This window comes from Oncorhynchus nerka, linkage group LG10 (genome assembly GCF_034236695.1).
Source record: "Oncorhynchus nerka isolate Pitt River linkage group LG10, Oner_Uvic_2.0, whole genome shotgun sequence".
In the NCBI taxonomy this organism is placed as follows: domain Eukaryota; kingdom Metazoa; phylum Chordata; class Actinopteri; order Salmoniformes; family Salmonidae; genus Oncorhynchus; species Oncorhynchus nerka.
The window spans coordinates 40,068,073-40,140,161 of NC_088405.1; the positions used below are offsets into that span (position 1 = coordinate 40,068,073).

A 72,089-nucleotide genomic window follows, 5' to 3' on the forward strand; every position below is an offset into this window, starting at 1 on the left:
TATAGGAGAACCTCTGGCTGATAACTCAACAAACATATTGTCCCATTTATGTCACATACTGGGAGGAGAAATTAAAAAAGGTGTCACAGGACACCTCATTTTATAGCTGAGAAAAAGAAAACTCTGCACTATTTTTGGTGATGCAATTTGTTCCTCTGACTGGTGATGCAGTCCAAAACCCTCCAGTCATTAAATTGTTTTAACGTGACTGAAAGCACTTGTGCAAATAAACAGACAGTTACATTGGATAGAAAGGTATCCCTGTGTCCACGCATGAACCAACAGTGACTAATTCCAAGTTGTGCCTTTTATCTTCTTAATCCCATTGCAATGCAGTTTGCAGGTCTTAGAAAATACTTATGAATTACATCTAATAGGCTTCAAATCAAGTACTAATTAAAACTGCATTAACCTTAATGAATCTGAAAAATGGAGACCCCAATTTATTGGAGTTGTGTTTATACAACAGCTGGTTTCAATAATACATGACGCAACCTGCTCTTTGGGATGAACTCCTCTTCTTAATGTGAACCTTGTGTGTGTGTGTGTGTGTGTGTGTGTGTGTGTGTGTGTGCGTGCGTGCGTACGGTGAGTTTGTCCCTCCTCGTTATTACAAGCCTCGTTAGAGGTTAACTTAGCAACATTAAGGCATCTTTAGAATCAGGAAAACAGACGAAGCAGCATTGTGCCAATCAGCGTCACAGGTGTTCATAATTGTCTGACTAATTGCTTCATTACTTATTTTAAGGCCTGGGCCCCGTTGAGCACTGTCTGTGGTTCCATCACATCTGCATTTTGTGAAGCCCACTTCAGCTTCCATGGGAAGTCTCTCCAGAGTTTTAACATGTATCTGCTTGTTACCTTGATTTCCCACGAGGACATCCTGTATTTATTCGCTGATTCCAACTCAAACGCCTTTAATGGAAATTCCCATGGTGGTATATGAGCTGTGGGCAATGTGCTTATGACAATTTGTTGTCGGCTATCTCATTAGTAATTGAGAGAAGAGTGTTGTAAAAAAAGACCACGTAAATGACGCCATTCAAGTCATTGTTTTAGCCCTATTGTTTAGGGTGCAGTGTCCTAGCGGGCTGTAGGCTAATATTGGCAGATCTTTCATGACTGCTGTGAGTTACAGCCTCAGTCTGTTGCTGAGGGGACCCAGAAGAGACCTGCCATCCTAATGAATCAGGGACCACAAATGAGTGGAGGACCTGGGGAAACACTGATTTTCTATCACTGAGGCATCAGTATAACCGCCAGCTAATCAGGGATCTGATTTCAACCTATGATATTACCTCGGTCATGTCAAGATGTGTGTAAATGACACAACAAAGCTACTCATTTGTCACCCTTTTGAACTAGAATGTCCATAGCTGTCAAAGTATGCTATTCCTTTATGGTCATAATATTTGTAAGTATGAACAGAGCAGAGGTCCTCAATATTAATGAGACATTGAACATGCTATAAACAGGAAGTACAGTGAGAAATCCCATCTCCTAGACCAATAGGACCCCCCCCCCCCCCCCACCCCATACCCATGTGAAATTACTTGGAGAAGAAAAAAACTCCAACCCGATCCACCTTTGCCCACCCACATAGGCAATGAGGCAGTTATGGATCCATGCTCATGTCTTCAAGTCTGGGCTTGTGCAGACCAATTATGTCCTAATCATCAATGGATGTGACCTGTGGCTTATGGCAGATGTTTGTCAAAGCCCTCATGTATCCGTCTGTATTTCAGAGGGATTTGAAGTGATGGCGGGAATGTGAAATCTATACTACCCTCTGATGGATCTGTCTCTCCCCAGCATGAAATGCTTCTGGTCAAATGTCAATCATGTAATCTTTGTCTATGCTGGTTATCCCATTGAGATAACATCGATGTATCCCAAAGTGGCAAAAATCTTCAAATTCAAAATGACCATAGCGGCACAATGGCAATGGGTACAATAATGTTCACTTGAAATTCAGTCCCATGAAATGACATGAATCACAATAAGTGTTCTATATATCTTGCAAGCCATCAACTAATGAACTGCTGTGGATATTGCCCCTCTCTAGCAGTTTGCATGTCAATGTTACTACAGTATTAGACCTATCATACAACAAGCCTCGTTCCTCTACGTATAGCCCCTTCTATCTATAGGTTATCAATAACAGTAGTCAGATAATAATCATTTCTATGACCTTTTTCTTAAGAGATTGAACCCGGGAGTTCATGTTTCAAAAACAGTAAACACATTCATCAAGACCTGAATGCAACACTTGAAAAGAAATGCACGTAGGGGCTCACAAAGACAGGCCCCGTCCATATTTACATAATCTACACCATCCTCTGAAATAGTCCTTTCCAGAGGAAAGAGTTAATTCAATTACAAATCATTTGAAAGTAGAATATCTTTCTTCTCCTAGTCAGATGATGGTGGGCATGTCCAAACTTGATTCTCCCTGACAACACCGCTAATGGTTGTTCTAGTCACTCAGGCATGCTCAAGCCTTTAGAGAATTCAGGAGTGTCTCATGTAATGTCAACATTCTAGCCAAAACATGCTATACACGATTTAAATCAGGGATCAGATCATTACGATTATTGTTAGGTGGGGGATAATTGTGGTAGAGTCGTAAGGAAACATCAGACAGATTAGACTGAGGTACTGCGAAGTGGAGAGCAAGCAGATCGAAAAAGAAAAGTAGTTTGACTTTAAATATGTTATATGAAATAATATTATGATCAGTAAGTCACAGCATTGTCCATGGTGCTCCTTCAACAATGGATATTTCAAAAACAAGTGGCGAAATATTTCATGTTCTCTGCAGCTTACGCGCAATAGACTTGGCATCAATACAATAGCTATGGGAAGTGATTTATTTTCTTAAAGCAATTAAATGCCTACTTGATCATTTTTCTGGGTAAATATTATGAGAATGTGGCAAACAAATTAAAAGAGCACTCCATGACTAAACCTATCCCTAGGATTGGGTTGAAACATCGCATTTATATGGAAGCCAAACCTTTTAATCTACATTGGCGGGGGAGGGAGGGAGGGAGGGAGGGAGGGAGGGAGGGAGGGAGGGAGGGGGTGGGGGGTTGAGAAAACAATTCTGAAATGTGCATTCTATTTATGTATGCAGACGATTATTAATTTCAATTTATGTAACCCCACTTACTCCCACAGTTTAATTAATGATGCTTGTTATCGGCTGTGTTTAAGAGGTAATGGACAATGTTGAATTTTGAGTGTTTACAGTGCTGGTGAAATAGCCTGCTTTTACCCCCTTTGTAATGTATTGCCAGCGAGCAAGGAGATTAACAGTGTTTGTCATTCTTCCTGCAGCTATTTTATAATGCATACCAAGGAGGGTAGTAGAGGGGGGGAAAGCGACAAGCATACAACTTTGAGATGGTGATGAGAAATATCTACCATGGTCAGAAGAACAGGCATCACCTGATCCACACCGTAATTCCTGTTCTAATTGGAGGGAGGCTTTGCGCCAGCGAGGTTCCCGCAACAAAAAAAACACAAGAGGAGGGATGGATTGTGAGAGGGGAGGAGGGAAAGAAGGAAGGGAAAGGAGAGGTGGGGAGAGTGTGAGGAAAACATGGCTGCGTCAAGGCCTTGCAAACAATCGCTGGGGACAAGCTCCGTGGCTGCTACATTGATCTATCATCTTTACCCATGAGAGATCATCATGATTCATCTCCTCTCATCTCACTGCAACGTCCACTCCTGTGGACAGCTGGTGGACATGAAACCTGATTGGCCTCTGTAGTACCACCATGTAGTCTCTTGACACCCAACTTGTCTGTACCACTGCTATGGAGCTGATCATATACTGTACAAGTACATTTCCGAAGATTTCATCAGACAGCACAAAAAGTTATGGAAGGCAAAGGAAATAGACGGACAACACAATAGTGTACATTTACCAAGCAATTTTATTCCCCATCACTTACAGGAATGCAATAGATGCGGGATTGGAGGCCTATCAATCTGAGAATTAACATAACTCAAAGACAGTGCTGCTGGAATAAAGAACAGCTGGCAAAACAGGATGATTGAATAATCGTAAATCACTTCACCAGGGCATAATCATATTATGACCCACTTAGCTCTTGAGTCCTGTATTTTATGGGTACTTTACAATGAAGAGCGAATCCTTTATATGACGTTTTTCATTTATCCTGTCAAAAACGATTATTTTAACATTAACATCATGCAGAGCACACTATATCAGTAACACCACGTCGTGAGAGTTGAGATCCTGTCAAGTTTACGTCAGTTTACATCCTGTCAATTGACTGGATTGAGGGCACTTAGTCAATTTAGGGTTGAAAAGCATCTGAACAAAGGCCAAATAAGACAAACGCGCTTCCCCAATGGTGCAACGACAAAACAATGGAACAATTTTACGACTGAATAAATCTGTAAGCAGTGTAAACGTTTACATTGGATTTCTTCAGCAAAGAAAATCTAAATCTAAAGTAATGTTCTTTAACAAATTTAATTAAGTAAGCAATTAGAGTAATCTATTTTGATTTACAACTCCCCTTATTCTTCCAAAAAGGCACAAACACTACATATTAGAAGAGGTAAATGGAAGGTCTAAGAAGCTATCCATATAGATAGCTCTATTCCCGTTTTTCATACTAAGAGATGGCAGTTTACCACCTTCATCCTTTCAGACCTATGTAACACAAACACTATTACAAAGACGAGCCTTTCTTGGCTTCAAAGTGTCTGTCTACTAAAAAAGATCAGACGGAGGCACTTGCTGCAGGTGCTCTGTTAGAATGTCGAAAGTGGATGCAACATAGGATGAGGCTTGGTACATATCCATATAGAGGTATTTTATAGCCATAAGGTGTAGTCTAAGGAAGAAAGAGTCAGAGGAACTTAGACTATACGGTTTAACAGTACACTGATTCATAAAAAAAATCAGCAAAAAAGAAACGTCCTCTCGCTGTCAACTGCGTTTATTTTCAGCAAACTAAACATGTGTAAATATTTGTATAAATATTTGCTGTGAGATGTTACCCCACTCTTCCACCAAGGCACCCGCAAGTTCCCAGACATTTCTGCGGGGAATGGCCCTAGCCCTCACCCTCCAATCCAACAGGTCCCAGACGTGCTCAATGAGATTGAGATCCGGGTTCTTTGCTGGCCATGGCAGAACACAGACATTCCTGTCTTGCAGGAAATCACGCACAGAACGAGCAGTATGGCTGGTGGCATTGTCATGCTGGAGGGTCGTGTCAGGATGAGCCTGCAGGAAGGGTACCACATGAGGGAGGAGGATGTCTTCCCTGTAACGCAAAGCGTTGAGATGCCTGCAATGACAACAAGCTCAGTCCGATGATGCTGTGACACACCGCCCCAGACCATACCGACCCTCCACCTCCAAATCGTTCCCGATCCAGAGTACACCCCTCGGTGTAACGCTCATTCCTTTGACGATAAACGTGAATCCGACCATCACTCCTGGTGAGACAAAACCCGCGACTCCTCAGTGAAGAGCACTTTTTGTCAGTCCTGTCTGGTCCAGCGACGGTGAGTTTGTGCATTGGCAACGTTGTTGCCAGTGATGTCTGGTGAGGACCTGCCTTACAACAGGCCTACAAGCCCTCAGTCCAGCCTCTCTCAGCCTATTGCGGACAGCCTGAGCACTGATGGAGGGATTGTGCGTTCCTGGTGAAACTTGGGTAGTTGTTGTTGACATCCTGTACCTGTCCCACAGGTGTGATGTTCGGATGTACCAATCCTGTGCAGGTGTTGTTACACGTGGTCTGCCACTACGAGGACAAACAGCTGTCCATCCTGTCTCCCTGTAGCGCTGTCTTAGTCATCTCACAGTACGGATATTGCAATATATTGCCCTGGCCACATCTGCAGTCCTCATTGCTCCTTGCAGCATGCCTAAAGGCACGTTCATGGAGATGAGCAGGGACCCTGGGCATCTTTCTTTTGGTGTTTTTCAGAGTCAGTAAAAAGGCCTCTTTAGTGTCCTAAGTTTTCATAACTGTGACCTTAATTGCCTACCATATGCTGTTAGTGTCTTAACGACCGTTCCACAAGTGCATGTTCATTAATTGTTTATGGTTCATTGAACAAGAATGGGAAACAGTGTTTACACCTTTTACAATGAAGATCTGTGAAGTTATTTGAATTTTTACTAATTATCTTTGAAAGACAGGGTCCTGAAAAAGTTTAGGTTGGCCAACATTGTTAAAAATTAATCAATTCATCTAATCAGATTTTTGTTTGTTTACTGAGGTACGACTCATACAAATAAGTAAGTTTATTACAATACTATTACGTATACATCATAAAAATAAAGGGCTATTTGCTGGTGGATTTGTTGCATAGAGCATTTTGATATATTGGACAGCTTATCATTTACAACAGGATACTTTGTGCATGCTAGCTGATCCTTTAAACTTCCTGTCATTGCGCTAAAGCTTGTTAGCAATGGCTCCAGAAGCTACCTTCAACTTCTTTCAAACTGCATACAGAGACAAAAGGATGGTATCTATGAATTTATTGACAAAATGTCACACCATCCCTTGTTTATAAACTAGAAATATTAGAGGTCCAAGAATCAATCCCTGTGGAACGCCACATTTGATCTCGGAGGAAGTTTACTCTTTTGAAAGTGACAGCTTGCATTCTTCCTTTTAGATTGCTGGAGAACCACAACAAGGACACAGCAATAAATCACTCACACTTATAGTATTAAGCTTTTGCAGTAAAATATCATAATAAATGGTATCAAATGATATGGTAATACTATGTTACCAATGGTATTGTTAATTATGCTGCCACTTACACAAATTATTACATGGGACCTCCTCACTGGTTAGAACCAGTAAACTCCCTGGCGATAACTCCTTGCATTAACAATATAATACAGTACACTGATCCAGGAATAAGATAGACAATGCTTACCAAGGTCAAGGAAGCTCCCAAGCATAATTACTAATACGGCAAACACAAAGGCATTGTTATTGGACAAGTATAATGCCAGACATTACCAGAGCAAAATGGCAGTCTCTATCAGCGAACAGCCTAGGAAGACATAGGGCGGGCATCAATTTAGCCTACTTATCTAAAGTCTCTAATTACTTGGTTTATTTGATAAACAGAACAAGAAAAATCCTTAAATGATTCCGCAAGATCCAAAGGGGATTAATTTCTCACTCCTTGAAAAAACAAATCACGGGTAGAATCCCTTATTTCACTCTTTAATCACGCATTAATTAGGAGCAATAGGGGCACCAGTTACACTTGGCATTTTGGAAGATTGGGGGAGTAAAAAGCCTCTATTAGCCTCTCCAGAGGAAGAGGCAAACACATCAGGCTAAGACAAAGGCTCCACAATCATACAGAACAGCAGGAAGTGAGGATTGGGGGAAAGAGGATCTGGGCTCATGAAAGTCCCACACAATGCTGATATTTCCTCAATGCAGAGCCACAGTAAAAACCATCAATGACACGGTCTAGAACACTGTTCTATTAAGAATAACGAGCCCAAACTCCAGTGGATTATGCGCTGTCCACCCATGATTAGAATGGTGAAGTTACGGCATGGCTTGGAATTGTATTTACATGGCCATTTCCAACCGTCCACTAGGGTCAACGTGAGTGCCTGGTACCATCCAGGGTGTTGGGGATGGGTTTGAGGATGAGTTTAAAACGTGAACTACGGCTATGAGCATTGCAGGTTCAATCCCAGTGCTAGGCATTGTTGTGTAAAAAAAATAAATAATGGTTTTTAACCCTATCCCTATCCCAAACCTCAACCCTAACCACTCCTAAACTTAAGTTTCGGTTTCAGTTTGACTGACAGCTAACAGATGGCTAAACACCCCGTAGTTAAAGGGGCAACACACCCCGTAATCTCTTTTGCCTGCAGTTGTGTCAAATGTCTCCATATGCCTTGAAGGTTGCATTGAAAATATCTATTTGATTGTGTATATTATGGCCCTTAAATTAAATGTATGAATTACTGACTTAATCAATTAATTGATTACCAGGTCACGGATTAGTGAAATGTCTACTCAAAACGTAATTTCTGGTGCAGGAATGTACGTTATGTTTTCTTGTTCCCTTCACTGACTTCACCTTGTGCCTCAATCAGCAACATGTACTTAAATCATTGTAAATGTGCTCCTATCAGCAACATGTACTTAAATCATTGTAAATGTGCTCCTATCAGCAACATGTACTTAAATCATTGTAAATGTGCTCCTATCAGCAACATGTACTTAAATCATTGTAAATGTGCTCCTATCAGCAACATGTACTTAAATCATTGTAAATGTGCTCCTATTAGCAACATGTACTTAAATCATTGTAAATGTGCTCCTATCAGCAACTTGTACTGGAAAACCATGTGAGAGGGATCATCTACACCTCTGAAATTCACAAGAGCGTTAATATTATCTTCATTGCATATCGCGCTTGAATATCATATATCGTATACGATATATATGACTATTGTATAGTATATCGTGATATATTCATTTATAAACTGGGTGGTTCGAGCCCTGAATGCTGGCTGGCTGACAGCCGTGGTATATCACGGGCATGACAACTCTTTTACAGCTCAACTGACATTGGTAACCAGTTGATAATAGCAATAAGGCACCTCGGGGGTTTGTGGTATATGGCCAATATACCACGGGTTTGTGGTATATGGCCAATATACCACGGCTAAGGTGTGTATCCAGCCATTCCTGCGTTACATTGTGCTTAAGGACAGTCCTTAGCCGTGGTATATTGGCCATATACCACACCTTCTTGTGCCCTATTGTTTAAGTATATCGCATTTAAGCACATATTGCACTAAACTAGCGTTGACAGAGTTCATAATGGTGGCCACCCTTCTATTCAGCATTTACCCATCTTTTCTTTTTACCACTGCATCCCTGAATACAGCGTTGTAGAGACGAATACCCAATCTAGACAGGGGAGAACAATGGAACGCTTTCCCCCCCAACACCTGGCCAAGCTTCAAACGATAGATGTCTTTAGTGATGTCTGTTGACTTGTCATTAGAATCTTTATAGTTTGTTCCTTTACAAAATGAAGAATTGTAAGGGGCAGAGCGGAAGACCGAGGCTCTGAAGTGTGTTTTGAAATCATTATGCTCTGGCTCTGTTTTCTTGTTTCACCAGCTTCAATAGAGGGGTAGCTTTACAAGCAATCTCGGCCTTGTTTGTTTAAGGTAATTACTACTTGTCCTCCCATCCTTCCAGCCCAGATGATGCAAGAAAATGACTGTTCCTCTACTTCAATCAATGCTGAGAAAAGAAAAAGGGAGAAAGGGGAACAGGAGAAAGCAGATGGGAGAGGGGTGTTACTGAGAGAGGGAAACTCTGTGAGAGACACAGCTCCCTCCCTGCATGACAAGAAAGGGCACTGTCTCTGATTAATTAGCTGGAGTTGGTAATCAATTTAATAAGTCTGAAGTTGATGGTGAGAGGTCCCGTTTGGCGGGGCCTGGCTAAGCTTAGCGCTCTGTTCGGGGGCCCTCTCTTTCTTCCACTGAGTAAACAAACGGTCTCTATTTACCTAAAGAGTTGTTTCTTTTTTTTGCTGGGGTCTATTTTGCCAAAACTGCCTGAAAGCCTCACAACACTGCATAAGTCATTTCCAAACTAATTTAATTGCAGCCTTTTGAAACACGTATAGGGTGAAGGCACCTCTGGTCACTGGTCCTATAAAGGACGTTTTAGCATCTTAGTATTCAGTTCAGTTCTCTCCCAATCCAAACTCCAGATATGGTCAGTCTTTTTCACTCAGTCTGGATGGCAAATCTCATGAAAAGACTTTTGTCGGCTGAACATTGTGGAAAACATTACTTCAATGATCTGCCACAAAGTCTTACACTACCGTAAGCATAGCATTACACTTGATAGAACATATTAGGACTGTTATTTTCTTGTTGTAATTTTTTTTTTTTGCCAATTTGCTATCTGCACTCATCATCGTAGATGGGTGTGATGTGGGCATCAAACATGTTCAGAAAGTCTAAGACCACCCAGGACAGTATTATCTCGTCCTTTTGAAGATGATTCATCTTCTCTCACGCTCGCTCTCTCCGTCTCTTTGTCTCTGCGCTGCATTTTCAAGCAGCAAACCTTGAAATGTCACAAAAGCAAGAGATGGGATGCAGGTCTCTACACCATTTAAGGGAGAAAAATAAACAATTTCTATAAATGTGACAACTTCTTCTAAATGAATGACTTTCAGACCAGTCGTGTTCAGACAGGACGTAATGCCATAAATCTGTCTTGCCTCCATACATAGAAATATTTTACAATCTAAGGTGGGTTCTTGTCTTTATTTACAAAGTGTGTTGGTAACCCTACCATGTCTACCATGTCTACTATGCCATGGGCACTTGCCATAAACGGAAATCTGTTTAAATGACATGTTATGTCCTACCCCACGTGGTCTTATCTGACAGTTATGTAGGCCTTATGATGGAGAGCTCAAACCATTTTATATTTTGAATAAAAACATCCAAGAAAATCTAACAAAAAAAGGATAGAGTGAAAGATATACTTATATTGCTTGTACTACTTTGTGTTCATTTGAAAAAGTTGTTTATGACATGGTACAGCAGTTGGTTCCAAATCAAACTCACAGCCCCTGATAAGGGCCTGCCACATAACCCATGCAGTTAATGATAGTCCGTTGTTACAACACAAAGCCAGTCAAGTAGCTGATAGTGCACAGAAATTATTTAAGCAGTGTTAAGTGGCCTATTGTCATTCAAATGATAAATATGCTTGGCAGAGGTTTTAGAATGGCTTTTACAAAGCACAGCTATTGTTTGTGTCGAGACAAGGTTTTCGGAAGTCAGAATTGAGGGAATTACTTTGGAGAGTTTCACAACGTTCCTTGGGGTTTGAAGACAAATTGGTTCCACGCTCATTAGGCCTTCCCTAACAGTCAGACGAGCCTTAAACATCACAACCTTCTGCCTTGACTACAACAGCAAGGACAGGAGTGTCACAAAGCTGCAGACGAGAGTGACGAATGGCTCAATGAAGCACTACATTTTGCACACATTTATTTACTCCAAGCAGTTCAAGACTACCACAATAGGAACATTTACTTGTGTGTACATTACATCAATGCTAAGCTAACACGTTAAGGTACACGTTAGCCTCTAATTTCTAGGTTATAAGTATGTATATAAGCAGCTTATAAGGCCTTTATGATGTCTTACTAACCATATATTAGGCCTTAACTAAGTGATTTGTTAGTCAAACACTAGAAGTCATGTAGTACTGGCCAATCCTTAATAACCTCATCATTAGCTATAATAAAGGTATATTTAGAGTTAATAAAGAGCTAGTTAAACAAGAAACAGACTCTTAGTCAGCTTTTCTCAATGTGGGACGAATAAGGGCGTAGCACCTCAATATGTGTTCCCTATTCTGAAAGCTTGATAATTTTTTTGCTTGCAGAAAACTGGTCCAGAAATGACCTCATTGGACAGAAAGGGGCCCACCTCCCCTCATATATGCCTTTCAGACAACATTTAACAACATTTGATGCGAACAACAAAAGGTCCATATATACTGTACTGCCATATGAATGTCGGCTGTATACAGTTATATTATGAATAGCAAAGCGGCACACCGGCCCACCCCTTGATCAAAAACCATTTGATTGGCTGAAACTGGGGCTGTGTGTCGTTTGATAAAAGGATACATGGATTCATACAGTATATACGTCATGTAGCCAACACTCAAAATGGATGTAAACAATTGATGTAAACACATAGAGGTACTACGCCCTTATTAGTTCCACATTGAGACAGCTTACGAAGAGCCTGTTTCTTGTGTGACTTGCTCTTTATTAACTAGGCTTATTAACAAAGTGTACACAACATTAAGAACACCTGCTCTTTCCATGACATAGACTGACTAGGTGCACCAGGGGGTTGCAACTGAATATTAGGAAGTTGTTCCTAATGTTTTGTACACTCAGTGTAAATATACCTTTTTATTGTAAGCTAATAATGAGCTTATTAAGGATTGTCCAGCACTACATGACTTCTGTTTGACTAACACATCACTTAATTAAGACCTAATATATGGTTAATAAGACATCATAAAGGCCTTATAAGATGCTTATATACATTCCCTACAAACTACAAATTAGTGGCCAACGTGTACCTTCAAATAAAGTGTTACCCAAATTGCAAGTGGGAACATTATTGTCCGTCCTTTTTGGTGATAATCTGCTTCATCCAATGTTCATTTTTTTCTCTCTCAATGAAACAGTGAAAGACAATACATAGTATTATTTCAGCAGTGCTTGAACAACGCTTGACTGTAGCTGGTTGTTTTCAATCAAGCAAAGTTCTATAATTACGCAGCTTGACGTAGGCGGTTATTCTTTCTTTAGGAAGTAGACAATGAATGGCCACAAACGCCAGACTCACTGTGCTCATTCATGAGACAAATCAAGGTAACGTTAATTGCGTCACTTAAGTTAATTTGAGCAAATCCCCTGGAGCGATTTCGGATCCCTTTTTTTGTTCATTTGTAAGACAAAAGAATACTTTTTGCTCTGTCAGTTGCTGCATTGACCTCAAGGTTAGGGTGATGCAGGTGTGTTTTTTCTGGAAATGGCTCTTCCTAAGCCATTTATTCTACTCAGTAACTCTGGCCCAATTTCCTGTGTTCGTGGTCACTTTACTCTCCCGTTTCTAGTCACAGCATTTCACAGTAAAAGTCATGTTACATGGTTTTGGATAACGTTTTTTTCTAAAAGTGGCATATTAAAGTACATGGTTTCAGTAGAGGTACTAAACAGAACCAATAGGTAAAACATACATCTTGAATTATGTTGCATACTATTAACTGTAAAAACAAAGAGGGCAGGCAGAAACATGTTTTTTTTAAAGCAGGTATTGCTCCGAGTGTTGCTCATGATGTCATTACCTTTGTGTGCATTGTTAAATGGTTATTTAAAGAAAAATACACTATTCATACAGATATAACGCAATATACCGCTTGCTTAGTGAAGATGAATGCATAATGACTGCGTGCTCAGCATATTTGTTCTTGAGAGTTTTTTTTATTCCACTTCCAGATAGTCAGAAAAAAAATAATTGAAAGTTAATTTTCATTTTGTGTTCTTTAAGTTATGTAAAATGATAATACATGATTTCAAATGCTTTTGCAATTTCCAGCTCATATAATGTAATATCTAACTCACATAATAACTAACCCACAGTCTTATTTTTTAATTATTGTGAAATTGTATTTATAAGCATTCCTTTAAAACAAAAATCAGATTATAAATGTTGTGTACTTGACCTCATTCCCATAGCTTGAAAAAGTTGCAGTTTTAAAAAACTTAGGAAAGTGTTAAATACAGCTAATTAGTGGGCCTATTTCTTGCTTGGTACTTGGCAGCTTGAGTATTGGAATTTATCATGAGTTCCAAACTTCAATTAGTGACAGAAATAACATGCATTCATAATTTGATGTGAAGCTTTGTGGTCACCCAAGAGATCCTCTTTTCTTGCTCTGGCTTTTATTTGAAAACAGTCATATGAATCTGAGGTCCTCAATAATTACTCTGAGTTAGACAGATAGCATTAGAAAAGATAACAGTTTGTATATGTGCAATGTTGTTGCAAGGTATGTACTGGTTTTCTCCATTTGACTTCCACATCCTTATTATATAGACAATAGACACAGCAAGTGCTAATATGGTCTATACAGACACTGTATAGACCATATTAACACTTACTAATTCCTTTGTCTTTCTGATTCAGCCCGCAATGGTGTTACATTCTTTGAGAATGATCTTGATTCTTCGAAGGTAAGCCATTGATTGCCGTTCAATACAGTTCTTTATAGCAGTTTTGAGATGACTATTCCCATGCAGTGAACGAGACATAACGACCTTATCGTAACATAGGTTCAAAGCTCATACAGACTAATAACACGTTAAAAAGCATTATACCTCGTCTTTAAGTAAGACCACACCGTTGGACTGAAAAAGTATGAACAGCCAAACACTGTGCAAACAAATCTTTTCAAAGGAAATGGGAGTTAATTTGGCTCAAAGACAAATCTATTTTTGGTGCGATTATTAATTGTGACAGATCCATAAATCATTTAATGATTGTTGCATTAGAATAAACGGCATGTCTTTTGTGTTATAATTCTGCGCATCTTGACAAACAAGACCCATTAAACAGCCCTATGGCCTTTTTCAAGAGTGATGATTACGCTAATTAAAACCGCAAAACATCTGTGAGGTGCCGTGGACGTGCCAGAATTAAACAGGTCATTAAATCAGCCGGGGGAAATGTCAACATCCAATACCGCCTGTCGCTCTGAGACTAGTTTACATTCATCAGGGATGAACGTACTGAATATGAAACACAACCAAACTCCTTCAATAAGGAAGGGGCAGCATTGACACAAAACGCTACAAAAAATGTTTTTATTTGACTACAATTTGAGATTGCAGTCCAATTCAAAGCCAATGTTCTGTACATCCATCCATCTATGGATGTGCGTGAGCCTACGAGAGATTCTTCAGTTCTTAGAGACCAGTCTATGGTCAAGATATTTTGAGTATTTCCCCTTATCTGTAGCATCTGCGTTGAGACATCGAGCTATTTTCCTGGGGTCATATCCCCGAGCTTCTGGAGTTAAGTCTGTTTTTGATATTTTGTTTGTTTTTAATCTAGTGATACACCAGCTAGTGATCCCATTGATATGCTATTACAAGGTACACATGTCCCTGTTCACGGCAGAACCTTCACAACAATGCACAACAACTACTTTTCAACCATTTAATAGGATTGTTGTTATTCCACTCCTGACGACAACAACTGCTCTCCCCCGTAAGTGTTTCAACATGTGCCCGAGGAATTTGTCGATGCATTTCACAACAAATCAACATAGGTCAGAGGCCAAGCTTGGCCTGCAGTAAAAACCCATTGAAAATGACTCCGTAACATGGAGAGAAGGAAACAGGATTTTCCTGCTTAAAAAAACAGTATCTTCTCCGCTCAAGGCATTATGTTCAAAGAGATTAATAAACAGAGATGCTATTGATACGGTGGCTGCGCCGCTCTAGGCTGTACGCTGGTCATGTTCAATGAAAACACTCGTCTTGCTAACATTTAAATGGCTATATGCAGGCTAACATATAGCAAAAGCATATTCACAGATGCAAATTGCTTCTAGCCATTGTTTTGAGTCCACTGGTTCAACAGCATTATGCCTAGGACACAGGATGAGATGATGCACATATAAAAGGGTCTTTCCAAGAGAAGTTAAATATGATCTGAGAACAGGCCAAATGGAATATCACCCTGATAAAAAGCAGTCATTTTCTCTGAGTGTTGGGGGGGGGGGGGTGCAATGTTTAAGAAATGATCCACAATGACCACACAGTGCTAAGCAGTGCAAGTTCATTGTGAAACCATTTAAAATGACAGGAAGTCGTTTAAGTTATGACCATCCAGAGTGTTTCGATGCTACTCCTGTGGAAACACTGTGTTGTCATGTTACCAACGCCCAGTGTCAGGAGCCTAACACTTAAAGTTATCTTGATTGAATGACTTGATTTTAAAAATGTATTTCCAACACCCACAGTGTTGTGAGCTCAACACTGTCAAGTGTTCTTGATTGAATGACTGTTAAGTTTTAAAATACCAGTTTCCAAAACACAGTGTTGGAAGCCTAACACTGTAAAAAAAAAAAAGAGGGGGGGGTTCAATTTAAGGGTCAACTTAAAATGATTATTTGTTAAAGTAGGTGTTCAAACGGTAAGGAGATTTTGCTTAGCCTGCATCCAGACGTTTGAAACAGCGAGGCTTCAGTATTATTGGAAATCAACATAATTAACAATAGTAAATACTGCTTGATAAATTACAAATGGGACATAGTTAAAGCAATGTTTTTAGAAGGATTTGTCCAATTTGATCTTAGTTTTAGGCACCAGAAATGAACGGTCGAATGTTGTGTATGAAACCCATTCCAATCTTTTTCTCTGTTCTCAATCAATATGCATTTTTGAAATAATCGCAATCAAAGTGAGGACAATAACCCATATAGAGGACTTTGAGGTGATTAACATTGTTAAACTCTTTCTCACTGAAGGACTGTTAAATAGATGAATTAGCTCATCTTCATATCTGACTGCCTCTCGCACACACAGAGTCCTATACTGTAAGGCTCCAGCGTGGAAATGATTATTAAGTCTTCGCTCATTCAGACAATCGTCATCTCTATGGTCTCAGAAACTCAATGAAAACATATACTGTAGAGCAAATGTCTTTTTTTTTCCCACAGCAAAATGTCCACCCATCAAATAAACAACAGTATCATGTAAAAGTGATTCTGAAAACTATTGCCAATGATAATGACACTACACTAAAAAGGCCCAGTACAGTCAAAAACACGCATGTCCTGTGTTTCATACATATTTCCACACTATGAGGTTGGAATAATACTGTGAAATTGTGAAAAGATTATGCCCTTTTAGTGTAAGAGCTGATTGAAAAGATCACCTGAGATGTCAGCTTGTTTTGAGGGATGGAGTTGTGGCCTGGCATCACCAGGCGGTGAATTAGTTAATATACCGTAAGAGTTCCAAACCTCTCTACCAATAACAGTTTGTTTTCAGACCACTCCCAGACAGTCTAAGCTAAATTGTTGCTTGAGACTTTGCTATGAAGCCATTTTTGTTTCTTTTAGACACTTTTTATTGAACAAGAATCACAGTAAGGTTCTTAAATGTTACTCAGAAATTGAAAAACAGCTGGTTCTCGTCTGTGGAATCCATTGTAGTTCTCAACTTTTTCAGATGCTTAAAGTTTTAAGTTGCCTCGGTCAAGTAAACGTTTTATGAGGATGTTCTGCCCATTTAGTCGTGCAGTGAGTGACTGATTCAGCCTATACAGCAGGACTGTGAGAATAGGATACAGCATGCACTCCAGCGTGGAGTGGGTGCACAAATGGGTGAACAGCAAACATCTGAGGTGAATAAATCCAGATTGCCTTGGAGCAAAGCAATCATTTTGCATTGTTAACAAAATAATGTAAGGTTATGAATAACGGCAATTAACAGACTTGCTATTTTTCCGCATGAAATTTGAAATTACAATAATAATTATCGCAATCGGCATGGGGGGGGGGGGGGGGGGCTTGGGTTGGATCAGTTAGGAGAGGTCATTGCAGATCAAAATATGATCAGGGTGCAAAGAAACTATAAAAGACTGGCATCAAATCTACTGGGTGCACAACAACATTGTTAATCATCGCTCAGACTCTTTACAGCCATAGAGTAGGCTTCTCAGAAATATCCTGTGCTTCTTGTTTAAGCCGAGGAACAATGGCATCTTTCTCAGCATGGGTGAAGGCCAACACCAAAGCCTCCGTTTCATGTCTCATACCCTCTCTGTTGACACAATTTACAGTTTATGACTGCTCAGAACAGTTTACAGCAGCCAAATTTCATTTTGCACTGGCAAATCCTATCGCACATTATCCTGTACATTGCATTAGGACCCTAATCTCTTCTTTCTCTACCTCCTCAGAAGAAAGGAGCGCCTTCATGATTAACCCACTTTACAGCAATAAATAAACGCATCATCCAGTAATGTACACCAGATTTAATTGGAAGGAAAAAGGCCCAGAAATGCTCAAATCACAGAAATGTAAATGGAAAATAGCGCACACACAGCAGCCACCATGGAGTGCTCAGAGAATTCATTTGAACAGTCCATAATTCTCATCTTATACAGGCTTTGTTTTTTTATTGTTATTGTTTTGTACAGTATCCTGACATTTCCTCTCAAAATTGTACAGGTACAAACATCTTTTCTAACTAACTTTATTAAATTAACTGAGAAGTTACACAAATCTTTACAAAAATGTAATTTTCTTTCTCTTCTGGGTTTATGTCACATATATCCCATGTTGCTTTTGGTTTCCCATCTTTGCTTGGCTTCAAACCTGAAACAATATTAAAATACTGATTTAGCAAAAACCTATTTTGAGTACTTGGAATAAAAATCCTGCAAAATATATTCTCTTTTACAGAAAATACAATTAATTTCTGAATGAAATACACATATTTCCAAGTTCTGGAGAGCTTGAAATGACAGTAAGTTAAGTGTAGTTCTTAAACATTGACATAACACATTTTGCACATATTCTAACCATGACATCCACTGTGACAGTTCAAAATGGCGTCTATCTAATTTTACGAGACGGCTACAGAACACGCTTTCTCTGTATAGGCGAAAATTAACATGTACGCATACCTGTGCATGAAATAAGTGGGAAAGAAGCTGGCAAGCGAGGCAAATATGCATAATAAAATGTATGTCACTAACAAACTGTGATGTCATGTAAATTAAGGAGATAATTGTGGGGAGGAGAGCAAAAAGACAACACACCCCCAAGCGATTTGCGTCTTCCTTTTCTGGGCTGCCCGAGAAGCCTCCGCTTCCTGTTTGCTTTGCACAAAGTCACGGCAATCGGCGGCTTGAGCGATTTTCACGGCCAGCTATTGAGAGGGAGACAAAGACAAGGCCCATTAGAGGATGTAAATCAGTCTCTCTGGCAAGCAGAGCTCTTCCAACTGATGTGTCAGGGTGGCATCCCATGAGTGCCTCCGGTCCCCGTTTTGTCTCACCCCGACCATGATGCAATGACAGTCATGATGGCATAAAGATCCCTGGGTTAGTGAAGAAAAATAAAACATGGTACATACACACAGACAACTGCTTAACAGTAATAAGACAGTCAACTATTTACCACGAACGTGCAAAAATAATATCATGACCTTTCCTAAATCGTTTTAATGAACACTAAAGGAGACCGTGCGCAGTTCTTTAAATGAAAAGTTAAAGGAATGACTGTGACTGAAAGTGGCAAACACATTTTGTTCAAATCCCAGGGAGGAAGTGCATGTATTGTCGAGCAGAATAATCCCAATAACCCCAGTCGCACAGAAGCACGAGAAACAAAAGGAGAAATCCTGTCACTCCCGAGATAGGTTTATTATTCGACCGAAGGAAAAGTTTGATAAACACTTGGAACAAATCACCCTTTCTAAAAATGCATAGAGTACAATCAGGGGAAAGAAAAAAAGTCTTAAGGTAATGAAGGAATGTGCCGCCATTTCTTAACTGGGGGAAAAAAAAAAAAAACTGCTAGTGATTTTTTTTCTTTCAATTATAATTAAGTGGGATAAACTTTATTAGAAAGACTAAAACTAAAATATCTCCTAATGCATGCTGGGATTAAGCAGGTCAGAGCAGCAGCCAGGACAAATGTAACTCTAAAGGCTTTTTATCACCATATTTCAGGAACCAAGGGTGTAAAATGTTCTAATTTGGGATACATTAAAAGCCATAAAGGTCTTTCAAAAAGATTAATGGTACTTTGCTTGGATTTAAGATAAGGGCTTCAGCTGGCTGCAAGTACTGGGCTCTGGCTGGGCCCTCGAGGCATTAATCTATACAGTCACTTGGAAGATTTGTAAAGCGTCTGCATAACCTGAAGCTAACATACTATGACAGTTTTCTAATTCCTTGCCATTTTTTATAGGTTTTATAGCCAATAAATTATGTTTTCTAGTCGGAATGCTGGAGAAAGGGAAAGTTACAATGGGTGATCATTATGTCGGGAGTAGATTTGCCAGCAGATAATTCTCATCAGGGCGTTTTGAGCACCATGTTTAAATGGTGTAGGTGCTAAATGCATTCGCTTGGCTGTGGCACACGCTGGGATTGTACATCTGAAGGTTTATTAAATTATTGACAAATCTCAGAAAGGCTCCTGTGTTCACACATTTTCCAAAAATAAAGTAATTGGGTAAAAGGCATAGTTTTGAGAGAAAATACAATGAAATTGGAGGATGCTAAATGGCTCCTTTTGAAGTTTACACCCAGAGATGTATACTCTTTACAACACAAGGATTACCCACATTAACCTGCTCTCCAGTGTGGATCATTTGAAATGCAAAGGTCTTGAAACCACGCCTTCCTAAACATTCTTCCAAAACCAAAATTAAAACCCTCTTCCAAAACCAAAATTAAAACCCTCACATTCCCCCCTATTCTCTTTCAAATGAAGCCACTGAGCAGTTACTATATTTAAAGCGTTAAAGGTCTTTAATTTTTTATCAGTTCAGTCTACAATCCCTGATTGTCTTTACTGGGGCTCAACATTAATGTCAACCAAGTTACCTAGGCGACAGAACAGATCAAAGAGACAAAAAAGCCCTCAAATGTCTGATTAATCAAGCCTGCAAACAGCTTATTTCTTTTAGCCTGCATGCAAGTATGAAAATGAGATTCCGAGAGCAGTACATTGTGCAGATTTGTTCATTCTTATCTGAACAAAGCCAGCGGCAGCTTATTTCATGGATCACTGGCACTGTCAGCGCTGTGGCGCCGAGCAGGTGACGGCTCCTCTTTCTGTGGCGAGAACAAAATTAGCAAAAAGTCGGCACAAATTAGCCTCTCATATTTTCAGTAATATGACATTATTTTTCATTTACTTTTTTTGATCCACTTTTCAGGATTTTTTTCTCCCCCTCCTTCTTGCGTCTTAGTGCCAAATCCTTTCACATCACAAGCCAGAAGAAATGTTAAAAAAATGTGCTGCCAGAATAAAAAATACAAAGCTAGAAAAAAAGGAAAGAGACATGAGCCTACACAACAGAAAAAAAAACCCTCATGTGTTCTTTGTTTAATGCAGTCACACAAGCCAATCCATGTTTCCTTAAAACCCATATTAAAAGAAGATTTAGTGTCCGATACCATCCCCCCCAAACCATTGTCTTTCCTTTAAAAGTCTGTCCTGAGCACAGCCTCTGTTTAACACAAGGTTTATTCAAAGGATTAATACTGTGACCTTTGGAAGGTTTGCAGGCAGAATATTCATGCTGCATTATACCGCAGCAGTAGCAGCAGTAGCAGAACCTCAGGGCCACTAGGAGGGTTAAGACAATAGTAACGCTTTCTGTTGCCACTCATGTTTGGGTCATCATAGAGATTCAAGTGGACCTCCAAATATGGGGCCTCATTATCAAATCAAATCAAATTTATTTGTCACATACACATGGTTAGCAGATGTTAATGCGAGTGTAGCGAAATGCTTGTGCTTCTAGTTCCGACAATGCAGTAATAACCAACAAGTAATCTAGCTAACAATTCCAAAACTACTACCTTATAGACACAAGTGTAAGGGAATAAAGAATATGTACATAAAGATATATGAGTGAGTGATGGTACAGAGCGGCATAGGCAAGATACAGTAGATGGTATTGAGTGCAGTATATACATATGAGATGAGTATGTAAACAAAGTGGCATAGTTAAAGTGGCTAGTGATACATGTATTACATAAAGATGCAGTAGATGATATAGAGTACAGTATATACATATACATATGAGATGAATAATGTAGGGTATGTAAACATTATATTAGGTAGCATTGTTTAAAGTGGCTAGTGATATATTTTACATCATTTCCCATCAATTCCCATTATTAAAGTGGCTGGAGTTGAGTCAGTGTGTTGGCAGCAGCCACTCAATGTTAGTGGTGGCTGTTTAACAGTCTGATGGCCTTGAGATAGAAGCTGTTTTTCAGTCTCTCGGTCCCAGCTTTGATGCACCTGTACTGACCTCGCCTTCTGGATGATAGCGGGGTGAACAGGCAGTGGCTCGGGTGGTTGTTGTCCTTGATGATCTTTATGGCCTTCCTGTGACATCGGCTGGTGTAGGTGTCCTGGAGGGCAGGTAGTTTGCCCCCGGTGATGCGTTGTGCAGACCTCACTACCCTCTGGAGAGCCTTGCCGTACCAGGCGGTGATACAGCCCGACAGGATGCTCTCGATTGTGCATCTGTAGAAGTTTGTGAGTGCTTTTGGTGACAAGCCGAATTTCTTCAGCCTCCTGAGGTTGAAGAGGCGCTGCTGCGCCTTCTTCACGATGCTGTCTGTGTGGGTGGACCAATTCAGTTTGTCTGTGATGTGTACGCCGAGGAACTTAAAACTTACTTCAGCACAGACCATGTTAAAGACAAGGCTGTGATAAGACATGTCCATTGTATGGACACAAAATAGTACTGAGCAACACGAGGTATTGTCATACACACCCCTCCTTGAGCTGACTTGTATACTACAGCACAGCCTACTTCATGGGCCGCGTAGATGTGTCTTCTGTCAGTGACATCCCTTCCAAAATAATCCAGACATTGGGGGATCATGCCGGTAGTACTACCAGTTTACCAACATGACTGCATACAGTCTTCAGAGTGCGTAGTTATCAGTAACTTCAGTAACTTCTGGATCCCTGGATATCCCAAGATACACAATTACAAACAACAGCAGCTTCAAAAAGACAAAATGGCAGGGAGAGACGATTCAACTTCAAAACACGAATGCTTCTCTATATGGATAAAATGTTCAAGCTGGTATTAAGAATATGAAATAAATGATGGCTTTAAGGGAGAAATGGCCTTAAACCCATTCATAAATGTCCTATCCAGGGAAGCCTCTTCCAATTAAAACGTGTGAGAGGTGGATTAACAGGGGCTATGTGGCTTTGCCTCGCTAAATCACCACCCCGAGCTGCTCCGCTGCGTTTGACGTGTAAACGATTAATGACCAGCCTAATTCCCTTATCACACTACCTTAATGCCTAAATAATGTGGCCTTAGTCAACTTTGGGAAGCAGGGCTATATAAGAATGGAATGAATATCAGATGAGCAGCTCATATGTAATTTCAATCTAATTTCGAAGAATCGAGGTCGGGAGGGAAAAAGGAAAATGGATTTCTAGTCTGAAAAGTCAGATTGTTATACTTCAAATTGATCTTGTTTATGCCACGTAAAAGCATTACTGCGACAATGAAGCATAAAGCAGTTTGTCCACTAAATTGCTTTGATGTCATTCAATCTACTTCCAATTATTGGTTGTCCTATCTGTGCAGGTTAAACAAAGAAATGCCTATGCTGATAAGAAGTATTAGGTTGAGTTCAACTCCCTGAAAAAGCCAGGGAGGAAACATGACAGTTAATATTCTGTGTATCTGTGGAAAATATAACATTTGTGATCAAAGAGATAACGGATAACCAAAAGTCTTGACAATGATTTGAGTGAAGTCGGGCTCAAATGGAATGCATAGGCCTAAAACTTCACCTCTACGAGTGTTAGATTATGCGGATGTGCTCTTATTTCACTGTGAGCCAAATGGTGTGTAGGGCCATGCAATAGAATATAGCTAGAAGCTACCTTAACCCAACACCTAGCTACTGTTTACCATCAAGAGGTTCAGAGTGTCCCCCCCCCCGGCTTAACGGCTACAAAGGGTTGGGATGACAATCCCATGACCCAAGTCTGAGACCAGGTCAATGCAACACATGATTTTGCTAATTGGTGTCAGGTCATCGAAAGTGTGCCCAGGCATTAGGAACTTGATATGGAGAAGGGTAGAAGAGGGATAGTGTAGCAACTTTAACCCAACGCCTATCAACTTCGTCAAGAGGTTTTGGATCCCTTGGTAAGCTAAAAGGTTGTTGGCCGCTGGAACCCGGGTTGAGGCCTGGACGGGGGTGAAACTTGGTCAATAGGAATGTAACGATTCACCGATATGTATCGGTCCCCGGTTCAAATGTTTAAGATATGAGTGCATCATTTATTTAGTTATTTAACCTTTATTTAACTAGGCATGTCAGTTAAGAACAAAATTCTTATTCACAATGACGGCCTACCAAAAGGCAAAAGACCTCCTTGCGGGGACGGGGGCTGGGATTAAAAATATGAATAAATAAAATAAAAATAGGACAAAACACACATCACGACCAGAGAGACAACACAACATAGAGAGACCTAAGACGACAACATAGCATGGCAGCAACACATGAAAACACAGCATGGCAGCAACACAACATGACAAGGTAGCAGCACAAAAAAGGGTACAGACATTATTGGGCACAGACAACAGGGCAAGAAGGTAGAGACAACAATACATCAAGCAAAGGATCCAGAACTGTCAGTAAGTATTTGAATGAGTCTTTGAATGAAGAGACTGAGATAAAACTGTCCCGTTTGAGTGTTTGTTGCAGCTCATTCCAGTACAACTGTGCATGCTGACTAACGAGAGGTATCTCTATTCCTGATCTGGCAAATCTGCGCGTCACCATCATTCACATGTTTGTGAAATGGCTTGCACAATATTAGGCTTTATTATTTGAGTGAGAACCAATGTAATTTGCCAGGTAATTTTTTTATCAAATTGCGCTGTTGAAAAGGTGTGAAAAGATGTTTTACCAGAATAAAATGTCCTAAGCTACCGCCGGAGACACAACTCTCATCTAGCTATAGGTAGGATACATGGTGATCGGGGTTTAGCCTAGATTCGATTTTATTTTGATTGTTCAGGTTCACCATCAGTAATAGTTTTGCTTGAAATAATCAATCAGTGTATATGGTAATTTATTTTATATAAAGGGTCATGTTGATAATTTCATGAGGACAACAATCACTTTTGCTACCCGCACTGCATGTGTAACAGTTTAACTTTCAACCGTCGCCCCGACCCAGGCTCAAACCAGGGACCCTCTGCACACATCGACAACTGACACCCACGAAGCATTGTTACCCATCGCGGCACAAGAGCCGCGGCCCTTGCAGAGCAAGGGGAACCACTACTTCAAGGTCTCAGAGCGAGTGACCTCACCGATTGAAGCGCTCACCACCTAGCCATTTCACATCGGTTACACTCACCCCCCTTTTGACCTCCTCCTTTTCCGCAGCAACCAATGATCCGGGTCAACAGCATCAATGTAACAGGATAGCTTTCATCCATCGCCCCGACCCGGGGGCTCGAACCAGGGACCCTCTGCACACATCAACAACTAACACCCACGAAGCATTGTTACCCATCGCGGCACAAGAGCCGCGGCCCTTGCAGAGCAAGGGGAACCACTACTTCAAGGTCTCAGAGTGAGTGACGTCACCGGTTGAAACGTTATTAGCGCCCACACCGCTAACTAGCTAGCCATTTCACATCGGTTAGACATGGTCGAAATCGGGAGAAGAAGAGTCCATCAAAACGTACAAACTGTCCAAACCACTTGATTATGAGATGGGGTGAAATTCAATGTTAGGCTATAGACTCAGTGGTCATTTTATTAGGTACACTCATCTAGTACCGGTTTGGATCCCCCCCTTTGCCTCCAAAACAGCTTGAATTCCTAGGGGCATGGAAACATTGCTCAATTGGTATCAATGGACCCAAGGTGTTCCAGGAAAACAATCCACACACCAATACACCACCAGCCTGTACCATTGACACCAGGAAGAATGGGGCCATGAACTCATGCTGCATAGGCCAAATCCTGACTCTGCATGACGCAATGTCCGGACCAGGCAATGTTCTTCCACTCCTCAATTGTCCAGTCTTGATGATCTCGGTGGCCACTGAAGCCACTTCTTCTTGTTTTTAGCTAATAGAAATGGATCCCGAGGTGATCGTCTGCTACAATAGCCCATCTGTGACAAAAACCGACAAGTTGTGGGTTCCGAGATACCGTTCTGCACACCACTGTTTTCAAGCAATCCTTGACTTAGAGCGGAAATTCTTGTTACGGTTCCACCTCGAAGACTGATGCAGGCTGCGAATACATATTCAGGACTTTGGGGTGGGAACGTTGTGGTGATTTCCACGTGTAGCAGAGAAATCACAAATAGGGCACTGACGCACCGCTCTCAGTGTAACTAGCTAGCATGCTAACCGTAGCTAGCCAATGAAAGTTTATGTGAAGACAGTTAAGACAGGCATTACTGTAAGTCAGGTGAAAATAATTATTTCAGAAATATAAATACCTGCCAAGAGATGAGTCTCAGCTAAAACGTGCCTAAACGAGCCGTTGACATGTTTCCGGGTTGATGTTTTGTCTGACTTTTGCCGTTTGATAATTCCAGTGAAACCGTGTCGGATTCCAGACGTCATTCCTATTTGGAAACGCACACAGACATGATCAAATAGCTACAGTGCCTTGCGAAAGTATTCGGCCCCCTTGAACTTTGCGACGTTTTGCCACATTTCAGGCTTCAAACATAAAGATATAAAACTGTATTTTTTTGTGAAGAATCAACAACAAGTGGGACACAATCATGAAGTGGAACGACATTTATTGGATATTTCAAACTTTTTTAACAAATCAAAAACTGAAAAATTGGGCGTGCAAAATTATTCAGCCCCTTTACTTTTAGTGCAGCAAACTCTCTCCAGAAGTTCAGTGAGGATCTCTGAATGATCCAATGTTGACCTAAATGACTAATGATGATAAATACAATCCACCTGTGTGTAATCAAGTCTCCGTATAAATGCACCTGCACTGTGATAGTCTCAGAGGTCCGTTAAAAGCGCAGAGAGCATCATGAAGAACAAGGAACACACCAGGCAGGTCCGAGATACTGTTGTGAAGAAGTTTAAAGCCGGATTTGGATACAAAAATATTTCCCAAGCTTTAAACATCCCAAGGAGCACTGTGCAAGCGATAATATTGAAATGGAAGGAGTATCAGACCACTGCAAATCTACCAAGACCTGGCCGTCCCTCTAAACTTTCAGCTCATACAAGGAGAAGACTGATCAGAGATGCAGCCAAGAGGTCCATGATCACTCTGGATGAACTGCAGAGATCTACAGCTGAGGTGGGAGACTCTGTCCATAGGACAACAATCAGTCGTATATTGCACAAATCTGGACTTTATGGAAGAGTGGCAAGAATAAAGCCATTTCTTAAAGATATCCATAAAAAGTGTTGTTTAAAGTTTGCCACAAGCCACCTGGGAGACACACCAAACATGTGGAAGAAGGTGCTCTGGTCAGATGAAACCAAAATTGAACTTTTTGGCAACAATGCAAAACGTTATGTTTGGCAACAAAAGCAACACAGCGCATCACCCTGAACACACCATCCCCACTGTCAAACATGGTGGTGGCAGCATCATGGTTTGGGCCTGCTTTTCTTCAGCAGGGACAGGGAAGATGGTTAAAATTGATGGGAAGATGGATGGAGCCAAATACAGGACCATTCTGGAAAAAAACCTGATGGAGTCTGCAAAAGACCTGAGACTAGGACGGAGATTTGTCTTCCAACAAGACAATGATCCAAAACATAAAGCAAAATCTACAATGGAATGGTTCAAAAATAAACATATCCAGGTGTTAGAATGGCCAAGTCAAAGTCCAGACCTGAATCCAATCGAGAATCTGTGGAAAGAACTGAAAACTGCTGTTCACAAATGCTCTCCATCCAACCTCACTGAGCTCAAGCTGTTTTGCAAGAGGAATGGGAAAAATTTCAGTCTCTCGATGTGCAAAACTGATAGACATACCCCAAGCGACTTACAGCTGTAATCGCAGCAAAAGGTGGCGCTACAAAGTATTAACTTAAGGGGGATGAATAATTTTGCACGCCCGATTTTCCAGTTTTTGATTTGTTAAAAAAGTTTGAAATATCCAATAAATGTCGTTCCACTTCATGATTGTGTCCCACTTGTTGTTGATTCTTCACAAAAAAATACAGTTTTATATATTTATGTTTGAAGCCTGAAATGTGGCAAAAGGTCGCAAAGTTCAAGGGGGCCGAATACTTTCGCAAGGCACTGTACATTCTTTGTTCTCTCCGTTATCATTTCCGCACGCTAGCTATACAGTATATCAATGCATTATCTAAATTGCGACTGCAACTCCGCAATAGAAATAGAATGAATATAAGCTCCGGTAATACGGATAGCCTAAATATTGAACGTTTTGGAGGGTGTATGCAAGCAATGGGCGAGTTAGTTTTGTATGGCCAGGTTCCCCGGGTGGGTTGAGATGTCTCTTTCGGATCAATGAAATGGTAGAAAATAAGCAAACCCCTGCACACCTGGCCATGCAAAATGAATTGGCCTAAAACATTATTGCTCAAAACCATTCCTCTTGTGGCGACGGGGGGAGCGGGGTTCTAAAATGCAATCATTTGATGCAATTCGACATTTCTAAAATTGTCTTTTTTTATGCAGACTGGCTAAAAAAAAATATTTCCATTTAACAAATTACCCAATGGATTACGATAATTTGCTGGTAAAAAAAAAGGGGAGGTGCGAAAAAATTTGTTTGGGCAACATTTTTATTTGCTCCATGGTAAGGCGGCCAAGTGTCGCGGCGTCACTAGTTAACACATCTAGTTAACTACCTTTACCTAATATCAGATTTGAAACCTAACTCTCACCATAACTACACTGCTAACCTTAGCCTAACCCTAAATTAAGACCAAAAAGCAAATTTTTGTTTTCATGAATTTGTACAATATAGCCAATTTGCACTTTGTGGCTGTTTTATCTCGTGGAAACCCAAGTGTACAGAGAAAAGCTGTTTGGCTCTCAGACGACTCGCAAATAGGAAGAACTTATCAGCAGGTGTTTCTGACTAATAAACATGTCCATGTTGGATGGTGGTCAAGAAATGTAGGCTAAAAATTATTTGCACGTCATCTCATAGGAAAAGACAAGTAAGACGATGACTTATTGACTTAATGTGCATTCGAAAGTATTCAGACCACTCAACTTTTTCCACATTTTGTTAAGTTACAGCCTTATTCAAAAATGTATTAAATTGTTTTTTCCCCTCATCAATCTACACACAATACCCCATCATGACAAAGCAAAAACAGGTTTGTAGAAATTCCCACATTTATAAAAATGGCACACCTGTATTTGGGGAGTTTCTCCCATTATTCTCTGCAGATCCTCTCAAGCTCTGTCAGGTGGGATGGGAAGTGTCGCTGCACAGCTATTTTCAGGTCTGTCCATAGATGTTCCATTCGGGTTCAATTCTGGGCTCTGGCTTGGCCACTCAAGGACATTGAGACTTATCCCGAAGCCACTCATGCGTTGTCTTGGTTGTGTGCTTAGGGTCTTTGTCCTGTTGGAAAGTGAACCTTCACCCCAGTCTGAGGTCCTGAGCACTCTGGAGCAGGATTTCATCAAGGATCTCAGGATTTCATCAAGGATCTCTGTACTTTGCTCCGTTCATCTTTCCCTCGATACTGACTAGTCTCCCAGTCCCTGACGCTGAAAAACATCCCCACAGCATGATGCTGCCACCACCACCATCATGCGGCACCGTAGGGATGGTGCCAGGTTTCCTCCAGATGTGACGCTTGGCATTCAGGCCAAAGAGTTCAATCTTCTTCTTTTTTTAGGTCTTTAGGTGCCTTTTGGCAAACTCTAAGCGGGCTATCAATTTATTTTACCAGACAATTATTTTTTCATGATTGCCATTTTATTGCCAGTCTGTCATTAATTAATGAAACAGTTTTTATTATTAGCTTATAAAACCGTTGATGGTACATTATTGTAAGTGTGAGTTCAAAGCTTGCTAATAAGCCTTCCCTACTCAGATAATGGAATATGTACAAAGCGGGCAAACTTTCAGACTCTTTTTCAGTCCCTAAAGATGACAGTATCTAGCATCAGATTATTAGGGAACAGAAAAATAGAGACATGCTTTATACCACTGGCTGTTTGGCAGCATCTTCCCAGGAGTGGCTCTCTTTTTGCATGTCATGTAATGCTGTTTGTCGAATTGGCAGCAAGATTACATAAACCTCTGACACGATTGCCCCCTGAATGACAATAATGATCATCTTTATTGAGAGAACATGACAATGCATCTTGAATAGAAAATAATATGGGGAGGATATACAGCTCATGGGTTTGATTAGATAAGCAGTCAAATAGTCTCACCAGACAACCAATGCCAGTAATGCTTTCATGTACTTGGACGTATTTTTATTTTTTTACACCTACAGAATAAAGACGATTTGTCATCATGAAATTGTATAATGACCAATAGGGATGTGCATCTTTTCCTATCAAGACGATTTGATACATATCTAGATACATGGGCTCCGATATGATACAGGAACGATACGTTTTATTTTGAAACGTTTCGGTGCGAAATCAAGCTCAGGTGCATCCTGTTTCCATTGATCATCCTTGAGATGTTTCTGCAACTTCATTGGTGTCCTCTTGTGGTAAATTCAATTGATTTTGAATGGCACAAACCTGTTTATATAAGGTCAGAGCAAAAACCAAGCCATGAGGTCAAAGAAATTGTCTGTAGCGCTCCGAGATTGTGTTGAGGCACAGATCTGGGGAAGGGTACCAAAACATTTATGCAGCATTGAAAGTCCCCAAGAACACAGTGGCCTCCATCATTATTAAATGGAAGAAGTTTGGAGCCACCAAAACTCTTCCTAGAGCTGGTCGCCGGGCCAAACTGAACAATCAGGGGAGAAGGGCCTTGGTCAGGAAGGTGACCAAGGACCCGATGGTCACTCTGACAGAGCTCCAGAGTTCCTCTGTGGAGATGGGAGAACCTTCCAGAAGGACATCCATTTCTGCAGCACTTCACCAATCAGGCCTTTATGGTAGAGTGGCCAGACAGAAGCCCCTCCTCAGTAAAAGGATTTCCTGAGTCATATTCTCTCAATAAAGATGATCATTATTGTCGTTCAGGGGGCAGTCGTGTCAGAGGTTTATGTAATCTTGCTGCCAATTTGACAAACAGCATTACATGACATGCAAAAAGAGAGCCACTCCTGGGAAGATGCTGCCAAACAGCCAGTGGTATAAAGCATGTCTCTATTTTTCTGTTCCCTAATAATCTGATGCTAGATACTGTCATCTTTAGGGACTGAAAAAGAGTCTGAAAGTTTGCCCGCTTTGTACATATTCCATTATCTTGCCTCTTCTGAGTAGGGAAGGCTTATTAGCAAGCTTTGAACTCACACTTACAATAATGTACCATCAACAGTTTTATAAGCTAATTAGAAAAACAGTTTAATTAATGACTGACTGGCAATAAAATGGCAATCATGAAAAAAGAAACCGAGGGTGCTAAGCTTCCACTACCACCAATTAAGGCCTAATTACAAACAAATTATATATGTGTTTTGCTGTGGGCTTTAATTTAAAAAATGGCTTTAATTAAAAGAGAAAACATGCTAATTAATTAAACAGCACAAAAAATCTACATTGAAAAGTATGCTTTGTCTATCAAGTAATTAATGAAATACAATAATCCAAATGAGATTCCCAAGCATTTGATAAAAGCTTAGTACCCATTTCAAAATTAATGGGTGAAAATTTAATGTGAGTCATACAGAGATACAATAAAAAGTTCATTCTGTGATAAATTGCTTATGGTGCAGGGAAACCGAACAAAGAAAATACTTTCCTTAACTGTTTCTCAGTCGCCCGGGGGCCTAGCATGGGTAGAGGAAGAGAGCCTCGTGTTCTGATGTGGGGCGGGGGACAGCGAAAATCTGATAACGAGTGTTTTCCACAAAAGCAATGCTCATTACATTTGTATTACAAACACGTGGCATCTTAGGCGAAGGTACTGCAAAGGGAGAACACACAAATAACATAAATAACACGAAAACACTTAGTTCAGCTCTTTTGTCTCGCCCAACAAAAGCCTTTTTGTGCCACCGTTGTATCACAATACTTAAAACAGTGCTTTCTAAAGGGATGCATGTCAAGGGTGGTTTGGCATTCTTTCGTATAGCTCTAGTTTCATTGAAAATGGTAGAAGTAATGAGATTTCTAATCATCTCAAGCCATTTTGCGTGGTATAAGAAGTAGTGATAACCCTAGGCAAGTTAGCAACCACCATTTACATGGCTCTAGATCTCTATCTCCGACCAACAATGATCTAATGTCAAGTGACTATTAAGTTGGTCCTTTACACTTTATTTAGATATTTAGAATCTGGATTGCCACGAGCAGCACCTGTAGATAATTTGGCTTGGATTCCTGTGTTCAACTATCTACGGTATATGTTTCAGAGTGTCATTTCTCTGGGATCTGTACATTCGCCTACCAGTGGTTAGCCAAGGGGCTATGATGAACCATGCAGGCGTTTCTTTCCAGAATTGTTATATTCGTTCACTTCTGGAATTCATGAAAAGGACATGCCCCCCCCATTGTGTCAGACTAGAGAGTTTCTGTTTTGAAGTGGTAATGCTCCGCTAATAGCTGTGATCAGTGCTAGGGGGAAACTGGAAGCACTAACATGGTGTGACATTTTTTTTTTGTCTTGTATTATTCTCTCTTACTCTATAAAGTACTGCCGCGGAGTATTTCAAAGGGGAGCTTATTGCTTGGTTTGTACAGGAGAGGGAAAATTAGCAAGTGTTGCAGGATGGATGTCCGCTGAAGAGGCAGTGATTTACAATAAGCATTGGATTAAGTAGTGCATTGCTATTTAACCTACCTACAGCTATGGTTGGGGGTAATCTTTTAAACTCTTTAAACCACGTGTGTAACGCATTGTGAATGAATCATAGGCATTTATGAACCTGTGCAGGCAGTTATAAGGAGCCACGAGCTGTTATGAGCAGATGCTGTACTACTGAATTACAGTCGTAGCCGAATACAGCCTTCGTTTCATTTCCAGGAATGCTTTCTGGAATTCATCTTTCAAATAGAGCTGCTGAATCCTATTAACTCTCTTGACAAAAGGGTGTGCGAGTTATATATAGCACTTAATATTATGCTAATTGGGGAAATTAATTACACTATATGTAATCTACAGCTGGGTAAAATAATGTTCAATAATCAAAGGATGGAGTAGCAAGTGCCCTTATTGGAAGACATGCACCACTTAATACACTGTACTAATATTAAAAAGTACTTTAGGGACCAGAAGCTATTCCTAGTATTTTGTGACTTCTATGCCGGCCTTTGAGAAACAACAAGAAAAGAACGGCTCGGCAAAAGATCAACAAACAAAACTGCACGTGAGAAAAGAAGAAACGCTGCCAATCCTACCGGCAAACAACGGCTTTCTAAAATGTATAAGGTATTAGGGATGAAAACTGAAGGCTTCCTTCGAAACTGTCTCAGTAAGGTACCAGTTAATAATATGAACAGATACCTATGAAGGAAAGCGATTGCTTTGTATCACCTTTTTTTTTGTCGGAATTAATACTTAACTTCCAACTTTAAAGAAGAACATAACTTTAAAAAATATATATATTTGAAAAGGGTACTAAAAACAAAAGACTTGCAGCCCCTGGAGAATATTTAAATATATACTTTAATGAGAACACAATCTCAAAGCAACCGGACAGATGAAAGCGCATGTATCAGAGAATTTGTAAGGAGCCTTCAAAAAAAGAAAAAAAGAAAGAAAAAGGTTTTACCAAATTGTTTTCATATTCAGATTAAAAAGAAGAAAGCAAAGGCAACAAAAAAACTAAACATGAATTGATTGTGCAAGCTCAAAACACGGCAGAAACAAACAATTCCCTTATTGGGAAGAACCTTATGACAGTCTTTCTTTCAATCTTCAGCCATTTCACCGTGGTTCAAAGAGATACGTATGTGCAATGCTGGTAGATTGAGTATGAAAAGGCTGTGATACATAGTTGTTCACAGTGTACTAGGTTTTCTTTACAAATAACGCCTTGGGGGACAGACACACCCTCTTGAGTACTTCACAGCTGTCTATTCCTTTTCCGTTCTTTCCGTGTTAAAAACCTATCCCTGCACTAAAAAGCCTGCCATAATGTCTCAAGTGTTAAGACCGTAAACAAAATGAAACATATAAGCCATTACATACAGTATCAAATGAGACTCTTCAATAATAACCTTGAAATTGATTCTGGCCCCAGTTGAGAATATTGATGCTCTAAATGTTTTTCACCATAGGACTGTCCTGAATCAACACTCAAACATCATTGCAATGATGTTGAACTCAAGACAGATTAGACATGTGGGTGTAGAATTCTCCGCCTAGATGCACTTTTCTCCAGAGCCTGTTTCATACACCACATGCCATTATTTATCAATAATAAGGCCACGTAGCCGCCACTTTTAGCCAAAGCGATTTACATGTAGACTTTCGGCTCGAATGCAGGAATTGAAGCTGCAACCTAGGTACTTCCTGCAGCCACTTGTAGCAAATACACTACTCTCAAGTTGATCCACGTTTTTTTTTTAGATACAGTATATTTGGTCCAACATCCACTAGTGAGACTGAGCAAAACATCTTTGAAAAGGGACATTGCAGCAGTAACACAAGTAGGGTTGGAAAACTACCAGTAACTAACAGGTCATTTATACTTGAATAACTTAAAACAAATATATATTCATAAATAGTATTTAAAAAAAAAAAATTAAATTATATATCTGTGTCCATATTGTCCATGAGTTTCTAGTGGATAGACCATATGGTTCAAGAGAAAATATCCTAATGAATTGAAAAACAGAGACAACACTGACATTATTTTTTAAATTAACTCCGCAACTCTTCCAAATATTGACTTTTTTCACAACTGCCACCAGTTTGGCACCAAAACAACAAAGAACAATCCTTTATATAAAAAAATATAAAATATATTTTATGCTGAAAGTCATATTAAAACACCAGTGGCATGCATTAAGTTGATGGTTTACATTTAGGATAATGTTTTACAGCTTTGTCTTTCTATTTTGATTTCTTTATTATTTCATATATTTGACATGTGATAAGGCCACACAAAGGGCCAGAAATAATTATAGACACCTGTGATAATTTGAAGTACCCCAAAAAGGACACGGTGCTAAAATTCCCTCCAAAACTTGAAAGTTACAACAATTCTGGTAGTTTACTGGTAAACGTTAACAGTAATATAACCTCCCTTTGCCACCATGAAAAACATCAGTAGGCTTGGGTGGTATACCATATACAGGGGTATTTGGAAATAGCCACATTTTTCAATACCGTCTAATACATTTGAATTTGTTTAGCTACTTTTTAAGTAAATACCTGCAGTGAACTTGTGCAATATGCTAGGGGATGAAGATTGCGTTCTTCATTTCACCCGTCACATAATTATTTATTATGAAGCTTACCAGTAGTACCCAGTCACGTGGTGTTTGTGTGTGTCACTCACTGTTGTGCAGCACGCCCAGTTGATCTAGTTCGAGTATGGAATTCACAACAAAGAATTTGCCGGCTAGATATCTTATAACTATTAAGTGAACTGTCTAAAAATGTGCTAAATGCTCTGCAGTTGTGCATTTGATTCGCTAATTTAGTAGCTAGTTCGCTAGATAGCTTTTTCAAAAATTGAGTTATGCTTGCCGGTAACGCTGAGAATCCCCTCCTGGACCAAGAGCCTTGCTGTGTAATATTTGTTTGGTACGTGCAGCAAACTATGAGTAGCATTTTTGAGTTACGTCTATAACTTTATGAGCTGGGTTGTCTGTCCTGAAAATAGTTTAGGTCAGAGAGTGTATAGAATGTTCATAATGCGATTGTTAGCATTCAATGTGGGATTTTACATGTACTTCTGCCAGTATTACCGAATATCCCGGTATGGCACAAGGTCGGTATGAAGGTGCGATAATCTGGATACCGCCCAAGCCTACACATCCGTATCCACTTCTGTACAACATAGTTAACATACTACAGTAGAATTAATGGTGAAATCTCAATCAATGGCCTACTCATTCACAGTACTGTATGAAGTAGGTGGAATTTGTAGGTCAGTTGTCATCAGCTTTCATTATCACGTAGAAAACATTTCCATCAGGCTAATAATGGCCTAATAAAAAACAAGTGATACAGAACAATGAACGCAGTCCGTCTCACCAATTCTGTTGTACGTGATAGTTCCTTCTGATACTTTGTCCCCCCAAAACTTCAGTCAATTCACTGTTCTCATCATGAGGTAAACACAGCTACAGAGTGAGCTATGGCTGCCAGACTGCTGTCAAGCCCATCCTTCATGTTCCTGGCAAGCCACAAGGGAGGTGACAGATAGGCGAAGAACCTCCGCTAATTCTACCCAAATCCACTAGTGCTCTAAGAGGCTTTCTGGAACTACAGGTGCCACGTTCTCATCAACAAAGCAAGTCATTCAATTTTTCTAATCTTTACTTTGACCACTTGCATTATTGTATTTTATAGTCTGTTTTATATTATGCTGGGTACAAGAATCAGCCTTCAACAAACAGTCTGCTTGCATGTAAAAATCAAATCCCTTACTGCCGGTGTCCCTCTTCAACATTTTTAATAGACAACCAGGTTAATGTTTGATAGAGTACAAAAAGCATCACGATTTGCGTGCATGGCCTAACTTTTGTTGAAGTTCAAATGTTTACCTGAACAAAGCTTTAGGTACGGTGCCTTCAGCAAGTATTCACACCCCTTTACTTTTTCCACATGTTGTGTTACAGACTGAATTGAAAACGGATTCAATTTAGATTTTTCCTTCGTCACTGGCCTACACACAATACCCCATAATGTCAACGTGGAATTATGTTTTTCAAAATGTTTACAAATGAATAAAAATGGAAAGGATTCAATCCCTTTGTTATGGCAAGCCTAAATAACTTCAGGAGTAATAATAATAAGTTGCATGAACTCACTCGGTGTGCAATAATAGTGTTTAACAAGTTTGTTGAATGACTACCTCATCTATGTACCCAACACATACAGATAATTGTAAGGTCCCTCATTCGAGCAGTGAATTTCAAAACACAGATTCAACTCAATGCCTCACCAAGAAGGGTACCTATTGGTAGGTGGATAAAAATAACAATAAACAGACATTGAATATCCCTTTTAGCATGGTGAAGTTATTACATGTTGGATGGTGTATCAATACACCCAGTCACTACAAAGATACAGGCTTACTTCCTAACTCAGCTGCTGGGGAGGAAGGAAACTGCTCAGGGATTTCACCCTGAAGCATACTTTTGGTTGCATCATGTTATAGAAAACTGAAAGGTGAAATCCATTAAAGCCAAGAGAATGGAATTCATTCCCCTTGACAATCAACCGTCCTTTGTCGTGGGTGATGTTGGCTTTCGCCGACTGTTCAAGCACCGATACACACTACCAAGTGCGCTATTTTTCAGCTGTTGCCCTACTGGAGTTACACAGTAATAGCATCACTGCTACTAACCTTCACGACTGACATTTTGACCAGTGATATAAGCCCCATGAGCATGCTGAGTCTGACAGCACAGTTAGAGGAAAGTCGTATTTCAGGCTCATGAATGTGCTGGTTGTCATACCGCTGCTACAATTTTAATGGCATTTGAGAACATGTTTGAAGCTTGGAAAGACTAGCAAGCTCCATTCGAACAACTGAGTAACAGAGCTGAAACTTCACTGCTTGACATGTATGATGAAATCCTGGTTGAGAATGAAACGACTGAACAACGAAACAGCACAGCAAGTAAGTGAAAGAAATAGGTTTTGATTATGTTTTACTGGTAATGGGGACATACGTAAATGCCAACAAAATAACTTTTTGGTCAGAGTGTGTGTGTGTGTGTGTGTAACCTAACCAAATTCTTATTTACAATGACGGCCTACCCCGGCCAAACCCGGACGACGCTGGGCCAATTGTGCGCCGCCCTATGGGATCCCACTCACAGCCTGGATTCGAACCAGGGACTGCAGTGACGCCTCTTGCACGGAGCTGCAGTGCCTTAAACCGCTACGTACATGTGTGTGTTAACTATTTAACTGTACTAGAATGTTTAAAAGGACACAAAAAAATATAATATCAGTCATCAGTATCGTTATTTTTGGGGCAAGGAAAATATCAGATATCGACCAAAAATGTCCTATCGGTGCATCACTACTTGTAATCGTTAAGGACTGGGGAGTTTTTCAGGATAAAAAAGAAACAGAAAAGAGTCTGCTTTCCACCAGACACTGGGAGATGAATTCACCTTTCAGCAAGACAATAACCTAAAACACGAGGCCAAATCTACACTGGAGTTGCTTACCAAGAAGACAGTGAATATTCCTGAGCGGCCGAGTTACAGTTTTGACTTAAATCTACGGCAAGACCTGAAAATGGTTGTCTAGGAATGATCAACAACCAATTTGACAGAGCTTGAAGAATTTTGAAAATAATAAATTCATATTGAACAATCCCAGTGTGAAAAGCTCTTAGAGACTTACCCAGAAAGACTCACAGCTGAAATTGCTGTGTGAATGCTTATGCAAATTACATATTTTTGCATTTCATTTTTCAATTTATTTACCCATCTACACACAATAGCCCATAATGACAAAGTGAAAACACATGTTTTAAATATTTAAATCATCCATTTTGAATTCCGGCTGTAACACAACAAAATGTGGATTAACATGCCAACCAGACCAGACACGTCACAAAATACATTTAGAAATCCATGTTATTCAATTATTGCGCCAATGAGTGTCTGCGTTGCCAAGGGCTAAAATAGAACTCCTTTCTATTACTGATGCAGATCGCGCTGAAATTCCTGCCTCTCCCATCTCCTCATTGGTTTATAGAAGCAGGTACCCACGTGCCATCTCCTCATTGGTTATACCCATGTGGGTGATTGAAAGACAAACTGTTTTGCCGGTAGTCGTGGTAATACTATGAAAGTTTAGATGCCAATCACCATATAAATTCAAAGATGAGAGCCTGGAAGGAGGAGAGATGACTAGAAACGATTCGGTTGGCCGTTTTATGTGTGGATTAATTGGCGGAGTAGAGGAGCTTGTGCATTTAAGGTAAAATAACAACTCAATGTTTATATCCCGGGACAAATCAGCTAGCGAGTGCAAGCTAACTAGCTAAATTGCCATACATGTTTAATGCTTTTCGACCTGTCCCCAAACCAATGTCATTGGTTCAGAGTTTGTTTTGCTATTTTAACCTGCGTGTCGTGATCGCGTTTGGTGTAGGGGGACAAAATACATTTATGCACGATAGCACACGCGCGCAGCCGGTTTGGGTTCAGTGTTAGTCAAGGGACATGAATACTTTCTGAAGACACTGTACATGGCTGACAGCCTGAAACGTGTATGCTGTAATGATAAGGGTTGGGTAGGTTACTTTCTAAATGTAATCCGTTACAGTTAATAGTTACCTGTCCAAAATTGTAATCAGTAACGTAACTTTTGGATTACCCAAACTCAGTAACGTAATCTGATTACATTCCGTTACTTTTAGATTACTTTCCACTTAAGAGGCATTAGAAGACAGAAATGTTACAAATTGAACAACATCTATTGCAGGATAAATCAATGTTAAAGTTTACATAGCTGGCCATATGATGTTAAATTTTACTTTATGGGTTGATTATGTAGGCTTCTCCTAACCCATCACTCTCTTAACAGAATTCAGAAGTTAACAGAATGCTAGTCATTCCAATCAATGTTATACCCCTTGATCTTCAAGAACAGGACTTGGAAATATGAAAGTATAGATTAGCCAAATTGTTTTACCTGAGCATGACCCTAAATCTAAGGATTTATTAGCCAGCACTACTCTGTTGTTTATTACTTTGTTGTCATGGAGGACTGATTGAGCTTATATTTTGGGTTCTCATGGAGTGTGACAGTTGAACTAAGCACATGAGGAATTTATAAGTTACATTCTTCAAGAATCAATGGATATATACACACACTACCAGTCAAAAGTTTGGACACCTACTCATTCAAGGATTTTTCTTTATTTTTACTATTTTCTGCATTGTAGAATAATAGTGAAGACATCAAAACTATGACATATCACATATAGAATCATGTAGTAACCATGATGAAGTGAGAAGTACACAGCGTTGTATGAGATCTTCAGTTTCTTGGAAATTTCTCACATGGAATAGCCTTCATTTCTCAGAAAAATAATAGACTGACGAGTTTCAGAAGAAAGGTCTTTGTTTCTGGCCATTTTGAGCCTGTAATCGAACCCACAAATGCTGATGCTCCAGATACTCAACTAGTCTAAAGAAGAACAGTTTTATTGCCTCTAATCAGAACAGCAGTTTTCAGCTGTGCTAACACAATTGCAAAAGGGTTTTCCGATGATCAGTTCGCCTTTTAAAATGATAAACTTGGATTAGCTAACAACGTGCCATTGGAACACAGGATTGATGGTTGCTGATAATGGGCCTCTGTACGCCTATGCAGATATTCCATAAAAAATCTGCCGTTTTAAGCTACAATAGTCATTTACAACATTAACAATGTCTACACTGTATTTCTGATTTTAAATTTGATGTTATTTTAATGGATTTTTTTTCCTTCTCTTTCAAAAACAAGGACATTTCTAAGTGATCCCAAACTTTTGAACAGTAGTATATATTATTATATATACATTTAAAAATCCAAAAATGGATGTAGCAACTACAGATTGTCCCTTTAAGTCAACTTGTGCAAGTTTGAGCACGTGTCCTTTAGGCCTATGGATTTTTTTTCATCAGTAGCAATTAGATTGAACAACAAAAGCCCCACTTTTATCAGTGTGGGATCCACACTATACAGCTGTTGCAAGAGCGCATTTTTCACAGGCTGTCCATCGGTTACAAAAACAATGATTGATAGGCAGCTTAAACTTCTTGAATTCAACCATTATTGTGTTCAAATACACATTGAGATTTGTGAACAGCCATCCACCACAATCTGTAAGGCGCAAATAGTTAAGAGAGAGCAGCAGTGTGATTCACATCAATGCGCTATGTAGATATCAATAATAAGTGATATCCGTATCGCCGTAGACTACACCACTGCTGTCATCCTTACCTCCAAGTGTTTATTAAAATTGGATAACCTTTGGATGCTGACAACAGTCACACTATTGGCTTGGACTGTAGCCTACAAAAGCCCATTCCTGCTCTTTTCCCACAATCCATCAACCACATTTGGTGTGTCATCATAGTGGTCTCTGACTTGTGGTCAGATTCGCTCAGGCGGAATAAACTTAAACTTGCGTCTTTTTTCAAAGCTGATTTAAATGTTATTGAGAAAACAGAGAAGTGTCAACAACAACAAAAAATTTCCCAAACATCCTTTCTGAATTCAAAATTAAATCATCTAGTTTTTCAAAAGTATCATTAATATCAGTGCTTCTATAAGAGCATCACATCTCTCACTTAATACAATTCAAGTTGTGACAATTGAACATACTGCAATCGCCAACTATGAAAAGTAGTAGCGATGTCTTCTTAAGCACAATTATGGGTGTGTGGGCAACTTTTTCTGCTAAATTAGCTTCAAACCGCTTGATCCCCGATGCCTGCCAAGACGAGTGGTTTCGAAACTGCAGGCAGTGCATTTAGGGACGTGTGCACTTCAAAGGTATGAAACTCGCACCTTGAGAATGTTTTAACAGTTGGCTTGAAAGCAATGTAGCCCTTCATTAAAAAACTGAGCCAAAAGTGCTTTTGACACTGCCGAACTCCAAAACTAAGGGGGAGGGCTTTCCATTAACTCAATGGGAAAGGGCTGCAGGACTTCTCAATTGCGGGTGCCTGTGTGTGTTTTTGTTCCCCTATGTCTTGGCAGGAAGAAATGGCCACGGATCCATTAGTTCAATTTGTCACAGCGGGAGCGCCCCAAAGATCTCTTATCGGTACAACATACCTCTCGAGTGGCGAGTCTGTCGCTCATCTCCTCCGCCTTCCCAAAGTCCCCTTCAGCGATGGCGCTCTCTATGCTCTTCTCTAAGCTGGACTGGAGAGAAGGGGAAAATGTAGTGATTTAGAAATAGAAAAAGGGGGGAGGGAAATCAAAGAGTAACTTCAAAAGTCCCCTGGGCCTTACTTTTAATATGATTGCTATTACTACAAATATGTAGATTTTCCTTCACAAATGAAAACCTTTTTGATTGGATATTAGTGGGGAAATCTTCAAAAAATGCTACTGGAGATTACCAAACATAAATGTGACTCTTTAATTACACATTTCCATTACAGGCTGGAGCAGAGGAGGGAGCAAAGATGCCCCTGGTTACTGATGGCAGGGGAGGTTCTCCAAAAAAAAGGAGACTATCCAAAGAAGTAGAGTTAAGATCATTTCGTCAATAATTTCACAGAACACATGAAAGCAAGACCATTTTAAATTAGGGGGGAGCCCTCTCGGAAGCATCTTCATACGAATGATTCAAGGACTCCGGTTGTTTATAGACGCACACTCATCCCTCAAATTAATTTGGACAAAGACAGCAAGCTGAGCCTAATAATGATATGGCAATATAGTAATAATTACAAAAAAACGAATAATAAAATCTACCTCAACTTTACAGTGGTCTACTTGCTGGCAAAGTGGCAATGTTCATGTTCCAAATAAAATATGTTGTAAATGGGTTTAATGTGCGACATTGGGATCAACATTTCAAAATGGTTAAAACATTTTTTTATTTTTATAAATGCAGTTCCACATGTGTCCTGACAGGAATAAAAGTGAACATGCCAAATTGGCAAATCACTTTGCCTAACATAGACCTAGGACGAGGAGTTATATCCTTTAAAATTGCAGGAGTAAAATGGACACCAAAATGTATTTGTCATGTCATTTCATAACCTGATCACCAGTTCATATTGTGAATAATGCCCTCTAGGCTACTATCTTGTCATTCTAGGTAACACTTGACACCCAGCGCCATGACACGTTATGACACGGTCAAAACCATGTCATAATACGTCAAAACACCTGACATAACATGGTCATAACACTGTCATGACATATATTTAGACCGGTTGTGAAAAATATGGCTGGTTTTATGGCTGGTTATGACAGTGTCAAAACCCACAATACCTACCACACAAGGCAAAACATTCCATTACACCATTAACACACTGTTGACAAGTAGTCCATGTTATATGAAACTGTCTGAAATGTACCATATTAAATGACCATTGTAATTGCACATACATTGATGTCAGACATGCAACTAGCCCAATCAAATCAAACTTTATTTGTCACATGCGCTGAATACAACAAGTGTAGACTTTACCGTGAAATGCTTACTTACAAGCCCTTAACCAACAATGCAGTTCAAGACGAGTTAAGAAAGTATTTACCAAGTAAACTAAAATAAAAAGTAATAATAGAAAAGTAACACAATAAGAATAACAATAATGAGGTTATATACAGGGGGCACCGGTACCGAGCCAGTGTGCGGGGGTACAGGTTAGGTGAGGTAATTTGTACATGTAGGTGGGGTGAAGTGACTATGCATAGATAATAAACAGTGAGTAGCAGCAGTGTACAAAAGGAAGGGGGGGGGTCAATGTAAATTGTCTGGTAACAATTTAATTAATTGTTCAGCTGTCTTATGAGTAAGGGGTAGAAGCTGTTGAGGAGCCTGTTGGTCCTAGACTTGGTGCTCTGGTACCGCTTGCCGTGCGGCAGCAGAGAAAACAGTCTATGACTTGGGTGACTGGAGTCTCTGACAATTTTATGGGCTTTCCTCTGACACTGCCTATTATATAGGTCCTGGATGGCAGGAAGCTATGCCCCAGTGATGTACTGGGCCGTTCACACTACCCTCTTTAGCGCCTTACAGTCAGATGACGAGCAGTTGCCATACCAGGCGGTGATGCAACCGGTCAGGATGCTCTCGATGGTGCAGCTGTAGAACCCTTTGAGGATCTGGGGACCCATGCCAAATCTTTTCAGTCTCCTGAGGAGGAAAAGGTTTTGTTGTGTCCTTTTCACGACTGTCTTGATACGTTTGTACCATGATAGTTCGTTGGTGATGTGGACACCAAGGAACTTGAAACTCTCTACCCGCTCCACTACAAGCCGATCGGTGTTAATGGGGACCTGTTCGGCCCGCTTTTTCCTGTAGTCCACGATCAGCTCCTTTGTCTTGCTCACATTGAGGGAGAGGTTGTTGTCCTGGCACCACACTGCCAGTTCTCTGACCTCCTCCCTATAGGCCGTCTCATCACTGTCAGTGATCAGGCCTACCACTGTTGTGTCGCCAGCAAACTTAATGATGGTGTTGGAGTCTACAAGTTATTTAAAATGTGATGGAAAACACATGACTGTAAAGAATGTATTACAACAACAACAAAAGGAAGGAAACTTCTAGCAGGGAAAAAACACATTTGAATCCATGTGGGTATTGACACTCCTGTGTAAGTGTCATAACCAGCCATAAAATAACATAATATGTCACAACAGGTGTAAATATATGGGTCATGACAGTGATGACCATATTATGATTGGTTATGACATTACGTCAGATGTTATGATATATTATGACATGGTTATGACGCTGGATGTCAAGTAATGTGTTACCTCATTCTAATGTCAAGATGCATATTGCCATCGCACTGCCCTATCCCATCTGGAAAAGAGGTATACCTATGTAAGAATGCTGTTCATCGACTATAGCCCAGCATTCAACACCATAATAAGTGCATGGGGCGGCAGGGTACCCTAGTGGTTAGAGCGTTGGACTAGTAACCGGAAGGTTCCAAGTTCAAACACCCGAGCTGACAAGGTACAAATCTGTCGTTCTGCCTCTGAACAGGCAGTTAACCCACTGTTCCTAGGCCGTCATTGAAAATAAGAATTTGTTCTTAACTGACTTGCCTAGTTAAATAAAGGTAAAATAAAAATAGACGATGTCGTCCCCACAGTGACGACAAGAACGTATCTAAACCAAAAACCATGGATTTACAGGCAATATCCGCGCTGGACTAAAGAACAAACGGCTTACAAGGAACGGGACACAGACACATACAAGAAAGCCCAATACAACCTCCGACGAGACATTAAACATGTGAAAGGACAATATCCTATTACATCAGTTCCGACACTCGGAACAGAAAACGTTTGACCTCTGTCATTGCCAACAAAGGGTATATAACAAAGTATTGAGAAACTTTTGTTATTGACCAAATACTTATTTTCCACCATAATTTGCAAATAAATCCATTAAAAAAATCCTACAATGTGATTTTCTGGATTTTTTCCCCCCTCATTTTGTCTGTCATAGTTGAAGTGTACCTATGATGAAAATTACAGGCCTCTCATCTTTTTAAGTGGGAGAACTTGCACAACTGGTGGCTGACTAAAATTGCCCCACTGTATGTGGCAGGGCTTGCAGACAATAACGCATTACAATGGGAAACCCAGCCATGAGTTGCCCTGCGATACAGAACTACCAAACGAGCTAAATGCCTTATGCTTGATTCTAAGAATTTAACACTGTGACTTGCGTGAAAGCCCCTGTTGTTAAGGATGACTGTGTGATCTAGTGATCTAGGTTAACAAATCACAAGGCTGCCGGGTTTGATGGAACAACAGGGCACGTTCTCAAAGCATGCGCACACCAGCTGGCAAATGTCTCCACAGATATATTTCACCTCGCTCATCAACTCATCCCTGACCGCTGGCTACGTCCATTCTGTCTTCAAGAGAGCGAGAGTTGCACCCCTTCTGAAAAAACCTACACTCGATCCCTCCGATGTCAACAACTACAGACCAGTATCCCTTCTTTCTTTTCTCTCCAAAACTCTCGAACGTGCCGTCCTTGGCCAGCTCTCCCGCTATCTCTCTCAGAATGACCTTCTTGATCCAAATCAGTCAGGTTTCAAGACTAGTCATTCAACTGAGACTGCTCTTCTCTGTATCACGGAGGCCCTCCGCACTGCTAAAGCTAACTCTCTCTCCTCTGCTCTCATCCTTCTAGACCTATCGGCTGCCTTCGATACTGTGAACCATCAGATCCTCCTCTCCACCCTCTCCGAGTTGGGCATCTCCGGCGCGGCCCACGCTTGGATTGCGTCCTACCTGACAGGTCGCTCCTACCAGGTGGCGTGGCGAGAATCTGTCTCCTCACCACGCGCTCTCACCACTGGCGTCCCCCAGGGCTCTGTTCTAGGCCCTCTCCTATTCTCGCTATACACCAAGTCACTTGGCTCTGTCATAACCTCACATGGTCTCTCCTATCATTGCTATGCAGACGACACACAATTAATCTTCTCCTTTCCCCCTTCTGATGACCAGGTGGCGAATCGCATCTCTGCATGTCTGGCAGACATATCAGTGTGGATGACGGATCACCACCTCAAGCTGAACCTCGGCAAGACGGAGCTGCTCTTCCTCCCGGGGAAGGACTGCCCGTTCCATGATCTCGCCATCACGGTTGACAACTCCATTGTGTCCTCCTCCCAGAGCGCTAAGAACCTTGGCGTGATCCTGGACAACACCCTGTCGTTCTCAACTAACATCAAGGCGGTGGCCCGTTCTTGTAGGTTCATGCTCTACAACATCCGCAGAGTACGACCCTGCCTCACACAGGAAGCAGCGCAGGTCCTAATCCAGGCACTTGTCATCTGTCACCGTCTGGATTACTGCAACTCGCTGTTGGCTGGGCTCCCTGCCTGTGCCATTAAACCCCTACAACTCATCCAGAACGCCGCAGCCCGTCTGGTGTTCAACCTTCCCAAGTTCTCTCACGTCACCCCGCTCCTCCACTCTCTCCACTGGCTTCCAGTTGAAGCTCGCATCCGCTACAAGACCATGGTGCTTGCCTACGGAGCTGTGAGGGGAACGGCACCTCAGTACCTCCAGGCTCTGATCAGGCCCTACACCCAAACAAGGGCACTGCGTTCATCCACCTCTGGCCTGCTTGCCTCCCTACCACTGAGGAAGTACAGTTCCCGCGCAGCCCAGTCAAAACTGTTCGCTGCTCTGGCCCCCCAATGGTGGAACAAACTCCCTCACGACGCCAGGACAGCGGAGTCAATCACCACCTTCCGGAGACACCTGAAACCCCACCTCTTTCAGGAATACCTAGGATAGGATAAAGTAATCCTTCTCACCCCCCTTAAAAGATTTAGATGCACTATTGTAAAGTGGCTGTTCCACTGGATGTCTTAAGGTGAACGCACCAATTTGTAAGTCGCTCTGGATAAGAGCGTCTGCTAAATGACTTAAATGTAAATGTAAATGTAATATTTTCAATCTATCCTTGTCCCACTCTGTAATCCCAACATGTTTCAAGCTGACCACCATTGTCCCTCTTCCCAAGAGCTCCAAGGTAACCTGCCTAAATTGCTATTTCCCTGTGGCACTCACATCTGTAATTATGAAGTGCTTTGAAAGGCTGGTCATGACACATCAATACCACCGTTCAAGACCCCCTAAACCCACTCCAATTCGCATTCTGCCCGAACAGATCCACAGATGACGCAATCTAATTGCACTTCACACAACCCTCTCCCACCTGGACAAGAGGGGAAATAACTGAGAATACTGTTCAGCGACCAACACCATAGTCCCCTCCAAGCTCGGGACCCTGGGACTGAACCCCTCCATCTGCAACTGGATGCTGGACTTTGTGACGGGCCGGCCCCAGGTGGTGAGGGTAGGCAACAACACCTCCGCCACACTGACCCTCAACATGGGGGACCCTCAGGGGTGTGTGCTTAGTCCTCTCCTGTACTACCTGTTCATCCACGACTCCAACACCACCATCAAGTCTGCTGACGACACGACGGCGGTAGGCCTGAGGGAGTTGGTCTTAGTAGTGTGGTGACAGGACAACAACCTCTGCATCAACGTCAGTAAGACCAAGGAGCTAATTGTGGACTATAGGAGGAAAGAGGGGAGAGCACGACCCCATCCAGATCGACGGGGCTGTCGATGGGATGGGGGACGGGATGCAAATAGTCCGGGTAGCCATTTGATTACCTGTTCAGGAATCTTATGGCTTGGGGGTAAAAGCTGTTAAAGAAGCCTTTTGGTGCTAAACTTGGTGTTCCAGTATCGCTTGCCATGCGATAGTAGAGAGAACAGTCTATGACTGGGGTGGCTGTGATCTTTGACAATTTTTTAGGACCTTCCTCTGACACAACCTGGTGTAGAGGTTCTTGATGGCAGCCAACTTAGCCCCAGTGGGGTACTGGGCCATACGTACTACCCTCTGTAGTGCCTTGCAGTCGGAGGCCGAGACGTTTCCGTACCAGGCAGTGATGCAACCAGTGCCATAATCATGCTCTCGATGTTGCAGCTGTAGAACCCTTTGAGGGTCTGAGGGCCCATGCCAAATCTTTTTCGTTTCCCGAGGGGGAATAGGCTTTGTCGTGCCCTTTTCACGACTGTCTTGGTGTGTTTGGACCATTCTAGTTTGTTGGTGATGTGGACACCAAGGAACTTGAAGCTCTCAACCTGCTCCACCACAGCCCCGTCGATGAGAATGGGGGAGTGCTTTTCCTGTAGTCCACAATCATCTCCTTTGTCTTGATAATGTTGAGGCAGAGGTTGTTATTCTGGCACCACTCCACCAGGGCTCTCACCTCCTCCCTGTCGGCTGTCTCACCGTCGTGGCCGGCTGCGACAAAGCCTGGACTTGAACCAGGATCTCTAGTGGCACAGCTAGCACTGTGATGATGTGCCTTAGACCACTGCGCCACTCGGGAGGCCTCGCTTTCCCTTTATAATCCATGATTGTCTGGAGTCTCCATGATTGTCTGGAGTCTCGCCCTGTACTGTCGTTTTGCCTCTTTGATTGCCTTACGTTGGTTGGATTAGTTTTAATCATCACAGTAGGAACAACATCCTCTATGGACTTTCTGATGAACCAAGTCACAGAGTCAGTGTGTTGACACTATTCAGAGGCAACCCGGAACATTTCCCAGTCCGCGTGATCAAAACAGTCCTGAAGCATAGATTCCGATTGGTCAAACCAGCATTAATTTGATTGAACATGGCTATGTTCCCCCCTATATCTTAATGTAATCACATGAAATTGTTTTGCAGATTATTATCAATGACTTACTAACAGCTGTAACAAGTTGTCCACCGCAGGAAATTCTCACTGGTACCGTAGTTTATAGAAAGACCCAAATAGATTCTAAATGTCTAGCGTGTAATTGACTTAGGCCTAACATTTTTTAATGTAATGTCAATATGTAAATGACATTGATCACTAATGAGAATGTTTGAAAATGGAGGAGCAAGGCCTTCTCGTTATGTTGACTTCACAAATTCTGTTTAATTGAGCTTCTTGTTAAATATATCATATCCATTCAAAGTAAACCATTTTTGCTGCAAACACAGAGCAAAAACAACATTTGATGGTTCGTTCAGATAAAAAGAATTTAAATAACACTCCAAATAAGCATTACGAGAACTTCCAATTGAATTAGGGCAAAGTATACACTATTATACACTGCTCAAAATAAAAAGGGAACACTTAAACAACACAATGTAACTCCAAGTCAATCACACTTCTGTGAAATCAAACTGTCCACTTAGGAAGCAACACAGATTGACAATAAATTTCACATGCTGCTGTGCAAATGGAATAGACAACAGGTGGAAATTATAGGCAATTAGCAAGACACCCCCAATAAAGGAGTGGTTCTGCAGGTGATAACCACAGACCACTTCTCAGTTCCTATGCTTCCTGGCTGATGTTTTGGTCACTTTTGAATGCTGGCGGTGCTTTCACTCTAGTGGTAGCATGACACGGAGTCTACAACCCACACAAGTGGCTCAGGTAGTGCAGCTCATCCAGGACGGCACATCAATGCGAGCTGTGGCAAGAAGGTTTGCTGTGTCTGTCAGCGTAGTGTCCAGAGCATGGAGGCGCTACCAGGAGACAGGCCAGTACATCAGGAGATGTGGAGGAGGCCGTAGGAGGGCAATAACCCAGCAGCAGGACCGCTACCTCCGCCTTTGTGCAAGGAGGAGCACTGCCAGAGCCCTGCAAAATGACCTCCAGCAGGCCACAAATGTGCATGTGTCTGCTCAAACGGTCAGAAACCGACTCCATGAAGGTGGTATGAGGGCCCGACGTCCACAGGTGGGGGTTGTGCTTACAGCCCAACACCGTGCAGGACGTTTGGCATTTGCCAGAGAACACCAAAATTGGCAAATTTGCCACTGGCGCCCTGTGCTCTTCACAGATGAAAGCAGGTTCACACTGAGCACGTGACAGATGTGACAGTCTGGAGACACCGTGGAGAATGTTCTGCTGCCTGCAACATCCTTCAGCATGACCGGTTTGGCGGTGGGTCAGTCATGGTGTGGGGTGGCATTTCTTTGGGGGGCCGCACAGCCCTCCATGTGCTCGCCAGAGGTAGCCTGACTGCCATTAGGTACCGAGATGAGATCCTCAGACCCCTTGTGAAACCATATGCTGGTGCGGTTGGCCCTGGGTTCCTCCTAATGCAAGACAATGCTAGACCTCATGTGGCTGGAATGTGTCAGCAGTTCCTGCAAGAGGAAGGCATTGATTCTATGGACTGGCCCGCCCGTTCCCCAGACCTGAATCCAATTGAGCACATCTGGGACATCATGTCTCGTTCCATCCACCAACGCCACATTGCACCACAGACTGTCCAGGAGTTGGCGGATGCTTTAGTCCAGGTCTGGGAGGAGATCCCTCAGGAGACCATCCGCCACCTCATCAGTAGCATGCCCAGTTGTTGTTTGGAGGTCATACAGGCACGTGGAGGCCACACACACTACTGAGCCACATTTTGACTTGTTTTAAGGACATTACATCAAAGTTGGATCAGCCTGTAGTGTGGTTTTCCACTTTAATTTTGAGTGTGACTCCAAATCCAGACCTCCATGGGTTGATAAATTTGATTTCCATTGATAATTTTTGTGTGGTTTTGTTGTCAGCACATTCAACTATGTAAAGAAAAAAGTATTTAATAAGAATATTTCATTCATTCAGATCTCGGATGTGTTATTTTAGTGTTCCCTTTATTTTTTTGAGCAGTGTATATATATATATATATATATATTATTTTGCTTGCACGACAATTTACATATCAAAATATGTATGTCTCTTTCTTGTTCTATTACACCAGATGTATCAAGTACACAGATATATTTCTAAATGGATTCAAGTAAGAAATTAACTCATTTTTCCAAGAGTTTCTTATTAGGGTTATTATTAGGACACACACAAACAGCTATTCACATGCACTTTCCTTCCCAAAGATGCAAGACTGAGAGACACTAAAACAAAAGCAGGCAAGTGTCTGATGCCATTTTCTATACACCTTTTCATCAAAATGTAGGCTAATGCTATGTAGACTAGAGTCATATCCATGTAGGCTAAATCCATGGGTCTGATAATTAGCCTCTCACACGTTGAGTAGCCTGTTATTGTGCATGTACTGAGTGCACTCTGAGCTTTCCACATACAGTAACACTGTGAGCAGGAGCTGTCAGGTATCTGTATAGACATTCAGTACAGACACTTCTCTCTAGAGCAAATCTACATCTTACTTTAATCTCAACCAAAAAAAAGTGGAATGGAGAATCATCCCAATGTCAAGATTAAGGTAATCTCATCATTAAAACGTAACACAATCTTTTATATTTTACACAATGTCAGGTTTGAGTCTAGAAACCTCTTAAGCCGCCTGTCATATTTAATAAAACAATAAGAAGTTACACACGCATGGAAATGGAAAGACATAACATGTTCAATGCTTTTGCCATAACTTGATGGCATTAGACACAGGCAGACTTTATTATTTACCTTGGGAGCAGGCTTGTAACAGGCAGGGGGTTGAAATCTATCATTGATGCCAAAGTACTGCGTCAGCCCATCCCAATGCTTGTCATGCTCAGCTTGAGGCTCTCTGGCGAAGAAGAAAGAGTGTTCATGTTTATTATCGGTTCAGAACAAGACTACAGCATATGTTAAGGCTATAAATGGGTGCTAAGTACCAATCAAATTTTTGGAATGCCCGGGTAGAATAGGCTTTCAGTTAGGCCTACACCAATAACAAGGCTATGTCCCGATTCTCCACCCTTTTCCATAAGTGTGCACTTGGACACTCCCTGTCATGGATTTAAAGCATAGGATTGGTGTAGCCTAAGCATTGGCTGGAGGGAGATCCCGTGCAAGAAAGTGTGCAAGCTCTAATGCGCACTTTTGGGAGTATGGTGGAAAATCGGGACAAAGCCTTTGAAGACTCTTTAGTAGTTAGTGGAATACTGTATAGAACTATGTTTGAACAGATTTTGTGATACATTTAGGTCTACGTTACCTTTCATTGTTTGATTCCATGTTCTTAGTCCCTGATTCATCATCTGTTTAGTGACATGAAACACAAAGAAATTAATCTTGTAAACTCCAAAATCACCCAATTTTACAGTCTGTCGTATTGTGTCATAACTCATGACCTCAGAAATATTAACATACACTGTGATCATATCCAAAGCAGTGAAAAGAGGTAGACCGGCTGACTATTTATTTCAGTGACTTTCAATGGAATTGTATATTATTTAATTATGTTCCACTCAGATCCATTCCAGTTCAGCTTTTATAGGCAAAAGACTAACTCAATTATAATACCATTTTTGTATTTATCGAGGACAAAGGAACACAGCACTTTAACAAAAACACTAACGTTAGGGTCATGTGACACTTAGAATTTGGACACAGGATGAACCCTCTTCTTTTCCCATTTCCATTATTTCTGGGATAGGTCAAGTCGGTTACATCTGACCAGGGCAAAGATCGTTATCTTTTTCAGTGGCTGTGTGGTTACAAATAAGTGCAATTGACCTTTCTTATGTCGTCGTTTTCCCCGCTGTCTTTTTTTGGGGAACTTCATCTTCTTAATCTCATCTTTTTTCTTCTGTAGCTCTTTAAATCTCTAAAAGAACATGAAGTGTAACCATTCATTTAAGCAACAACAATGTATGCAACAAAAGCATTTACCCTAACCCTTTCAGCATGAATTGTGTGTAATGTGTATATGGTAGAAAAACATACAATGTAGCTTTACAAAGATGAGTAGCTTATCCACATTGGATTTGCTTTTTGAAAGTGGCGCTGATCCTGGGAAATGGGAATAAGTGGTATAGCCAAGCAATGCAGCCATTTTGTTATAACACGTTATTGTTTTCCATGCAGGCTTCATCATTTATGGACTGCCTATCCAAAAGTAGTAGGGGATGCTATAGAGTATATAGGCAACATCGCTAGCTAGCTAACGTTAGCTTGATATGCAACACCTGACTAGGAAGCATAACATGTGTGACATACTTGCCACTTCTCCTCGGAAATCCCGGGTAAGCAGTCCAACGATTTATCATGTTCTACGACGGGTTGTAGTATATGGGAAGAACTTGTGTCTACAAGTGTCGCAACGTTTTCCTTAAGACCACGCGAAAGTCCAGCTGCACGACATTTGTTTGAGGCGAACGTTTTTTCTTGATTTGCAACTACATTTTGTCCCTGGTAGTCCTCATCATCTGAAGTAATTTCTGCATCGCTCAGACCTTTCGGTAAAAGTCCGCTATACATCTTGAGAATGGCAAATCAACAGCAACCCGGTTTATAAAACGTGTTAGTCAAACTGATATTTTAAAAATGCATCGAAAACTACTTGAAGCGTTGTAAACATGTTCACTTCCTGGTGGACATTGTGACTCTTGCAAAACAACTACTCCGATTGGGAAAAACAATATAGTCTCTACCAATGAAAACTGTTCTATCGCTGCACTAAAGCCGATGGTTGCGTTTCAGGTCGTCTTTATTACAGTCGCGCTGCGCAACTCAGATTATTGCTGAGATGTTGAACGATTGTCCCTCTCAGAATTAACACGATTATAGGGAGATAACCACCATAAATGTGTTGGTATTCCATGATTAGTTTTAAAAGACGACAACCAGCATAAATGTGTTGGTATTCCATGATTAGTTTTAAAAGACGACAACCAGCATAAATGTGTTGGTATTCCATGATTTTAAAAGACATTTGCTGCTATTGTGTTTTTCAAAAGGTCAGTACATAATTTTTTTTTAAAGTAGTTTAGCAGACGCTCATATCCAAAGTGACTTACAGTTAGTGAATTCAAATTAAGATAGCAAGGTGGGACAACCACATATCGCAGTCATAGTAAGTACATTTTCCTCAATAAAGTATCTGTCAGCAAAGTCAGAGCTAGTAAGGTGGAAAAAAGGAAAGTGCGAGGGTTAGTTCACAAAAGGCCTCATTTATTTATTGGGGGGAGTGTTCAGATGATAGGGTGAAGAGTCAGGGTTTCAGATGTTTTCTGAAGATGGGCAGGGACTCTGCTGTCCTAGATTTAGGTGGAAGCTGGTTCCACCATTGGGGTGCCAGGACAGAGAAGAGCTTCGACTGGGCTGAGAGACCAGAGGTGGCAGAAAGGAGTGCTCGGGTTGGAGCGTAGGGTTTGACCATAGCCTGAAAGTAGGGAAGGACAGTTCCTCTTGCTGCTCCGTAGACAAGTACCATGGTCTCGTAGTGGATGCGAGCTTCGAACTGGAAGCCAGTGGAGTGTGCGGAAGAGCAGGGTGACATGGGAGAACTTGGGAAGGTTGAACACAGGTGGGCTACAGCGTTCTGGATAAGTTGCAGGGGTTTGATGGCACAAGCGGGGAGCCCAGCCAACAGCGAGTTGCAGCAACCTACACTATGTTTAAGACACTAGGTTTACTCTATTCCGATTTTTGACTGTTTAACAAAAGCATAAGATACACTCACTGGTTTGCCAATAAGGGTAATAACTATTTGGCTTTCCCGATCTAGAAATCCAGGTAAAAATAATTTAGATTCAGCCAACAGTATCGCCAAGGAAGTTATACAGTGTTAGTAATCGTAGATAAGTGGTTTGTTACAACTGGCAAGTAAATCTGTTATTTATGCCATGTTCTCAGGAAGATAAGTATTCTATTTTGTGACCAATGGTTCACAATTTATTCAAACAGCTGAAGGCATTGCATTATCATTAGAATGATTAGCATGCAAATCTTGTATAGCCCTTGGCATTGGCAAAGGAACATCTACCCTTAAATTGCTAATTCAGTAAATCACAGTCTTTTTTAGTTGCAAGTGATTGCCAAACCAATAATCTACATGAATTATGTCTATATGAAAAATGTTGCCTACGATGTTTGTTTCAATTGTATGGAAGGATGTGGCTGACAACAATAAATGTGTGCATATTCTCTCTGGACTATATTGATTGCTAGACAGCGAACATTATTGTTTACAGATGTCCAAATATGCATGACAGGGTGAAAGTCACAACTAATGACCCAGATCTTCCTTAAAGGTGACCCTCAATCAAAACAAAGGTGAATGATTCAGTAATCTCCTTGACCTCCCTGCGCCCTTTATGGGAAATATTCTCTACTCCACTTTAAATAGAAATGTGATATGCAAAATAAACCAGGGTGATAGGGCTTATGCTATCCTAGTATATTAAAATGTCATTCTGAAAAATGTGAAATCTCTATGTTATCCCCTTAAATATGCTACCATTAGCTGCTATCACTCACTCAGAATTATTACCCATTGAATTACTTATGCGACAATGCAATGGAAAAGAGCAGGGTGAACTCTGAAGGTAAACGAGGAACCACAAAGTCAGGGTAAATATGATTTAATAACATGGTGGCAGTAGAAGCTTGAATTATTTTGTATTGATTACCAGACTTTGTGTTCTATTTCACAGTTGAATTATTGTCTCTCTGAGCTGTCTCTCTCTCTCCTTGGCATGTACTCCAGCTCATTATTTCCATAATTTCTTGGTAATTTGGAGTTGGCTGTTTTAAACTTGGAGTCTCTTATTAAGTTTTGGCCATGGTGGATAAGAGGCAGCAGTACTGTAAGTGCAGAGAGATAAACTAATCATCTTAAACCCCTAATTATTAGTATCTTAGTGTGACAGACTGTTTTTGCGAGCTCACCAAATTGAGCCTCAAATGAGGAAAGGCATATCTGTGGAAGTGGTAATAATTTTAAGTAATCTCGATCTGGCTTGGGGTGGCAGAATTCATTAGTGCAGATTAGCACTGTGTGTACAAAGTAAATGAGATATCTAATAGCAAACGTGGAGGTCCAGGGATTCATCATTTCCTGCCAAAGATGAGGGATGATGTTAAGAGGCGATTATATATATTTTCATATTCTGACTTACCCTATATGGATCCGTGTGTGTGCCGTTAGCCAGTCAGTTATACATTATCACCTAACCTTTGACCTTCCACACATAACAGTCAGACACTTTGAACGTTGTATCTAAAACTGAAAAATATGAGGTGCAAATCTGATTATGCAGTGTTATCCGACAGGGTATTAAGAAGAATTGTTTTCTGCAAGGATACGGAGGAAGCTAATTTTGTGTGTAAGGAGAAGGTTGTGGGAAAATTATAAGATTACAAAGAATAATTTGCTGATATAATTACACCAAAATTGGGTACACACAATCATCAAATACATGTATTGCTTGACCTGGGTTAGCCAGTGAAATAAATCTTCCTTCTATAGCCTTTGTTAATTTGTTTTTATCATCTCCAAGTGGTGTTTGTGCAGGCAGTTCAATTTGCATGTGTAATTCCACTGTGCAAATTGACAACAAGTAGATAATTCTAGGAAATAGGCTGGTTGCTGGCCCCAGCTATCTTCCCAAGCCTATTCATTTTGAGGAACCGCTGAGGCATGAAACTCATACATCAACTATTTCCTGACAACGCTCAGGCTTATTGTCCCCTAAAATGTCATTACAGACATTATTTATGAAGCTAATTCATTTATTAAACCATATTTACTCTGACGGAATTTGTCACATTTTATCCATATCCCACGCATAGCTTTTGAACAATAGTGTTTTTATGAGTAAAGTCAAATTTCACAAAGTTTTAATTCATCTTAATGGGTTTCACACATGGCATTGTTAAAATATATTAACACGTAAATTGCTCATGGTTTTCGAGAGTCTGTTGATGAAAAGTGTGTGCAATCTAACGTCATCCTCGGAAAATATCGTTGTGTTGGTTCTCTGTTGCTGTAGTCTGGTCTCAGATCTGTATGTGCAGTAGCAAATGATATAGTTGAACAAGTTGGCTAAAAGCACATACCGATAAGGCCACCACATGCAAACTTGAGGCAACCATTGAATATAACATTGTTATGTAGCCCCTGGGAGTTATTGTTGTGTTCCTTTTGACTCACCGTAGATGTTCTACTGGAGCCACTGTACCTTGGCTAAACAGCTGTTGTTATGCTAGTTCACGAATGTGAGGATCTTCGAGTTGTGGCTAATAAATACGAGCCGTTTCTAGAAAACTAAGTATCATTCTTCATCCACCTGTCATTCCCACAATCTCTCTGCCTCCTCCAGACTCATTTCTGCTTCACCCAGGCGATCCTGACATTCCCTGGGAGCCAATGGAAAGGTTTGTTTGAAACTTACCTCACAGTTATAGGACTGTTTTGTTTGCGACTGGCGGTAACTCTCCATGGTTCTAAATCAATGATGGTTTAGTAGTCCGAAAATGTCAGAAACAACATTTTCTCAATTTAGGGGGTAGATCAGCTTTAATATTGCAGATAGATTGTAGCTTCCATCAATGTAATTGTCTGCATCCACTTCCAATCCCCCATACATGTGTTTGCAAATATATACACTACCGGTCAAAAGTTTAAGGACACCTACTCATTCAAGGGTTTTTCTTTATTTTTACTATTTTCTACATTGTAGAGTAATAGTGAAGTCATCAAAACTATGAAATAACACATGTAGTAACCGAAAAAGTGTTCAAACAAATCAAAATATAGTTTATATTTGAGATTCTTCAAAAAGCCACCTTTTGCCTTTTGGTATTTTATTAGGATCCCCATTAGATGTTGCAAAAGCAGCAGCTACTCTTCCTGGGGTCCACACAAAACACGACACATAATACAGAATGACAATACAGAACATCAATAGACAAGAACAGCTCAAAGACAGAACTAGATACATTTTTTTAAAGGCACACGTAGCCTCCATATGAATGCATACACACAAACTATCTAGGTCAAATAGGGGAGAGGCGTTGTGCCGCGAGGTGTTGGTTTATCTGTTCTTTTAAATCAGGTTTGCTGTTTATTTGAGCAATATGAGATGGCAGAAAGTTCCATGCAATTAGGTCTCTACTGTACACTTTCTTGAATTTGTTCTGGATTTGGGGACTGTGAAAAGACCCCTGGTGGCATGTCTGTTGGGATAAGTGTGTGTGTCAGAGCTGTGTGTCAGTTGACTATGCAAACAATTTGGGATTTGCAACACATTAATGTTTCTTATAAAAAGAAGAAGTGATGCAGTCAGTCTCTCCTCAACTCTTAGCCAAGTGAGACTGGCATGCATAGTATTTATATTAGCACTCAGATTACAATGAAGAGCAAAACGTGCCGCTCTGTTCTGGGACAGCTGCAGCTTAACTAGGTCTTTCCTTGCAGCACTGGACCACACGACTGGACAATAATCAAGATTAGACAAAACTATAGTCTGCAGAACTTGCTTTTTGGAGTGTGGTGTCAAAAAAACAGAGCATCTCTTTATTACGGCCAGACCTCTCACCATCTTTACAACCATTGAATTTATATGTTTTGACCATGACAGTTTACAATCTAAATTAACGCCAAGTAATTTAGTCTCCTAAACTTGTTCAACAGCCAGACCATTCATTACCAGATTCAGCTGAGGTCTAGAACTCAAAACAGACTGCAACTCTTTAAGGGTTTCAGTGACTTCATTAGCTGTGGTTGCTGATGCATATATGATTCAATCGTCAGCATACATGGACACACATGCTTTGTTTAATGCCAGTGGCAGGTCATTGGTAAAACATTTAAAGAGTAGAGAGCAGGGAGCTGCCCTTTGGTACACCACACTTTACATGTTTGACATTAGAGAAGCTTCCATTGAGAAGCCTCCTTGATGACAGCGTTGCACACTCTTGGAATTCTCTCAACCAGAGTTCAAGTAACAGAAACATTTCAACACCAACTGTTCAGAGGAGAATCAGGCCTTCATGGTTGAATTCCTGCAAACAAACCACTACTAAAGGACACCAATAAGAAGAATCTTACTTGGGCCAAGAAACACGAGCAATGGACATTAGACCTGTGGAAATTTGCCCTTTGGTCTTTCGTCCAAATTGAAGATTTTTGTTTCCAACTGCCGTGTCTTTGTGAGAAGTGGTGTGGGTGAACCGATGATCTTTGCACGTGCATTTCCCACCGTAAGGGAGGTGGTGTTATGGTGTGGGGGTGCTTTGCTGGTGACACTGTCTGTGATTTATTTAGAATTCAAGGAACACTTAACCAGCATGGCTACCGCAGCATTCTGCAGCAACACACCATCCCATCTGGTTTGGGCTTAGTGGGATTATTATTTGATTTTCAACAGGACAATGACCCAACACACCTCTAGGTTGTGTAAGGTCTATTTTACCAATAATTATAGTGATGGAGTGCTGCATCAGATGACCTGGCCTCCACAATCCCCCGACCTCAACCAAATTGAGATGGTTTGAGATGAGTCGGACCGCAGAGTGAAGGAAAAGCAGCCTACAAGTGCTCAGAATATGTGGGAACTCCTTCAAGACTGTTGGAAAAGCATTCCAGGTGAAGCTGGGTGAGAGAATGCCAAGAGTGTGCAAAGTTGTCATCAAGACAAAGGGTGGCTACTTTGAAGAATCCGCAAATATAAACTATATTTATCATGACACAAGACGAGACCCAGATGCAGATAGTTGGAGTCTTACAATATTTATTAATCCAATGGGGTAAGGCAAGAGAATGGTCGCGGACAGGCAAAAGGGTTAAAACCATTTCAGAGTCCAAAAGGTACCAGAGGGCTGGCAGAATCAAGGTCAGTGCAGGCAGGATGATCAGGCAGGTGGGAAAGTAGTACAGAGTCAGGCAGGGGTCAAAACCGAGAGGACTATCAAAAAGAGAATAGCAAAAGGTGTACGGGAAAAACACGCTGGTTCACTTGGCTAACATACAAGATGCACTTGCACAGAGAGACAGAATACACTGGGGAAAATAAGCGACACCCGTCAAAAAAATTTAGTTACAGTGCCTTCGGGAAAGTATTCAGACCCCTTGACTTTTTCCACATTTTGTTACGATACAACCTTAGTCTAAAATTGATCGTTTTTTCCCCTTATATTTACACACAATACCCCATAATGACATCATTTATAACTCATTTATAATACAAAATAATAAAAGACAAATTTAAATAATTATTCAGACCCTTTACTTTTTTGAAGCACCTTTGGCAGCGACTACAACCTTGAGTCTTCTTGGGTATGATGCTACAAGCTTGGCACACCTGTATTTTTGGGGGTTTCTCCAATTCTTCTCTGCAGATCCTCTCAAGCTCTGTCAGGTTGGATGGGGAGCATTGCAGCACAGCTATTTTCAGGTCTCTCCAGAAATGTTTGATCGGGATCAAGTCCGGGCTCTGGCTGGGCCACTCAAGGACATTAAGAGACTTGTCCCAAAGCCACTCCTGCATTGTCTTGGCTCTGTGCTTAGGGTCGTTGTCCTGTTGGAAGGTGAACCTTCACCCCAGTCGGAAGTCCTGAGCACTAAGGAGCAAATGTTCATCAAGGATCTCTCTGTACTTTGCTCCGTTCATCTTTTCCTCGATCCTGACTAGTCTCCCAGTCCCTGCCGCTGAAAACATCCCCACAGCATGATGCTGCCACCACCATGCTTTTGCCAGATTTCCTCCAGATGTGACGCATGGCATTCAGGCCAAAGACTTCAATCTTGGTTTCATCAGACCAGATTGGTTACCCAATAACCCAAAACAAACGGAAAGGGAATCGATGGCAGCTAATAGGCTGGCGACGACAACCGCCGAGCACCGCCCGGAAGAGGAAGAGGCACCATCTTCGGCAAGGTTCGTGACAGTACCCCCCGACGCGCGGCTCCCGCAGCGCGCTGACCCCGGCCTCGAGGACGACCCGGAGGACGAGGCGCAGGGCGATCCGGGTGGAGGCGATGGAAATCCCTCAAGAGGGAAGGATCTAAAATGTCCCTCCCCGGTACCCAGCACCTCTCCTCCGGACCGCACCCCTCCCAGTCCACGAGGTACTGCAGGCCCCTCACCCGGCGTCTCAAGTCCAGAATATCTCGTACTGTGTACGCCGGGGACCCCTTCGATGTCCAGAGGGGGTTGGGCGATCTCCGGTACCTCACTGTCTTGTAGGGGACCAGCTACCACCGGCCTGAGGAGAGACACATGAAACGAGGGGTTAATACGATAATAAGAGGGAAGTTGCAATCTATAACACACCTCGTTTATCCTCCTCAGGACTTTAAATGGCCCCACACACTGCGGTCCCAGCTTCCGGCAGGGCAGGCGGAGGGGCAGGTTTCGGGTCGAGAGCCAGACCCTGTCCCCTGGTGCGAACACTGGGGCCTCGCTGCGGTGGCGGTCAGCGTCTCTCTTCTGCCGTTCACTGGCCTGCCTGAGAGAATCCTGGACTGCCCGTCAGGTCTTTCTAGACCGCTGTACCCACTCCTCCACCGCAGGAGCCTCGGTCTGACTCTGATGCCACGGAGCCAGGACCGGCTGGTAGCCCAGTACGCATTCGAATGGCGACATATTCGTGGACGAATGCCGAAGAGAGTTCTGGGCTAACTCTGCCCACGGGACGTACCTCGCCCATTCTCCTGGCCGGTCCTGGCAATACGACCTCAGAAACCTGCCCACTTCCTGGTTTACTCTCTCCACCTGCCCATTGCTTTCGGGGTGATAACCAGAGGTAAGGCTGACCGAGATCCCCAGACGCTCCATAAACGCCTTCCAAACCCGAGACGTGAACTGGGGACCCCGATCGGAGACGATATCCTCTGGAACCCCATAGTGCCGGAAGACGTGGGTAAATAGAGCCTCTGCAGTCTGTAGGGCCGTAGGGAGACCAGGCAATGAGAGGAGACGGCAGGATTTAGAGAACCGATCCACAACGACCAGAACGGTAGTGTTCCCCTGAGATGGGGGAAGATCAGTAAGGAAATCTACCGAGAGATGGGACCATGGCCGTTGTGGAACCGGGAGGGGCTGTAACTTCCCTCTAGGAAGGTGCCTAGGAGCCTTACTCTGGGCGCATACCGAACAGGAAGAGACATAGAGCCTCACATCCCTAGCTAAGGTGGGCCACCAGTATTTCCCCCTAAGACCCCGCACTGTCCTATCAATCCCCGGATGACCCGCAGACGGTAGTGTGTGGGTCCACCGAATCAACTTATCACGGACACCAAGCGGTACGTAACTTCTACCAGTCGGACACTGTGTAGGCGCAGGTTCAACCCTCAACGCCCGCTCGATGTCCGCGTCCACCTCCCATACCACTGGGGCCACCAGCCGAGAGGCTGGAAGGATGGGAGTGGGTTCGATGGACCGGTCCTCGGTGTCATAGAGACGGGACAGCTCGTCGGCCTTAGTGTTGAGGGAACCTGGTCTGTAAGAGATCGTAAATCTAAAACGTGTAAAGAACATGGCCCACCTAGCCTGACGCGGATTCAGTCTCCTCGCTGCTCGAATATACTCCAGATTACGGTGGTCAGTCCAGATGAGAAAAGGGTGTTTAGCCCCCTCTAGCCAGTGTCTCCACACCTTCAGGGCTTTTACCATAGCTAGTAACTCCCGGTCCCCCACATCATAGTTCCGCTCCGCCGGAGCTTCGGTGGCGTGCCCGAGCGCTGAGACAGCATGGCTCCAACCCCAGCCTCGGACGCATCCAACTCCACTATGAATGCTAACGAAGGGTCCGGATGCGCCAACACGGGAGCCCCAGTGAACAGTGCCTTCAACTGGTTGAAGGCTCCCTCAGCCTCTGCTGACCACCGCAAACGCACCACCCCCCCCTTCAGCAGTGAGGTAATGGGCGCAGCTACCCCGGATAAACCTCCGGTAGTAATTGGCAAACCCTAAAACCGCTGCACCTCCTTTACCGTGGTCGGAGTCGGCCAATTACGCACGGCGTTAACGCGGTCACACTCCATCATCATCCCCGAGCTGGAAATGCGATAACCCAGGAAGGAAACAGCTGGTTTGGAGAACACACATTTCTCTTGAGTATAGGTCATGCTCCAGCAGTCGCCCAAGAACTCTGCGCACCAGGGAAACATGCGCGGCGCGTGTGGTAGAATAAATCAAGATGTCATCAATATAGACTACCACACCCTGCCCGTGCAAGTCCCTGAGAATCTCATCTACAAAGGATTGGAAGACGGCTGGAGCATTCTTCAACCCATACGGCATGACGAGGTACTCATAGTGGCCTGATGTGGTACTAAACGCTGTTTTCCACTCGTCTCCTCCCCGAATACGCACCAGATTATACGCGCTCCTGAGGTCCAGTTTTGTGAAGAAACGCGCTCCGTGGAATGATTCCACCGCTGTAGCGATGAGAGGTAGCGGATAACTAAAACCCACTGTGATCGAATTGAGACCTCGATAGTCAATGCACGGGCGCAGACCTCCCTCCTTTTTCCTCACAAAAAAGAAACTCGAGGAGACGGGTGACATGGAGGGCCGAATGTACCCCTGTCTCAGAGCTTCCGTGACATATGTTTCCATAGCCAGCGTCTCCTCCTGTGACAGCGGGTACACATGACTCCGGGGAAGTGCAGCGTTCTCCTGGAGGTTTATCACGCAATCCCACCGTCGATGGGGTGGTAATTTGGTCACCCTCTTCTTACTAAAAGCGATAGTGGAAACCTGGTCTGGACTCTCCACCGTCGTGGCATCGATGGAAACTCCTATACACCTCTCTGAACACTCGTCTGACCACCCCTTAAGAGCCCCTTGTTTCCAGGAAATAAGGGGATTGTGAATAGCCAGCCAGGGAACCCCCAACACCACCGGAAACCCCGATGAATCAATAAGGTAGAAACTGATCCTCTCCTTATGATTCCCCTGCGTTACCATGTCCAGCGGAATCGTGGCCTCTCTGACCAGCCCTGACCCTAACGGTCGGCTATCTAAGGAGTGCACGGGGACAGGTGGGTCTATCTGCACTAACGGAATACCCAATTTACGGGCGAGTCCACGATCCATAAAACTCCCAGCTGCGCCTGAATCGACTAGCGCCTTATGCTGAAGAGAGGGGAAAAACGCAGGATTTTTTTTTTACAAAAACATGTGACCAACAGGGAGCTCTGGGTGAGTTTGGTGCTTACTCACCTGGGGTGGCCGAGGAGTGTTCCACCGACCCTCTCAACTCCCAGAGGGACTCCTCCAACACCGGTCCGAAGTGTGTCCTCTCCGTCCACAATAGGAGCAGGAGGAGCCCCCTCTGATCCCCCTAGATGCAGCTCCTCCCAACTCCATCGGAGTGGGAGTGGGAGAGCTGGAAGGTGGAATTAACAGGACCCCTTCTGAACGCCCGCGGGCAGCTAGCAGGTTGTCCAATCGAATAGACATGTCTATTAGTTCATCCAGGGAGAGAGTTGTGTCCCTGCAAGCTAGCTCCCGGCGGACGTCCTCCCGGAGACTACACCGGTAATGGTCCATCAGGGCCCTGTCATTCCACCCAGCACCAGCAGCTAGGGTCCTAAACTCCAACGCGAAGTCCGGTGCGCTCCTCGTCTCCTGTCTGAGGTGGAACAGTCGCTCACCCGCCGCTTTACCCTCTGGTGGATGATCGAACACAGCTCGGAAACGGCGGGTGAACTCCAGGTAGTTGTCCCGAGCCGAGTCTGGACTGTTCCAGACCGCGTTAGCCCATTCCAGGGCCCTGCCCGTTAAACAGGAGTCGAGGAGGCACCCGAGGGAGCCGGACGCACGGTAGCCAGGTAGAGCTCTAGCTGGAGCAAAAATCCCTGGCACCCAGCCGCCGCTCCATCGTACTCCCTCGGGGGGGAGAGACGCAGTGCGCCGGACCCAGTGGACGACGTAAGTGGAGTAGGTGGTGTCGGCAGTGGGGGAGCTGGGGTAGACGTCGGTAGACCACTCCTCTCCCATCGTTCCATCCTCTCCATCATCTGGTCCATAGCGGTACCAATCCGATGGAGGACCGCTGTGTGGTGATGGACGCGCTCCTCCATAGTGGGGAGAGGGGTGGTCGCTGCTCCTGCTAATACCATTTCTGAAGGTGCGGGCTTCTGTTACGATCAACTAGGAGTGGTGGGTGGAATCAGGCGCAGAGAGCAGGGTTCAGTCTTTCTTTCAAATGTATTCCCCAGCGCAACAAAACAGTCACGCCAACACATATAAATTGCCAGTCCAAACAACAGGACAAAATAGTCCGGAGAATAAATACATGAATAACTCCCACCATCAAACACAGAGTAACAAGAACAAGCCCGCACAAATACCCAGCGGGCCTAGTGCCCTTAAATACCCTACAAACAAACCCTAATACAAAACAGGTGTACCCAATTACCCAATAACCCAAAACAAACGGAAAGGGAATCGATGGCAGCTAATAGGCCGGCGACGACGACCGCCGAGCACCGCCCGAACAGGAAGAGGCACCATCTTCGGCAAGGTTCGTGACAATAGCCCCCCCTACAGACCACCCAACTAGCCATTCTTGCTTACTTTGTGCCCCCTCAGACTTTTCTGGTGCATGACGCCCCTGGCAGAAAACCATCTAGACATAACTGTTTCATACAAAATGGTGGTACATTTCCTGGAGCCAGAGATGGAAGGACAGGGGAAAGAAGCATTGACGTGTTGAGGTTTGAGCTCGGCCTATGGGAACTATTGGTGCTGTTTTTTATTCTCAGGGTTTAGGGCATGGATGGGCAACTGGTTGCCTGGGATCATTTTCCAAAAACAGGGCCCCCGACCCCAAAAAATATACTTTTAATGTAGTTTAAAAAAAATGGAATCTAGTCGAATTCATTAACTCTCAACTTACTGTTGAAATGTAGAATACACAAGGGGAAATTTCGAAAAATTGGTTGTGCATCAGCAGTGTTTATGTCAGTCACTGACAGTCAATTAGCCATGTCAGCTAACAACTTTTCTATTGGTAAATTAGGCAGCCGGATTGGTAAATGAGTTAGCCAGCCATCTAAACTTGTAGTTGTCAAGGCTCAGGAGAAGACCCCGATGCAGACAGTTTCGAAGTAACAAAAGTTTATTAGAAAAACAGGTAGGCAGGCAAACGTCAGGTCAAAAGCAGGCAGAGTTCAGTAGTCCACAGCAGAGTCCGAATGGTACAGAACGGCAGGCAGCCTCAGGGTCAGGGCAGGCAGAGGTCAGTAATCCAGGGTGGTGTGACAAGGTATTCAATTCAAATACAGAAAAATCCTTAATAGAAAACAATCATTTTCTTTTCATCTATCGTTACGAGGGACAGGAGATTTCCCTAACAGCTTGACCTGGCCAGGAAATACTCTGGACTTTAACGTTAGTTGTGGTTCCTAAATACATCCTACAAGCAGGCTCAGGGTCAGGGCAAGCAGAATGGTCAAAACACCGGAACTAGAGACAGACAGGAGCACGGGGAAAAAAATAATGGTAGGCTTGACGGAAAAAAACAACTGGCAACCGACAGAACACAGGTATAAATACACTGAACACTCTAAAGGTGAGAGCCAAGAGATTCCCAATACCACTGGAACCTGAGGAGACTTAATTAGCATCAATTGGATAACCTCGCTGTGGTTCCATGAGACTCGTAGATTGATCGGAGTGGTATTATGGGTAACCCAGCCTATAGAGCGCCCATTCAGCACTCTAACGTCCATGGGAATAGAGAGGGGCTGAGTGGGGATGCCCAGCTCGGACACCAGGGTAGCCTCCATAAAACTCTCATCTGCCCCAGAGTCGATAAGTACCCGGAGAGATTTTGACTGGTTCCCCCACCGCAGGATGTCATGGACAGGGGTGTGAGTAATGGGAGAGGAAAAGTTGGAGAGTACTCGCCCCTACTGGTGAGCCTGGCATTTTAGTGGACACAAGCATTTTGCTACACTCACAATAACATCTTCTAACCATGTGTATGTGACCAATAACATTTGATAGGAGGACACAAAATTACCAGTAGTCCCGCAATACAGGCAACTCTTCATGTGAAGCCGGTGTAGACGCTCGGCTGGGGACAGCCTAGCTCTGCCTAGTTGCATCGGGTGAGGAAGAGGTGATTAGGCAGACTTCTGAGACTCTTGGGGGAACAGAGACATCGGGGACTTCCGGGATGCCACGGAGGCAAGGTGGAATCCTTGGTCTGGTGAGTGGAATTGGACCCCCTCTCCTTCCTGCGTTCCCGTAGCCGCCCATTGATTCAGATGGTCAAGGCAATGAGCGAGTTGAGATCCGTCGGTAGTTCCCGGGCTGCTAGTTCGTCTATAACCTCCTCCGATTGCGATTCCAGGTTCCAGGCATTCTCAGCTGCAAACGTGCGGAAATCCACTGCATAGTCTGCCACACTGCCGGAGTCTTGCCGAAGCTAGAGTAACTTCCGGACAGCCACTCTCCCGAACAATGGAGAATCAAAAGCCTTCTTCACCTCCGCACAAACTCCTCCAGACTGAAGCATACAGCCGACTGTTGTAGCCCAGGCGAGGGCCCTCGCGGACATCAGCATGATGAGGTACACTACCTTCTAGCAGTCCGAGGGGAAGGAGGAGGGTTGCAGCTCGATGATGAGAGAACACTGGGTGAGAAACGCCCAACAGGTTCACGACTCTCCAGCGAAGCATTACGGGGGAGGTAAACGTGGCAGACAACCCGTGGAATTGCTCCAGTAAAGTGTTCAATGAGCGGTCATGGTATTCAGTCGAGGTCTGGAACTCTTCCATAAGACCACGAAGCATCTCCTCGTGCCTTCCAATGGTTCCTCGTGCCTTCCAATGGCAACAGTGTTGCGGAGCTGGTCCGAGTCTGCTGGGTCCGTCATGGCCAGTTTGTACTGTCAAGCCTCAGGAGAAGACCCAGATGCAGACAGTTTCGAAGTAAACGTTTATTAGAAAAACCGGGGGGGGAGGCAAATGACAGGTCAAGGGCAGGCAGAGGTCAGTAGTCCAGAGCAGAGTCCGAAAGGTACAGAACTGCAGGCTCAGGGTCAGGGCAGGTAGAGGTCAGTAATCCAGGGTGGTGTGACAAGGTACAGAACTACAAGCAGGCTCAGGTTCAGGGCATGCAGAATTGTCAAAAACTGGGAAAGCTAGAAAACAGGAACTAGAGACAGAAAAGAGCAAGGGAAAAAATGCTGGTAAGCTTGACGAAACAAAACGAACTGGCAACAGACAAACAGAGAACACAGGTATAAATACACATGGGATAATGAGGAAGATGGGCGACACCTTGAGGGGGTTGGAGACAAGCACAAAGACAAGTGAAACGGATCAGGGTATGACAGTAGTAATCATGCCTGAATACTGACCAGGCACACATGGCATGTGCCCAGGGGCCCTGACTTCCAGGGGCCCCTATTGATTTTGTTGGTCTCCTTCAGATCATATTAAGATGGCAGAAGTCATATCAAAAATTTAGTTTCAAGAAATTAGCTATAAAACTGCTAATATTTCTCTCCACTGCATATAAAAAATGATATAATTGCAGGAAATTAGTCATTAAACTACAAAATAATTATTTTTGCCCTGTTGTAAAATTAGTAGAATTTTTTTAAATACACAATGTTCTCTCCACCCCGTGGCAAAGTGTTCAGAATTGCTGGAAATTAACTTTAAAACTTAAAATGTTCTCTCTGCTGTCAGAAAACGGGGGGGGGGGGGCAAAGGCTAGGGCCGGCCCTGGTTACTGGTATAAGGAATGTAATTAAGTTGTGTAACTGCACAAATTGATTGATTACACAAATCAGATGACTGCATGTGTGGGTATGGAAGTAGGTACGCAGACCCGCGAGCCACTGCAGATTTTTTGTGGTCCCAAGCCCCATCAAAGTTGCCCATCCCTGGTTTAGAGTTCAATATATCTAATGTTATGAACCCAGGAGTAGATGTGGCAGGTAGCCTTGTGGTTAGTCCTTTGGGCCAGTAACAGAAAGGTTGCTGGATCGAATCCCAGAGCTGACAAAGTAAGAATCTGTCGCTCTGCCCCTGAACAAGGCAGTTAACCCACTGTTCGCTGGTAGGCTGTCATTGCAAATAAGGATTTGTTCTACTGTAGAAATCGCATGGCCTTCACACTGACAACATGAATAAATATATAAACACAAATGGGTAAATCCTATTTTAATAAGGACTCTGATCTATTCCGCTCCGTCAGCCACCTTTCCAAATGAGTGTCTAGTCAATGTTACACACAGACAGCAGTTAAATAAGTGAAGCTAGACGTTTCTTGCACCTAGCTCCCTGGCCTGTTTCTGCTGACTTATGGATGTCAGTTTAGCAGAGTACATGGCAGTGTGAATAATTTGCAATTGTGAGAGATAAAGTAACACACAAGGGGTCACACATTTTCTTGTTACATGTTCCCTGGATAATTCCATCATGCCATTCTCCTATACTTCCTTCTTTCAACTCACCTGTCACCCAAAAGCACTTATCACAGCAGCTATGTTGAGTCGTGTCTGAACTGTTTTACAATATTGATTTGGAGGCATGACATTTTAATTAATACCGGGTCTTAGCTGCTGTAAGGCAGTGCTATTGGTATGCGTGTGAGGGAGATGAGGGGAGCAATGGCGATAAGAATGAAGCACTTACTGTGAAAAGTTAGTAAAAGGGATGATGTAGATGGGAGAGACACATTGATGAACTATATTTAAGGTGTAAAAGAAAAAATAGCAATATCTATCTGCCTGTGTCCATCTGTCTGTCCATCCATCAGTATGTCTGTCAGTCAAAGTTTATTCTGTGATGCACAACAGTCATTGAGACTTAACCAATTCATCTGTGTTTTCTCTTCACAGGTTGCATTGAATGTCTGTTTAAGCAAGGAACTTGGCTTGCCAAGAGAGGGAGAGGAGTGAGAGAGGGCTAGGGGGAGATGAGGTAACTTCGCAGCACTCCACTGAACAGCAATAAGCTTTGAGGGCTTAGCCAGCATAAACACATTAAACAGATGAGATTCATCAGCACTCTAGTGTCAAATCCATAATGCCCACAGGCAAATCTCAACAACCGCCAACTGCAGATACAGGGCTCTCCTCAACACACAGGAAAGCTGCTATCAATTCTGCAGGAAACAAGAAAGATATATTTTTAAAGAAATCGTAAGTAAAGATAGGCCTAGGATATTTGGTCTCCAATTGACAGCCTTTCTGACCAAAAACATATAAGCTCGTTTAGACATTGCATGCATTTGAAGGAAAGTTTACATGGCATCGTTATTTAACAACGGTGTTGTGAATGTTTTGTCACAGAAATATTACCTGCTGCGACTAAATTCAGTGTAAATTATACAGGATTGAAACGCAATCTTTTAGCAGATCATGATACTAAGTCTGTTAAACAAAGGCTGGAATTCGAACTAAACTAGTGATGTTTATGCAGTATCTTTATTTACCAACTACAGTAGCTAAACTTATTACAGGAAAATGTGATAGGTTAGACATGCATGCTAGCAACTGGTTAGGGGTAAGGTTAAGTTTAGGCATGCTAGGGGGTGGTTAGGGTTAGGTTTTAAGGTTAAGGTTAGGTACTGGTATTCCCTGTATGTAGCTCCATTCTTGTGTATTTTATTTTATTCCTCTTGTGTTACTATTTTATAATTATTTTTAAACTCTGCATCTTTGGGAAGGGCTCGTAAGCAAGCATTTCACAGTAAAGTCTACACCAGTTGTATTCGGCGCATGTGACACAGATTTGACTTGATTTGAAGGTTAAACCATGGCAAAACAAAAACGCCATTGGATTACATCCCCGTAATCCTGTTCCCAGACACATCAGCCCAAATGAGCGAAGAGTCTAGTGGACCAACGAGTCGAACTTGGCCATCGTTAGCCTATACAGAGGGCCAATAGAATTGGCTTAATCTTCCAACCAATCATCTCCCACAACACCTTCCCCCTAAACTTCCCTCATATGATAGCAGAGCCACGCACAGAGCCACGCCTCGCAGTAGTGTGATTCGCTAAAATTGAATTATGACAAATACTTTACTCAGTATGTTCCTCCCATACAATTCTGTGGTCACTCCCACTAAGGCCAACTTTGAGCGGTTGATATCCCAGGCTTATATGCGTAGTGCGCAATGGCCTGGGGATGAGGATATATCCCCCACCACCCCCAGTTTGCTTGAAAATGCAAGCCACGTACAGTAAAACACATGTTTGTCGATTTGCTGAAAGTTCAACACATTTAATCTTTAATTAGTTTTAATCGCTGAGCTGCACAGCTGGAGCAGTATTTCATACCCTGATAAAATTATACATTTAAATTGAAATATTTATCCTCTGAGGTACTGTAAGGGGGGCCCTTCAACTTTATTTCACCATTTATCTGTTGTCTAATTTTTTCCCCAAGTCATTATAGCCCTTTTGGATAGTTTCACTGGAGGCAGCCAGATCAGCATAAAATTAAGCTCAGTTTGAAATCTTTACATGCTCCTATAAGATGGGCTGAGATTCAATCATCAGCTGTCTGCCCTACCGGAGTGAGTCCCCTCTGATGAAATGGACAACATATTCCTAGGTTCACTTACATGGTGATTATAGCAGCAGAGATAGGAAGTACAACCTTTCTTACATATATACATTTTTTCAAATTCCTTATGTGAAAATGAAGATTTATAATGGCCCTCGTTGATTGAGTCTGGAAGTGTAAGAACGAAAGGGAGGCAAACTCATCTCACATGGTGGATAAATGCAATATGAACAAAGCATCTGGTCTCCTATACTCTCTGATGTGTTAATGCATAAAACAGTCCTATTCATTCATTTCCAGTTGCTTAATGTATCATTTACAGCAGAGCGAATGTTGTGTTTTGCTGCTAATTTGTGTTCATGCCCTTGTAATCATTCCATTGCCTTGCCTGACATAAAATAATGCCTTTGAATAATGGGAAATATTACCTGATGAATTCATTTACGCGATAGCATCTGGGGTAAGAAGCTTAAATGCCATCTTAAATTACATGCAGGCATTGGGGAAACTTTCAACGTGCCTCATTTGCATGAGAGGAGCACTAAGTGGAGCCTTGCTTCTCAGAGAGGCCGGCACACTCCCGGTGAAGGCTAATTGATGAAATAATTGTAATAAATTATAAATCATATAATTAGTGAGCAGAAAATATTATCCACAATCTTTTTTTCTCCATGACAGAGGTATCCCTCTCTATTGTTTGGTCAAACTTAAATATACTGCCAACAATTAAGCTATTACTCTTTAGCACCAAACGGTTAGCATCGAACTGTGTCACTGGTCCACATCACATGGAGGGCATCATTGTGTACCAATCGTCAGAAATGGTTATGTTTGTCATGTCTTTTTTCTGTAAAACTTCTGACAGGGGAAAATACTGCTTTCAAAAGTGGATTACAGTGTCTCCTGACCCCTTCTGTCTCAGCCT

The 72,089-nt window shown here is 42.2% G+C and overlaps 1 protein-coding gene across 1 annotated transcript; it reads right to left on the reverse strand.

The window, feature by feature from the left end:
- Positions 1-17,656: 17,656 nt before the first annotated feature.
- LOC115135299 (protein FAM204A-like) lies at positions 17,657-53,320 on the reverse strand. Its single transcript, XM_029669838.2, has 7 exons — positions 52,891-53,320; positions 52,408-52,498; positions 51,887-51,929; positions 51,373-51,475; positions 41,490-41,579; positions 18,461-18,570; positions 17,657-18,014 (listed from the first exon to the last, which is right to left on the reverse strand). The coding sequence occupies exons 1-7, from the start codon at positions 53,149-53,151 to the stop codon at positions 17,963-17,965; spliced, it is 750 nt and encodes a 249-aa protein (XP_029525698.2). The 5' UTR covers positions 53,152-53,320; the 3' UTR covers positions 17,657-17,962.
- Between the last annotated feature and the right edge of the window lie 18,769 nt (positions 53,321-72,089).

Bases quoted from the DNA above. Each gene is read 5' to 3' on its own strand.
- LOC115135299 (XM_029669838.2), bottom strand. From the start codon at position 53,151: ATGTATAGCGGACTTTTACCGAAAGGTCTGAGCGATGCAGAAATTACT. The intron at 18,571-41,489 runs GTATGTTGTACC...CCCTCTCAATAG, and splicing joins ACAGACTCGCCACTCGAGAG to CTGGCCGTGAAAATCGCTCA. The intron at 18,015-18,460 runs GTGTGTTGTCTT...ATATTGTTTCAG, and splicing joins AAGACGCAAATCGCTTGGGG to GTTTGAAGCCAAGCAAAGAT.